We start from the raw sequence: 62436 nt of genomic DNA on the forward strand, positions 1-62436 counted from the left end.
TATAAATTCAGAAAATTTCAGTTTTTTTTTATTAGTTTTCAAATAACAATGAGTCGTGGCAAAACTGTGTGTGAAGAACTTCCAAAGCGAATAGTTTGTAGGGTCGATGCTGGCAAATCAAGTTACCAAATATCTAAAGACTTGATACTTCACAGGTCTACAGTCCAATCTATCATTCAGGACTATAAAAAGAATAGAATGACTTCTTGTTTGAAGAAAACTGGTCGACCACGCATCACAAGTGCAGCAAAAATCAGAATCCTGAAGAAAATTATCAAAAATAATCGTCGTGCTCGAGCTGGAAAACTTACGGTGCAATGGAAGGACATGATTCACAAAGACGTCTCAGTTGATACTTGCAAAAGAGTCCTAAAAGGAATGGGTTACGGATTTTACAAAACAAAAGAAAAAGAAGTTGAAGTTTGCTCGTGATCATTTAAATTGGACTTCCGATCAGTGGCGTATCATTTGGAGTGACGAGCCCAAATTTGGAGTGACAGTCGGCGATGAAGGAAAAAAAGTGAAATAAAAATGAGGCATTTCATACTGATTGTCACAAACGCAAAGTGAAGTTTCCGGCGTCTCTTATGATATGGGGCTGCATGTCTGCACAAGGTGTTGGTGGTATGCAGTTTGTGGATGGTTCTATCAATTCTGTAAGGTATCAAAACCTTTTGGAAGAGAATTTACTGCTCTCTATTCCGTCACTCAAGCATCAAGATTCCTTCATTTTTCAACACGATGGTGCTTCCTGCCATACTGCAAGGACAACAAAGATGTGGCTACTGGCGGAAAGCATCCCTACAATCGAATGGCCATCTAATAGCCCGGACTTGTCGCCGATCGAAACCCTATGGTGGAAAATGAAAAAACTTCTCCGTAAAAATCCATCAAGATCGAAGAGCGACTTAAAGGCTAAACTCTTGGCTGTCTGGAAGTCAATTACACCTGAGGAGTGTGCAGCGTTGGTTGCAACCATGCCTCTTCGCATTAAAGCTGTCATTGAGACGAGAAGGCGACACAACTAAGTGGTAGACGAACTATTTTGCGTGAGTGACAAGGGTAGACGAATGCTTTTGCGTTATGTTTTTTAGAATATTTTTTTAAATTTTTTATGTTATGTAAAGTCATGGAAGAATTTCACTTATGTTAAAATAAACTTTATAACGTTCCTCAAATTGTGGTTTACTTTTTATTAAACGTTCTTAATTATTTTACCAATATTTACTTTCTATATTTTACGGTTTGCACTACTTTCCATACTAGACGAACTATTTTGCGTGAGTGACAAGGGTAGACGAATGCTTTTGCGTTATGTTTTTTAGAATATTTTTTTAAATTTTTTATGTTATGTAAAGTCATGGAAGAATTTCAGTTATGTTAAAATAAACTTTAAAACGTTCCTCAAATTGTGGTTTACTTTTTATTAAACGTTCTTAATTATTTTACCAATATTTACTTTCTATATTTTACGGTTTGCACTACTTTCCATACTAGACGAACTATTTTGCATCGGGGCTCGTAATGAGTACTTTTTGAGTAATCTTTGATGACGCGATTTATGAGACGGTGCAACGCCACGCCACGCCAACGCCATCTATCTGACTTCATTAAAATTATTACTTATATAGCTTCTGCTTAGTTTTTATAGGTAAAGATAAATTATATGTAAGGGATGCTCAATAATACATTAAAAATTCAAAATGTTGAATATTTGCACTTTAAACAAAGTTAAAGAAATTAGGAAAATTACAAGTAGAATTTCGGAAGGTTAGAATTTTGTAACAAAATTTATATCGGTTCGGATGAAATACTCTTGAGCCATATAGTAAAAAAATAATAATGCATATTGATATCAGTTTGAGAAGTAATCGCCAAACTTTCTGGTCAGTTGTGTATGAACTTATAACACGAGGAGTACCTACACCAAAGTCAATATTTATACTTCAATCAAGTAGGTTTTATAAGCACTTTTGAAGTGTCACTGAACGATAATAATATTTTAGACTGATCTGTTTAAATATACAAATATATTAACATGTTAGTATGGGTGTCTCAGGTAAAAATATGTTTTTTAAAAATAAAAATAAAATGTACTATTTTTTTTGTAAATATAAAAGTTTTTACGTATTACATTTCCAAACATTTAGCTACTTGTATCTATGTAAGAGGCGGACGTACAGAGATAGGTTTCTTTTTTTACCTAGAGCTCTAATATATATACATCTAATATATATATAATTGAGTAACCTCCTTTTTTTGAAGTCGGTTAAAAAACCGACTTTAGTTATATCGACAAGTAAAACGTAGATTGACGAAAATATAGTAAAGTAAATACGCATTATCAAAGATTACTCAAAAAGCCAAAAAGCAAGACAAGCATCAGCTTTCGAGTAAAACAAGAATCATCAAAATCGGTACACCCAGTAAAAAATTATGCGGATAATATAACGTAAGTCAACGAAAAAATATTCGACTACCTAAATACGCATTATTACATACAACTCGCAATATTACCTCTCAGACCACATGGCACGCAGCACCTGTCGATTAAAACCACCCAGTTCACCCAGTCCACCTCGTCAAAAGTTCTATAAGATACAATATAGATAAAAAAATACAAAGAACGTCCTCCTTTTTTGGAAGTCGGTTATGTAGTAACAGACGTACAATTTTTATATAAATTAAATTCGAATAATTCAGTAAATATAAGATAAGAACTAGCACGTTCAATAAAACTTTGCTAGATCATTGACATAATTTGATAAATACAGATATAATGAATGAACTAATTTTACGTCAAAAGTATATATTCACAGCTACACATTCAGTATTTTCAGCTGTTGTATATTATAATTTGTTTAAAAAAATCTATTTAAGCTGGTTAATGATGTTGTTGATAGCCCTTACCTATTAAGTTGCCTAAACTTTAATGTCCCAAATTTTTTTTTTCGTAAAATTGCTCGTTTTTTGAACAAAAACTGGTGATTTTTCCAAAAAATTATGATTTTTCTGGAACTACAAAAATTATTATATACAAAGTATAAATATTTTTTTTAACTTTTTAACTTGTTAGTTATGTATATAAGAAAGGCTCTAGGAAGTGAAAAATTTACGACAATTACTTAAATAAAACATTTACAATTGAGACGGAAGTTCGAGAAAAATTTGTTAGTTCGCTCGCGCAACCTATAAATGTCACACGGAGACCCAATTTCAGCATTAAAATTATAAATAATGGATTTAGAGATCCGGGAACTGAAGGTATTTTATTGGAAGGTTCCTCCTCTTTTAGAATCTTTTTTTGAAATTTTTTAAATATGAGTAGTTTATGAAATATTGGCAAAAACGAAATGCCATTTTTTTGTTCATCTTTAATTGTTTATAATTTTTGCAATTTTTTATGTGCTATATATAACACACGCTTTAAGAACATTTTTCTAAGAGCAGTATATCTATTTTCGACCATTTTCAACTTGTCGACTAGACTATTAGATAAGGAACTATTATTGATAAGGATTTAGATGTACTCTCTTAAGAAATAATATTAGTAAGCATGTTGATTAATAACGTAAAACTTACTTTTTCAGGTGTATATACTCGTATTGTACGTTATCATATTAAATTTTATAAGTTTGAAAAATATTATTTTTAATACATTACAATTGTCTAATCACGTAAATGCTATTAAATATTGATAGGAGCTTTAAATGTATATAAAAAAAACTACAACAATAATATGTTACAAACAGTTATAAGGCGGAGAAATGAATCCAGTAATGTATTTATAAAATTTTAAATAGGATAATATATGCACCAACAAAACGAGAAACTGTTAATAATACGAAAATACATTTATCTTCTCTATTTTTTGATATTATAATTGTTTTGCCTAATTTAAATTTTTCAATTATTCAAGGAACAGCTTCTCATTTATTTTTGAACCTGTCTTCAAAAAGATAATAATTTCTTACTCTCAATTATAATATATCGATTTCGTTACTAAAATTAACTATGAATAATTTTTATTATATATCATAGGATTTAATTAATTATAAATTACTTTCAATACAAAACTATTGACTTTGTTCTGTTTACTTTTCGGAAAAAGTACTTAAAATATACTAAAATAATCATAAACATAAGTAAATTAAAAAATATCTATCAGAGTATGTAAAATAGTGATTTTCAAATCGCGGTGATGTTTTTTTTGCTTTTTTTAAATTGATCCGGGGTATCTGGTTGGTCTGTGTTTAATAATTTGTGTGTTATTTTCTCCATTGAAAATGTAAGTACGACAACGAATGTCTGTTAATTGCTTGTTTTTATTTTAATTGTGTTCTCATGTAAGTGATGTTATTGTCTTTATGAGAATAAATAATCTTTAAACCTAAACCCAATTCTGCTTTAAATTATTTTTCTTCTAATAATTTACGTTTTACGTTCTTTAACACACTATTTTAGTGGTGTATTTAGTAATACATACTGTGATTAAGAACTCAAATTCCTTATTTAATTTATAATGTTTGGTTTTCTTATTTTCTGTTAAAACGTATCCTTAGAACACCTTTGTCCTGGCACATAACACTTATTAGGAGAAAATCAATGAAATCCATACACTTAACACTTTGTTTCTTAAATTTAGTACTTATCAAAAAGAAAGGTAGCTACAGTATTCTAGCTAACATTAGTAAAGATGTTATCGTGACACATGTTACGAATGTTAGTACGCGCACTGGCGGACGACTGACCCCAGTAACTCGACCTCAGTCGACACTAATCGACATCATTGGTTAATAGCTTCCATTTATTCGGGCATTATTCACTTAATAGAACTTAAAATGAATATATATAATGTATTTAATTATTTATTGGAGTAATCTTATTAATTTTACTTTAGCCTCACGATTTTATTAGTTCATGTTGAATTTCATTCTTCCTCGATGTTAAGAATTTTTCTAAGCCCCAAGATATTGCAGTGAGCCAGGTAAAGATGTTAAGACAATGTAATGTAACGGCTGTAGATGCAGTGTCTTTTATCCACCCTAAAATATAAATATTTTGTATTGAAAATACACACTATAATAATTTAGACTTTGTAATTTAAGATAGATGTAGCAATTTGGGTAAATAAAGTAGATTAAGAAAATTGATCGTCTTCGGTGCGACAAAGCCAGTACTGCGGTCACCAACCCGCCTGCCCAGCGTGGTGACTATGGGCAAAACACATGAGTTCACGTTATTTTTGGCGTAAACTTGTGGAGGCCTGTGTCCAGCAGTGGACTGTATAGGCTGCAATGATGAAGAAAATTGATTTACATAGTGAATATTATGTTGTCTTACCGACTACTGGTCCTAAAGTCAGATAAACAATGCCAGCAGTTAATAACTGTAGCCCTGTAGCACCCGGCAATTTATGCAGAGGAACGTGAGTAGGAATCACAAGAGCCATAAAAACTGTTCGAAGACCTTTTCCAAAACCAACAATTACTGCTACCATGAGTACTACAGAGTAATCCTGACAGTAAGACAGCACTAGAAAATTATTAAAATTGGACATTGTTTAATTTTAAGGACATTTGTATCTGTTAAAAATAAATAAAAATAATTACCTACTCTGCCCGTGGCCATCAACATAACACCGAATAAGAAAAAAGAGTTATTATCCCATCCAATTTTTCCTGCTACAAAAGGAATACAAAATCTAACACAAATATCTACTCCAGCCAATAAAGACATAAATATGGCTACTTGAGATTTAGTCATTCCGAAATCTCCTAGAATAAATGGCGTTAATAATGAAAAGTTTAACTCATTAAAATTCGCCAATGTGATTCCCAACATTAAATTGATAAAAGTAAGATCTTTTAGGAGATCCAAGTCGAAAAATATGTAGACTTTTTGGCAGAACGTCAAATCACTCTCTCCTTCTATTTCGTCTTGCTTCCCTTCCTCATTTTTCACTTTAAAAACATCATCCTCTAAAGGACTATTCATTAAAAGTTTAAACTTATCCGTTTGATATCTATCTTCAGTCTCTTTCAAATATTTTTCCAATTTTAACGAAGCTTCCTTAAGTACTTCACTCTCATAGTTAAAATTATTAGATTTACGCCTTTGCTTTGTGCGATAGGATTGATTACTGTGATTATCTTTCAAATATTTTCGTTCGTCTATTTCATCTTGATTTTTCAATGAAACATTACTATGGTTGTCTTTATGATACTTTTCACTGTATTGTCTATCCATTTTAAGCGACTTGATACTTTTCGTACCTGTTAAATTCATTTCTGCTTTATTTGCAATATATTTCGCCTTTTGTGAATCTATTTTTTCTACCTCGGCTTTTTCATCTGCTTTCAAATCTTGAGGTGCTTTTAATGTTGGGCAATCTTCTATTTCTGATTCTGGAATTTGAGTATTAAAAGTTATTGAAGATTTCCGTTTTAGCTTATTTGTTTGCTTGGGTTCACGGTCAAGGGTTCCTAGGTTAGCCGAGGAATTTTTTTTGGACTCATTAAGATATAAAATAGACGATTTTCGCGATCGGTTGTCTAATAGGTTAGACATAGATGATTTTTTTGAATTTAAGCGTGATGTTTTAGCAGATGCTTCCACAGAAGAGAGTCTACTTCTGGATTGCCTCGATTGACTAAAATAGCCATCATTTGCTCTCAGCATCATAGGTACACCAGGGTCTGTTATTTCATACCCAGGAGTAACTGGATCATCTTCGTTGTAAAGATACTGACTAGATAAGAGACTATGACTTCTTATCTTTGAAAGTTGATTAAAATAACTGCTTTCGTTAATTTTGTTTTCGCTTTTCAAATTAACCATTCTTGGTATTGGAGTCATTAATTTCTCTTCGTCTTGGGTTATGATAGTTGGAGATTTAGAATGCCATTTTACTGGCTGAAGTAAGAGAGCGCATGCCACTGAATGTAATGCGAATGCACTTATAATAAGAACTGTACCCATTTCGCCAAAGGCGGCATAAAGTCCAGTTATAATATGTGGCCATACAACAGGACCTAAGCCTGTTGTAGTCCATGATAATCCTGTAGCTAATCTTCGTCTGTTTTTCCAATATGTATTTAAAGCTAAGGCGTTCGCTGAACTGCTGATACCATAGCCTGCACCTAAAAGAATTAAAAATAAATTATTTATATCTACTTAAATTGATATAATATTTGCTATATCTACAGACAGGTTTAATAATTATATATTGTTGAGAGTCTTCGGTTATAATCAAATCATTTGAAACGGGAGCAGCCCAACTGGGCTAGTAGGTTTTGAAGCAGTGTTGTGTTCCTGCTGGTAAGTAAGGTTACCAGAGCTCCTGGAGCGAAGTGGAGATAGGGTCGGAAATACGCTTGCAATGTTTTTGGTGTTGCAGACATCTATAAGCTACGATAATCGCTTATCATCAGGTGGGCCGTACGCTTGTTAGGCGACCTAGTTATATATAAAATAAAAATAAAACATTTGAATAGTGATTAATTCGTACTAAGCGGTAAACGTTAACTCACCATAAAATATAGAGAAAAATGTCAAATACGTAACAAAGTTGTAAGAAAATGATGTTAACAGTAGTGACATAAAAACAATTAACGCTCCGGTAAGTGAAACTTGACGATAGCTGAATATTTTAAAGATTGGACCGTTTGCTAATCCTGAAAAAAAAAATTTGTTCCTGAGCTACTCGTGTTATCAAATGTTATAGGTAATCTACTTGAATAAAAATGAGTCTCTAAAATGTATATGGAACTTTTAACTTCCGAACGAATGCATCAAATTCCATAATTACTTTTTTTTTGTTTTGCTATTTTTTGCCTAGCAAGGGTATGAAAATAATGTATGAGCAAAATTACGAAGTAAGGATTATGAACCAAAGTCACAAAATTCTAAAATTGTTAGCGAGGATATTCCTTAATATAAGTGCACTTTACTACGTGTTTACGTCTTAACGCAGAATGGCAGATATTAAAGTATTGGATGGCCAGTATGGTATCAGTGAGTTACCATGCGAGGCGTATCACGCACCGACGCAAGAGGTCAGCGCGGAGTTCATGTTGATGATAGTCGTTGTTTGCGAACTGGTAATGCCCAGACGGGAGAACTTGTCTCGGAACAACAGGCCGAACTGTTGTAACATTGGTAGTGCTGACAACTGAAAGAGATACATAAAGTTATTGTATACAACATATAAAACGACTGAATTAGACTGTAATGGCACGCATCTTCTATTAAGGCAAAGGAAAGTAATTAAATTTAAACGATGTAGTATATAGGGATATTAAATTTAATATACGAAACAGGTACATATGAAAAATAAATATCAAAACAAGATACGGATAGCAATTTTGAACAATTATTCAGAAATTCTAAGCATGGATTTACTTCAAGGACGATTATACTGCATTTCATATCTGCAAACAAGAATTTACAATAAGAGTAATTTCTCTGATTCATAAATATCATTACACGAATCACGTGAAAGCCATGCTTCTTATAAGTGCATATCTAAAAGATAAAAATTATTTACTTCAGACAATTGTATTTCTTATCACCGTACATCTTATTCTTTTTAATTGATTTTGACAAAATAATACTATTTGCTGAGTTTATACACAAATTTTAGTGCTAAATTACACTAGTGGACTGGGCAGGACTACTTAGATAAGATGGTAGTAAAAATTTACACATAAAATAATATGGTAAAACAATACATACACGTATGTATCTTTATGCTATCAAGATCATGTAATTTTAACCAAGAGACGTGTTAGTGAAGGCCTGTGGCTTCGCCATTCATTTTCTTCTTATTCAAATGAAAATATGCGATTTTTAATGTTACTGGGCTATTAACATCGTTATTACTTTTTCTGCATAATTTAATTACAGATGCAGATGTATAATGCACAACTAAACGTAGATAACGATGCAAGTTTAATAAATTGATACATAAATAAATACACATATTTTAACAGTAAAGTCACAAAGTTAAATAGTATTATTACAAAAATAGTGAACTTACGTTTGAAAATCCAGCAGCGAAGACAATCATCCAACCCCAACCCCCATCGGGAGGTATGAAATCGCCATCTTTTTTGACTTTCATTTTTAACTCTTTCAATTTTACCATCGTCTGAAAAAATTCTAAAAGAAATGATTAATAGCTTAACAAAAATAAACAAAAATTCACTTCCATATGTTTAGGTAAAATCAATTATACATCGAACAGTTATGACTAGTATAGCGGTACCATTCAAAATGATAAGTAACGGCTGTACGCATTTATGAAATGGAACAATTACGAAAGATAAATATTATATGACATTTAATTAGGATATGTGGATCACTTCTACAGCTAGACATTATTTGTATAGGAAAATCTTATCTCAATAATATTATTGGTTTGTCCTTTGAATGTTATAAAAAACGATGTTATCTTTAAATCATTTATTGTAGGTATTACTATATACATGAAATAGAAAGGTTATAGTGGATTATTTTGCATTAGTTCATTTATTGTAAATGGTGAATTGTGTATGGTATATTGGTGCGCGTTAAACAATAAGCACTTAATAAATACTCGAGATATATTGCTTGATAAAAACTCTAAGGGTTCTACTGTTACGGTTTCAAACTTTGACGGGTTAATGTAAAAAAAACTAACATTTATCTATAGTATTAATAAATCTAGTTTTAAGCAGGGCCGGACTTAGGGGAGGGCAACCGGGGCTACAGCCCTGGGGCCATCACAAAAGAAGAGCCCTCACAATATAGAGACTTCGGAAAAAAAAAATCAAATTCAGACTAGTAAACAATAATAAACAACTTTTCGTTTCGTATTTTTTTGTTTTAATCTTTAAAAATTGTCTATTTTTTTAAAAGGAATTAATAAATAATAAAGGAATTAAAGAATTTAATTTGGAAAATAACATGGGGCCAAAAGGCCTCTACTTCTTTGTTGCTCCGAGGCCTCAAGACCTATAAACCCGGCCCTGGTTCGAAGAGCGAGTATTGCAGTGAAAATTTAATATGTTATTGTTTAACAAATTATCTGTCATTGAAATTTACAAAAGCTTAAATACTTATATTTAAAAACTACACATTACAATACTGCATTTGAGTATATAATATAACATATAAATATAGAAGTATATACAAATGAATAGGCGAAAAATATATCGACTTACACTGATGACTTTTTATAAATGTAGTCGAATAAAAAGTAAAAACTTTTCGACGACGAAGTGGTATAGAAATTGGTCTTTGCTGCACAGTTAGAAAGTGCTCGATTGCATACTAAACATTATATTATCATAAGCTTTATTATATAAAGGGTTTGAGTGAGTCCTTAGTAAGCGAATGACGAAGTGATGGCTCAACAACTTAATGTAATGATAACGTGTGATTCAAATGCTCCAGATAGTCACGTGTCATTTGAACTCGTTTCGGTTATTTACTATTATAATATATGTAGAGTTAAAATGTGACAGACAACAGCACTGTTTATTCACTACACCATACACCAGTTATGAATAAAGGTGATGATAACCTTCCTGCAAATAAGTTACGATTAGACTTGAGACCAGTATGAGGTAGAATAGGCCATTAAGATCGATTTCTCCTTCGTATCTTCTCTGAACCAAAAGTTGTCCAATTGGTAGCACTGCGAAATGGTTTATAACACTCTCCGTGAATTAAAATTTTGTTGGCAGATGATGGCATGTAACACCAATTATATTTGTTCATAAATAATCTCGCAATTTCCCCAGCATAGTTACCAATTTTTTTGCTATCTATCATTACAGAAGAAGTCAGACCTTGCAGAATTATGTATAATTTTTGATTATATATATATATATATATATATATATATATATATATATATATATATATATATATATATTATTTATTAAATCAATGTCTACTCCTGTGATTTCAGCAGTACGCCGCATTGTAAAAAACCTTCTTGCTGTATTTCCATCACTATTATTCCCTGTCCCTTATTGTGGTATATCTATGTTTAATCCTAACTCTACGTGAAATCGCTTGTCCTTCGACCTTCTTTTTTTGCTTGAGGCTTTTTTTTCTTCGCTCGTGGCAGACCACGTTTGAAATGAAAGAGTATATTATACTAGCTGACCTGGTGAACTTCGTATCACCTTATTCTTTTCTGAATAATAACATAATATATCAAAATAAAATATAGCCTATCTTTTAAGTTGGATCAAACTGCACACGGTGTTCAAATTTGATTAAAATCGGTTAAGTAGTTTATGAGTCCATTGAGGACAAACATTGTGACACGAGATTTATATATATTAAGATATGCAATATCATTTCCATACGTGTAATGTTGAAAGTCCGTATTGATAAGCATTTTCGTTTATAGGTCTCTCTGACACTTTAGTCAAATCCTTCATTTATCTGATAGTAGCTCTGTATATGGTACACGTGGAACTAGAAGTTGTCTCTGTTAAAACTTGCGCCACTTTTCCATCTAAGTATTATTGTTAAAAAAAGTTCATGCTTAACTTAAATTCTTACGCCTTCTTGATTGATTATTGAAGGAAGCAGGCTTTATTTTAATGTAACTAGGTAGGCAAACAAGCGTACAGTTCATCTGATGGTAAGCAGTTACAACGCAAACGCGTTGCTAACCTTATCCCCAATTACCCTCAGGAGCTCCGGTCGCCTTACCTCACCAACAGGAACACAACACTGCTTGAAAACAATATCATTTAGCTGTGATTTTCTGTAAGGTCGAGGTACTACCAGTCGAGCTGCTCCATATGTTGAGCAGGAAATTTCCTGCTGTGCCCTACTTCAGTTAATTTTCGTATTTAAGTTTTTATTCCATCAACAACAAATTTAGTTTTTTCTGGAGTTTCTTTACAAAATTTTATTGAAATAGGTCGACAAAACCGAACGAACCGAGATGAAGTCACTGGATTTTGCCAAATAATAGCACCTGATTCTTCATCAATTACTCTGATGGGCACAAAAGACGTAATAAACAAATTTGCATCGCAAATGAGATCGGATTCCTCTCGTAGTTTTTGATAGTACTGGCTTTGCTCAGATGATCCATCACAACCCCATTTACTACATAAAAGTAAATTTTGCACTCCATTCTTGTAAAGTGAATCTATTGATAAAATTATAGCTGCAGTATGATCTAATAGATCCCTAGATCTTAAAATTTTTGCATATCTATTCGTGATTTCGTTGGTTAAAGAAGGTGGATAAGCATTTATTTTTCATATCTTGTATTTTGTAGTAAGGTGGAAAGATAAAACAGTTTCTTTCATCTGTAACATTATTAAGATAGATATATTGTACTTTAGTCAGATCTAAGTCAACAAAAAAACTTAACGTTTCTTCATCTGTTAGCTTTTTTATTATATTTTCATTACGGAACTGTTTAGTTAAAACAGTTTTTTTTTCGGCATCAGCCAACCTTAATTCTTAGACAAGTTTTGCTTCCAAAGAAGAATATGATCTATCCCATATTCATTTAGCAAAATACATAGTATTTTCTTTTTTTTGCTTGATTATGAAGAGTCCTTCCACTCCTGAAAAAAGAGTCCACACGGCCTTCCTCGTTTTCCAGTAGAAGAGGATGTAGAATCGGTTGGCACGTTTTCTGATGTCAGTATGGTCACGGAATATTCGTACTTACCTACATTATTATTACGTGTCGATGCGAGCCAACATATTTTATGTTTAACATTATTGTATTTTAAAGATAATTTTTTTTAGTGTCACATTATTATTATTATTATTATTTGTTACATTTCGCATTCTTTTAGTTTTTTTATAAGCAGATTAGATACTTGACATTACTTTGAATGCGCTAGGGTCGTTTAAAATGTAATTATTGTGGTGTATGATTATTTATTTGCTCTCGTGACTAAGCGCGAAGCAAATAGGTACAGATTGATGTATAGTAGTTTTCAAGAACAACATGTTAAATCTAGCAATATGTAAAAAAATCGTTAGTTATGCTATTTTTATTTAAAAATACCTAATTGACAGTGTACATAAATAAGGTACGTTCGAATAGAAATTAATGAGATGATATTATGGATTATTTCCATGAGTACCTACTTAGTTTTAAAGAACGGATACCCATAAAATTTTAGTACAATATAAATAGTAAATGGTTCAAGAATTAGGAATATTGGGTTAGCTTTAGAAAATTCTGGAAATTTGGATATTGTTAAAAAAAAGTATAATAACAACTTGTTTTCAGGGTGCATTAAATTTCTATATCCGTATAGTAGTATAGTAATAACAGAAAATGTATTGTATAATAATTATTATTTATTTATTTTATATTATATTTTTATTCTCAATATGTTTAGATTGTACACGCATTTTTTTTATTTATCAAATAAACAATACTGTACTTATTCATTATAAATAACATTAAAAAACTACGTAGGTTTATGACAATGCTATTTAGTAATAACCAATGAAGCAAATATATGATATATATATATATATATATATATATATATATAGCTTTTGCTTCTAATAGGAGGGTGGGTAAATATGTAATTATTTTATATATATATATAAAATAATAATATATATAAAATAAATTTATATATATATATAAAATAATTACATATTTACCCACCCTCCTATTAGAAGCAAGCTGGGACTGAAAACTCAAATAAAAAGATGCACACAACCAAATACATCAAATCACAATAGTATCAAGAAAATAATTTTTAAGTTTATTTTTTAAATTAATTGGTGTAATACTCTCAATCAATTTTGATGGTACGTCATTTATTAGTCTAGCCAATAAATAAGCTGTTGTTCGCTCACCATATGTGTTGTGTATGCACCTAGTAGTCCATAACCGGTTTTTTGCGATAGTACGGGTGTGAGTAGGGTGTTTAACATGTTGCCAGAATTTTTGATGTAAATAATTTTCGGACCTATTTTTAATCAAAAATAAATTTGAAGTCATTGGTTTGGAACTTAATTTTAGCAAATGCGAACTTTTTATAAATAACTGTGACTTAAATTTAAATGACGTAAAACAAAAATTTAATATTTTGGCTTCAAATATTAAAATAGTTAATAGTAATTCCCTTTACCTCTTAGGTTCTCCAATTTTTGATGAATCTGTTTCTGAATATATTAATAACTCAATCACTAAATTTCAAAATTCTGTTGACCGTCTTCTAGAAATTAGTCCACATTATGCACTTTGTATCTTAAAATACTGTCTTTTCGTCCCAAAATTTACGTATGCGCTCCGTTGCTGCTCCTTTTAGAATCACAAGTAGACGACTTAATCAAAATCAGCTTAGAATCGATTCTTAATATGCAACTGAACAAGCAATCTTGGACCCAAGCATACCTATCCGTTATGGTGATTTAGGGATTCGCATATTTCCAGTGTCGCTTTGCCAGCCTTCCTATCTTCTGTCCATAGTTCAGCAAATCTCATAAGTAAAATTTTACGGGCATCCCCTTCAAACTTTGAGATTGCTGGTTTGGAAGAAGCTAGATACGCTTTCTTAATTGCATGCCCAGGTCAAAATTTTCCAGTTTCTCCAAATTCACAGAGGAGCTGGGACGACATAAATTGCAAATTGACTTATGACAATCTTTTAAGCTGTAGTACAGGTTCGGCGCGTGCTAGGCTTTTGGCCGTGGGTACGCATGAGGCCGGCTACTGGCTTCACGCGTACCCTTCGTCAAGTACAGGAATATTTCTTGAGCCTGACACGCTCCGAATCGCAACCTGTCTACGACTTGGGGTTCTGGTCTGCGCTCCTCATAAATGTCCCTGTGGTAGTGATGTCGACAAGCTAGGACATCACGGTCTGTCATGTCTAAAAAGTGCAGGCCGCTTCTCGAGACATGCTGCACTTAACGATATCATACGCCGGTCCCTTGCAACCGTCAACGTCGTCGTCGTTTTTTAAGTCCGTCCGTATCAATCCAAGGTACTTTAGTTTTGTTTGATTTTCTCTTATAATTTATATTTAATGATTCAGTTTTTTCAGCTTCTTGAAATGACTTTTATAAAGTTGTACATTTCATTTGTACATTTTATCTGTTTAGTTTTACCCCAGTCAACCTTTGCTAGTTCTTTGTTTAATAATTCTATATCGACCAAATTTCTTGAAACATTTTACGTTAACCTCGCTTCAACGTCCATATCGCAAGAAAAAAGTATCGCTCGATGATCTGCTAGTACAGTATCAAGCACCGCAGAGTACAGGTGAGATGTGGGGAATCGCGCAAATATGTGGTCGATGCATGTTTTTGTAGTTATATTTTGTTTGGTTACAATTCTGGTGTAATCGGTGATTCCACACATTAGTCCGCAATCGCTGAGCATATCTAATTATGAACGTGAATATGATGTTAAAGATTTAATATTTATATTAGTATCTCCGATCATCAAAATGTTTTGCTTAATAGTAAATTTTGAAATGCACCCAGCTAGCTCCTTAACAAAAACATTCTTGTAAGTTGCGGGTGGCCTATATAAAATAATAATTACTATGTCTTGGTTAGAAGATAATTTAAGAGTACTAATTAAACTTTCAAATCAAAAAGTTTTGTTTTTGCATAAAGTGAATTTTAAATGATTTTTAACATAGATAATAATACCCTCACCTCTTTTATTATATCTTAATTTTGAAAATATACTATAACCAGGTATATTAAATAGATGGACAATATTATCTGTTATACCAGCTTCTCTAAATTTTATTACATCTAAAGGAAATTTACAGTGGTGAGTGAGTAGTAACAATTTATCAAAATGTTTAGTATGTGACTGTATTTAGATGCAGACATGAAACATTTAAAGTAGGTTTTAGGAGGAAACAGTTTAAAGAAGTCGTTTTAGGAACTACAATAAAATATGTTTTTTTATCTGACTACCCATTATTAAAAATAAGAAAATAAAATAAATAAAATAAAGTTAATAAAACTTAATATAGACTTAATTTAGAATTTTTATCTGAAATAATTTTAATTCGATTTTATAAGTTCATTAATATCATCTATTGAGCGTATATAATAAATTTTACTGTTACCTGACTTTCTAACACAAACTTTACTATTTTTGTACCAAATGTATTGGAAATATTTATTCAATTGACTTTTAGCATTACAAAGTAGTGTCTTCGTATGTTTAGTGAGAGCTTCTCGTATGTAAACTCTTTGCATCGCACTTTCTTTAGAGATCTCTGGTAGCAGTAATCCTACGGTTGGACATTTTTCTTTTCCACTATTTATCCATTTTTCTTGAGCTTCTTTCGATTTCATTTCTAATAAAATTATCCCAGGTTTGGTTTTTGAACCTGGTAGGCGCTGAATGGACCGAATAGCCTCTTTATCCAAGTCCAACTTCGACACCATTTCTCCTTTCTTCTATGAATTTCTGGTATCAATTTATTACGATGCTTGATGAAAGATTTTTTTGTTCAAATTGGTGCAATACTTGTTCCAGCGTGGCTACACGTAAATTTAAATTTTTATTTCTATGTAGTAAATCTTGGTTTTTGTGTCCTAAATCTTTTATTTTAGAGTCTTGGTTTTTGACAGTTTGTTCCATTGAACTAATTTGCTCGCTTAAAAATTCTAAAGATGTTTCCAAGCTACGTAATTCTTATTTAAATGTTTTTGAATTTTGAAATGAATTTTGCGACTGTTTTATAAGTTTCCTGTGGCAGGAGTATTGGAGAGATTCCATCATGAGATAAGTAGTGCTTTTGTACCAGCATTGTTTATAAGAGCTATTTCCTTTTGCTATCCTAGTGTACATAAATTGTTAAAGAAATAAATAAATAAATAAAATAAATGAATGGTCTTTGTCTGTAAATTTATTTTCTACACTATAAATTATTATTAAATCCATTATTTTTAATTTTAAAAGTGTATTTTAATAATTAAATGTTTACCTACGGCTACTTACCTTTATTGTTATGACACTTTACACATAATTCTATTGAAATGTGTACCTATGTACTTATATAAATGACTGTTGGCTAAGCACGCTTACCAACGCGTAGGTACTCTGATACTGACACTATTAAAACGTTGGAATTTGTAGGTACATCATGCACTTAATGCAGCTAGAATAAACACAATTTGCTAATAAATACATTTTTTTCTAATACAGAGTACACTTTATGTAAAGTTATATTTGCTTAAGTGACACTTCTTTCTACTTACTTGTAGCTTAACCTTCTATTAAAATACATTTAGGTAGCCTTTAGTAGATTCTCGATTTATACTGCTGTATGTGGGCTTAGAAAAGCGTTAACAGCTGTGTGTTAGGTACCAATAATGTTTAGTATCGCTCTATAACAATGTATCTATATAGGTATGCAATTTACAGCAATCTGTAAAAGATGGGTTGTGTATTTATACGTGTTGAGGGAATTGTATTTGTACAAAGATTTCTTCCCGATCTAGGTGTCTATCCTTGCGGGGAACCCCACCGTGCCTCTCAGAGCAGAGCACATTAAGCTGTCAGTTCTGGTCAGTCCCGGTTGTTATCGTAGACAACTGATAATGATCGTTACTCCATAGTAGGGAATATATTCACCAACTCGTAGAGGAGCAGCGTGGTGGATTGAACTCCAACCACTTTCTTAATCAATCAATAAATTTTGAGATCTTATCTTCTTTTATATATAAAAAGACAAGTCCTGACTCATTCATCAACGCCCAGCCCAAACCCTTAGACCTATAAAGTTGAAACTTTGCACAGAGTTTCTCTTTATAATGTATACAAGGAACAAGGAATGGTATTGCGAAGTTCAACCCCTAAAGGGGTAAAATGGTGGTTCAAAATTTGTATGGCGAAACAATATTAAATAGACATTGAGATTCGAAATTTCGTAGGAGTACTCCCAAAAATAACTAAGCGAATACGTATTTCGTAATTTTCCAAAAATCAACCCCTTAGGAGGTGAATGGGGTAAATAAACCTAATAATCGACATGGGTGTCGTTATTTATGTTTTTTGGAACGTTGATTGCAAAAAGGGCAGTTATTTCTAAGTATAAGACGGCGAACATGGCATAAAATTAATTAAATTGTTTCCCAATACAAACTCTGAACTCCCGTTTCACCACTATGGGGTGACTATTCAATTCGAACCTTCGTAGGTACTCCAATAAAAAAAATAAGTAATTGTAAGTTTTGAAACTTCAAATACGTCATTATAACATTGATTTGAATTAGTGTTTTGTTTGTGCTGAAGTATACTTACTACAATTTGTACTTTAATTTTTCCCAAAATTCGATAATTCTGGCATTGCCTTTCTGCCTTTTCTAGGAAATTTGCCTCAGCATAGCATCTGAAGGCAGAACCTCTAATGTAGTATATAAAGAAATACTTTCAGCATAGACTGGAATTTTTCAAGTCAATTATTTTCATGAAGGCTAAAATACACTATTTTTACGAAATGTTTCTACATTCAAAATAATAAACATTGTTTCCTTATTATATAGCAAAACTTAATAATTAACGTTGTGCACTTTTCTTTAGGAAGGCGTCTATTAAAAGAAAAATAGAAAATAAAAAAGAGACTAGGGAATTACTCTAAGATGTGTTGTAAATTTGTAACTCAGTGTTGTAAATTTGTAAACTTACTACGGCATAAAATGTAGTAGAAATGCTGACAGCGTTTCAAAGATAGGAATAATAACGGAGATGACAAAGTCAAATACAATAAACCATTAATATTTTTCTAAAAAAAATAGCAAACCACATGTTATAACTCATTACTTAACTCTTAGGTTAAGAAAGATTTTATCGTTATTCTTTGTCTTATGAGACATGAGTTTCAAGTAGGATTTTCAATTTCGCCTACATTCAATCTCAATTGAAAATTCTAAATCCTGCAAATCAGGGATCTGTGTACGATCACGGTATAAGCCGGAGGGAAGTGAAAGCAATTACTGATAATTGAATGAGACTTTTTATAACTGCATCGAGCATCAGCCACTGACTTGAACTATTCTAATTTAAAATTTGATTATTATTTATTTTATAAGCACATGCAATGTCACAACGGCATTTTTAATAAGTCAAACTTTTGTTTGATATTCCACAATACTTTATGGCATAAAAGGACATTAAAGATGCATCAATATATGGTTGGTTTCTTTACTCAAAACCCTTTTTGTAATAAAATTGCAATAATATTAAACTTAATAAAAAAAAAAATACTTTTATTTAATTTGATAAGAAAATAACTTTCGATTGATTTACACAACACTCTCCGTCAAAGTTATGCGAAAAAAGCAGTTTTTGCTCTATTATTGATGCACTAGTTCTGTAAATGTTTTTAAAAGTTCCGCCAATATTTGATCTGTCACGAGATAGTTTTGCCACGGTCTTAAATACAGGTCTTGCAATGGAGTCTGTTCAATGGTGAGAGATTAGTACGATAGTGTCATAATTTTTCTTTCGCGTCAATGCCGTTGTACGTAGACAGCCGCTGTAACTCACTGCTGTCGATAGGTTCGGTCACGTGGTGCGGTATGCAGTGCACACTGCGCACGCTGTTTGTGTGACGTTTCATTGCAATTGGTTATATTGAGTGACATTTTATTGTAATTCGTTATATTTTAAAACATAATCTATCGCCATGCCTCTGGCGGCCATAAATTGAAAAGAAAAGCGCAACCATTAAGCCGACGTACTCCTACTACTGTTGTTGCACGACTTGTGTATAAGACCGTGGTTAAAATTGTTGCTTGATGTTTCCCCTCGGTCGTAGTACGTCATAGTTATAAAAAACTAATGGTCAATGTTTTGTTATTGCATTAAAAACGTTTTTATTGTATTTGTATAAAAAATAATAGCATTTGAAAAAAAATACCCGTCTTATTTTAATAAGAAAATACAAAATTGAGATGCGTCCTAATTTTTTATACAGTTCTATTTTAATTTGAATGCTCAAAATACATTGCCTACAGTCTACTAATAGAAGTTGTGACGTTTTGCGTACTTCGCATTACGAATTTTTAATTGAATTAATTTTTAATTTTAGTTTTCAATTTATAATTAAACAAATAAAATAAAACAAATTCATAATTAAACATATTTAAAATTACGTTATTAAACCGATTAATCACAATCGATGTTAAATCGATTCATACAATCGAAACATTTTTACTTGTTGACACATATTGCCAACATAATCATACGATGACATGCTGATAATCATCAAATGTGCAACAAGGATGAGGGAAAACATATGAAAGAGAAATAACAGAGGTTATGGAAACAGTTAGCATTCAGAAGTTACGACTTAACAGTATAAGTTTTTTTTAATTTTTGTGACCGTACTCTTTTTGTTTTGTGAAAGTGATAGTACTTATTTTGTTAATATTTTCCTTTGTAAAAGGAGATGTGTATAGGTTAAAAACTATTACAAAGGAAATTATTGTTTATCAATTAAAAAAGATAAAATAATACTTGAAATGTTGTTTTGATTGAAATATTTATTGGGCAACAACTCTTATATGGGAAATATATTTTGTGAAACGGTAAGTTAAAAATTATCTTTGTTTTATTGACAATAAAAGTTTTAACTATGTATCCTCATTTACCTTGACATAGATGTAAATATAGTATACATGCTCGAATTACAAAGTTACATACTACTACTAAAACTTTGGTACGTCCGATTTCTTAAATAGATATTTATTTCTTTTTTTTCTTCATGAAAAAATCATATAATAAATATTCAATTTTTTAATCTTTTGTTAATTTTTTTAATACCTTAATTTAAGTAAATTAATGTAGTTAAATTTATTAAATACCTTTTTCGTGCACATTACATTATTAATTTTTTGTTTTTATTTACTGTTTTGTTTTTAGTAATGCATGTAGAGTGATTTGACATTTATTATCTCAACTTTATTCGTTTTTTTTTAGAAATATCTATTGATGTTAGTTTTTTGAATCAAATAATATTTGATAATAAAATTTTAATCCCAACAATTCCTTACTATCTGGATAGAAAATTTATTGGTAATAATAAAGTGAAAAAAAGAAATTCATTAACATCCAGTAAATATTTGTATCTAGTTTTATTGAGGTAAGAACAGTAGGAAATACTTGCTCAAAATTTGTAGCAGCTTGACTAAGGAATTAGCTTAAACTTGAGAAGATCGCAGCTAATTAATAATGCTGCTTTTTAAAGTGATTGTATTCTTGTGTTGTGTGGTAGCCAAAGCAATGCTTCCTTTGTTGCAGGCTACACACCATAGTGGTAATTCATATACATTTTTATTTATAAAAACTTGCAATTACTTGTAACAACATCATTTGTTCAAAAATGACTTCCTGTAAAAAAATTAATTAGGAAGTGATTATAAAGACAATTGAACTCATTATTTATTTTATTAATAGAAATGACCTTTTGATGACTCGTATATCTATTTAGCAAATACTTTGACAGTTAATTGTGTTATTGTGTATTTAAAGTTACATGCGAAATATTTTTTTGTTGTTGATTGTTATCACAAAAGCTATTCTTGAATATAAAATTACAGTTAGATTTCTGTTTGTAAAAGGCACTAACCGTTGAAAATTCTGTTATTTGTTACACAAACAATAAAGTACTAGCCGTCTAAAATACTTTCGACTAGCCCGTTGGCGTCGTTTGTAGTGGCCATGCTTTCTGCTCCGTGGGTTGCGGGTTTCATTCTCACCTGAGCCTGGATGTAATACTTGTATTTATATATGTATTATTGCTATCTATGCATATTTATAAAAAAAATTAGTTATAATAGTCGGCCGCTACCTGTAACACAAACATTAAGTTGCTTACAATAGGAACAGACGACCATGTTATAAGATACACCAACCATTGTTATAAGATATTTATTTATTTATCTAATTATTTAAAAGGGGTACTGTTTAATTATAACAGTAAAGAAGTTTTATAAAAACATTGATAATCATCGCACTTAATTATCTATACATATAATAAAATGGTAGGAAAGTCAAAACTGTACATTGAATATTTTTTTAAAAGAATACTTGGGGTGTGATCTACAATCGATACCGAAGCCAAAAATATAGTTTTTAGAATTTTTGTCTGTTTGTGTGTTTGTCTGTATGTATGTCCGGGATAAACTCAAAAAGTACTGTATGGATTTACTTCAAATTTGGCACGAATATTATTAAAAAGTCGGTTCAACATATAGGCTACAAATTATCACGCTATCACCTACAGGGAACGAGCAGTGAACCTTTATTTCTTCAACGCATTCTGTAACAACGTCTAATCTAACGGCGCATATTTGAATGTTGTTGTTATTATGTTAATAACCATGCTATATAAGCTAGCATCATACTATAAATAAAGACATTCTGTAGTATATTTAGTATCAGCATTGCACCCGTGCGAAGCCAGGGTGGATTGCTAGTTATTTATAATATTACTTACTTTCTTCTTTAAAAGCAATAAAACTTTTTACTAAATTATTACATCCGTACTATACAATTTAAAATTTAAAAAGTAACATACTATTTAAAATTAACTATGTTTTTTTTTTTATGAGAATATAATTACTGATGTGTATCAGTTACTAATGATTAAAAATAATATTTTTCAAAATATTAAACATTCTAGATAAAAGTGTGAATTGGTTTAATCAATCAATATTATTGCAGCCTGTGTAGGGAAAGGCTGTGTAGGTTTTCACCTTACAAAAGATCATAGCTTAATAAAACTGCGTGGTGCTATGTTCCTGTACGGTAAGGTGACCAGAGCTCCTATGGAGTTTCAGGGATAGGATCGGCAATGGGCATGTGATGCTTCTGGTGTTGCAAGAGCCAATTGGCTAGGGTAACCGTTTACCATCAGATGGGCGCTTGTTTGCCATAGTAGTCATATATAAAAAAAAAATTAGGATGTAATTGTAAAATTTTGGAACAAAAATATGCATGTTTGTTTATATTTTGATCCCTATTATACCTAGTTCAGCCATAAGTCCTGTTACAAATGAAAATGCATTTTTTTTAAAATGAAGTAATGTAATATTATTAAAATTTATACCTGCTTATTTATTAACGTCTTAGCAAAAAATAAAAATATATTCGATTCGAAATGGCCAACTTTAGCTTTTATACAGGCTTTTAATCTGTTTGGCCACGAATCTATGGATTTACGCACTGTTTCCAAAGGAAATTTCGCCACTGCTTGCTTCAAAAATTTTTAAGAGACTCAGTTTCGCCGTGTCGTTTAGAGCAGGCCATGTCCTCTAAAACTGACCATAATTTGAAGTCTAAAAGGTTTAGGTCTGGGCTAGATGAGGGCCAGTCTTCAACTCTTATAAAGTCCGGAACGTTGGTTTCAAGCCGGCTTGGTAGTTCGCGCCTTGTGACCAGGTGCAGAGTCCTGCTGGAAAGTCCACGGTATATTTTTAAAAAGTGTATTGCTGAGAGGTTTCACAACATGATCCAAGACTGTATCTTGATACACTTTGGCTGAAGTTTTCATCGAATTTTTTCATCAGTAAAGAGGATATTTCTGTGCCTTTCAGCTGCGTATCGCGACAGAAAGAGTTTTGATTGATCCACTCTCTTTAATTGTAAATATTGATTTAGGTCCTGTATATCGGCGATAAGCACCGAACTTCAGGTCTTGTTTTTAACCGACTTCCAAAAAAGGAGGTCGACTGTTTTTTTTTTTATGTATGTTATATCAGAACTTTTGACCGGGTGGACCGATTTCGACACATTTTTTTTTTAATCGAAAGGTGGTGTGTGTCAATTGGTCCCATTTAAATTTATTTGAGATCTAACAACTACTTTTCGAGTTATGTCTAATAATGCGTTTTTACTTGACGCTTTTTTCGTCGACCTACGTTGTATTATACCGCATAACTTTCTACTGGATGTACCGATTTTGATAATTCTTTTTTTGTTGAAAAGGGGATATCCCTAGTTTAGTACCATGATAAGGAAACCAGGATCTGATGATTGGATCCCAGAGAAATCGAGGGAAACTCTCGAAAATCCGCAATAACTTTTTACTGGGTGTACCGATTTTGATAATTTTTAATTTAATCGAAAGCTGATATTTATCATGTGGTCACATATCAATTTTATCGAGATCTGATAACTACTTTTTGAGTAATCTTTGATAACGCGTAGTTACTTGACTATTTTTTCGTCGATCTACGTCGTATTACTCGTCGATGTAATTGAAGTCGGTTTTTTTTTTGTTTGCGAGCCAACACAATTATATAATACGCGAAAGAGTCCTAGCGGGAATCATCATTTCTTGTGGTAAGATTTTTTGCTTCCTAATGGGGTTTCGACGAATCTGGTTTTAACAGCATTAATCTGTTGATAGTACGATATACGAACATACGGCTGATACCAAGCTTTTGAAGTGTCTGGAATATGATCGACGGCTCCATACTCACTCTTTGCAAAACGATCACTGCAATCCTATTTTCATAACATCCCGTTCCATATTGTAATTTGATGATGAACACGAAAAAATTGTGTATGTGAAATGGCGCAAAATCGAAATAAGTTTTTATAATGATATACGTGTTCCATTTTCAAAATAATTAAAAAGTTGAAAAAAAAGAAAACTTTTTATGTAACAGTAATTATGGCCAGACTAGTTATACTAGGTATAACCTAGGTGAAGTAGTAAATAGCCCATGTGCATCAGAAGTCCTGTCTACGCGTTCCTCATAACAGTCGTAAGGCTTCTTTTCATTAGTGCGTGTTCAAAAGATTCAAAATAAATAAATAATAATATACATGATAGACTAAATATAAATCAAGCAGCTAAATACTCGTTTGTTACTTATTTATTTATTCTATAATATTTCGAAACAATTAGTTATATAATATGTATAGTATTAGTAGTATCAGTGATTTCGATTTAATATAAACAACGAATGTTTGATAGATACTTCTTTAAGCAAATCTTAAATTGAGATGTCTTCAAAATTAATATTTTCGCGATTGCACATAACGATACTATAACAGCGGTGTCTCAAGTTTTCGCCTTTTTCAATCTCGAAGTGACCTAAAGTTTTATTAGCCACTGACCATAACAAACAATCTTTTAATTCATAGTAATGTTGAACATTTAACATGCTTCAAGCGATTCGTATAGTGGTAAACATTTGTAATTGTACTTTATCGTTTGTGATTAGTTGGAGAGTGACGTCACGCGGGTTTCATTGCCCCCGTCCCATATCTGCTTGTAGAACAATAACAATTGTTAATTAATAAATTATGAGTAGCGTTTGTTGATACTTTTGGAAAGCATTGACCATAAAATTTGGCTAATGCTATCTATGTCACGTTTTGTAGGTTAAAACCGTAAGTGAACTATAGACATTTTAAATATACACGAAATAAATTATGATTAAAGCATCTATCTGTTCATGCTATAACAATTAGACGTACAAAACGGAAGGTAATATGCATATAATCGCTTTGTAATACAGTAATAATTTATTTGAAATCTAAAAAATCACTTCACTTCAGGCTATCGCAGTCCACTGCTGGACATAGGCCACCCCAAGCTCGCGCCACACATCCTGGTTTTTCGCAATCCTCATCCAGCCACCACCAACAATCTTACGTAAACCGTCGGTTCAGCGGGCCTGAGGACGTCCCACACTGGATACCTAGCACCCTCTGCCCCATCGTTACTGCGACCGCTGCCATGGCGGGGAATAGTGGGGATGCCGGGATCTGCCATGCGCATCGAATTTCTAAGCATGTTACCCTGTTTCTCACCAAATCCATATAGCCTTAGTTTACGGACTGACCTGACAGCACGGTATACGTTCTAATACACCACAGCATATCCGTATGCGGAAAGATATCTCCAAGTTTTCGCCTCCCCGAATATTACCGGGATCATATTTGCCAATGTTATTGAAATATTCCCTGTATATAGCGAACAAACCGCCAGCCGTAGTTGGTGATCATATTGTATTCAAAAAGTCCTTTTAATTTTTCAAGGCTCCTTTAGGCAGGTTGTCCCATTTTAAAATGTAGCCCCCTGTAGAAACCACCTCTGTTCTGTGGACTCGATGTGTACTCAAATATAATCTAAAAATTATGAACTTAACGGCAGTCCAATAGTTGAAATTGAACACATTATGAGTTATCAAAATCGACGTCTGTGTATAATGTTAGTCGTACAAGCAATTTTATGTATATTTATTGATATATGTTTATTACGATTCGTAGTTAAAATTGAGTTATCTTACTAACTAAATTTTAGAGGGACTTTTTTATCACCTAAATATTTGCATTAACATAACACATAACATAACACAAAAAGGAGGTTCTCAATTCATGTGGTCCCGTTTAAATTTAATTAAGATCTAACAAGTAGTTTTCAAGTTACATCTAATAATGCGTATTTACTTGACAATTTTTTTTTTCGAACTACGTTGTATTATACCGCATAACTTTTCACTGGGTATACCGATTTTGATGATTCTTGTTTTAATCAAAAGATGAGGCTTGACGTAGTGTTTGATCGAGATCTGATGACTACTTTTTGAGTATTATTTGATAACGCGCTTTAGTTGACTATTTTTTCGTCTACTTACGTTGTACATATTAGGTATTAGGTATGTTATTGTCGATGTTTGTTATTGATGATGTTATTTTCGCAAGCACAATTATTTACGATTGTAATCTCTTTTAAAATAATTTGATCCCTGATATATTATATTACTGTAACGTTATAAAATATCATAGTAGGTATGTTATATTTGTAAGATGTATGCAAGCTGCTCTGTATAAGCAAAATTTTGTTATAAGAGACATGATATTCAAATATGTGCTGAATTTATTATAATGACAAATGTTTCGTAACATATTTTTATTTAATTTATAACCATTATTTATTTCTCTGATAAATATTAATGCCCTAACAACTTGAGCTCATTGCTACTAAAATACTGGCCTTGGAAGTGATTTATTTATTTTTTATGTTATGTTTAGTTAATAAGCTAAGTGATTCATCAATTTTTTTCTGCTATGAAATAAGCTACAAACCTAGATGTTAATTCGTAAATAAAATAAAATTGTATGCAGTTGGAACTTACGGTAGCCACTTCAAAGATGTAAAGCCGTATACGCCGATGCTAAGAAATTGAATATTGTTATTTTCGTGTTCGTGTGTGTTGTGTATGTACGTAGGTAACTTAAGCAGCTGTAATTCTTTGTGTGCAACCTGATAACTTTTTACGGGAAGTTCCGATTTTGACGATTTTTTAATCGAAAGCTGGTGCTTGTCGTTTGGTCCCATTCAAATTTGATCGAGATGTGATGACAACTTTATGGGTACTTGTTTGGAGTCTTATTACTTATCGATAAAATTGAATCCGGTTTTTTTTTCGTCGGCGAGCAAACTCAATTATAAATCACAATGTGTTGGAATGTGATTGCAATATGTACAAACTAAATTATATGCTATTCGATTAGTGGTGTGTTATTGTGGTTAGTAAATAGCCTCTTGAGAATGTGCCGTTGCTAGCGGATATAGACTCTGCAAGACTCATTTAATGCGCATGGCCGGCGTTACTAGGCAACGCTTACCACCAAGCGGACCATAGGTTGGCCTGGACCCTAGTGTTGTGAAAAGATATGTTTAGTCATTGTTTTTCAATCTTCATATCGCTAGTGCGCACGCGACTTAAGATAAACGTAATGTAGGTTATGAAAAAATTTCCGCGCTGACCGCTTGCTCACGTGAAGAGTAGTATGTCATTTTAACGGAGAAAGTTCACTAGAAACTAGGAGTCCTAGATTACTAACGGATGTAAGTCTAACTAGACATCAAACTGTCAAAATTGTCAACTATTTTTAAGATGTTAAAAATGTGAATGTTTTAATTATAATAAAAAGTTGCAATGTTTACTAATGGTAATATTTTAAGAATGTAATCGGTTTGCTTCCAAATTGAAAGTTTTTAATGGTGCTACGGTGAGGGGGGGGGGGGGGGTTTATTCGGGCAAAAAAGGTAGTTTTGTGTCTTTTTTAACGACGTAGTTAAAATCTATTTATTAAAACGAATATTAGATTAAGCTATAATATTGCGAAAATATTGTGTAAATTTAATTAATAAGTCAGAAATATTCAAAATAAGACAACGGCAGCAACTATTTGGAAGCGTATCAGAAATAAAGTTATTTTGCGGTTGTGCCTCATAGCTCAGTGGTAATGAAAAAATCAAAGTTTTCGTTGGGTAATGGTTATCTTCAGGTAACGCTGGGAGGGTTTTTGCTATTTTAAATTCTTTACGTTTTGGAAACAATGAAGTGACAAAAGCGATTTGATGACTATCAAGTTTCCTTTGCAATTGGCTCAGTATTTTTTTATTTAACACTACGGCAAACAAACAGCAAACAAACTTATAGATCACCTGATGATAAGCGTTTACAGTAGCCTATAGACGCAAGATCGGAAGAAGCATCAAGCAAGCAAGGAGCTCTGGCCACATTACTCACCATAGGAACAGAATACTACTCGAGAGCAGTATTATTTAGCTGTGATTTTCTGTGTGGTTGAGGTTTCCAGAGGGGCTGCTCCAGATTTTGAGCAGAATATAATCTGCTGTGCCCTGTGCAAGTGAAAGTATTATTTATTTTCCATTTCGGTAATAAAAGAGTATATTAAACAATAAAACGAAATTGTACTGACTAAGTTTGTTCATAGTATATTTATATACAAATACTTAGCTACATCATTTACTGTTGTGTTTGTTTTTTTCTTTTTGTATTTGAATAAGTAAATTTTTTTTCTTTGTATTGTTATGATTCAGAAAAATACTGTATTTTGTACCAGTTATTATTCAGTTGTCTTTTAATATTTGCCATAGAATGTCAATTGCCATGGATTCTATTTCGCATACTCTCGAATAACTCTAGAACTGGCAAACATATCGCTATTTCTCTCGATGCTTGTAAGTTTCCACAAGATGTTATCCGTCACTGTCATGTTTCTTAATACATTTTAATTGATATGAACGCCATATAAAGGAAAAAATTTTTACAAACACATTAGATACTGAAACAACGACGTTACGATAAACTCAATGATTCACTATCAATCATGTCCATATTCAAACATAGATAAGAGAGTCAATCGCATTTCTCGTGATCTGATACATCTGATTACTTTGCGCATAATGCAGTGTTTCTTATCTCTCTAATACCGATTCATTATATTAAAGATCTATTTTAACGTGTAGATGATTGGAACAGAAAAGTCTGGTATACCTACATGTTTATCTTTTTCAACCACCAAATTCTACTTTATCTGCCAACTATTTCTATTCGCGACCTGAAAATCCAAGAGTTGTTAGTTTACTACTCATATCGACCATAAGGGCTTGTTTTCGTTTCTATTTTATACTATTAAACGAGCAATTCTTGTATATATATAATCTGAATCTCGGAAACGGCACCAATGATTTTCATGAAATTTAGTATGCAGGGAATTTCGGGGGAGATAAATAAATCTAGCTAGGAGGCTGGAGGCTTCAGTTTTAGAAAATGTCGTTTTATCGCTGTTTTAAGACAATGAAAAAATATCGCTAAAATACGAAGGTAAATTTCGCAAATGTCAGTAAACTTCTAATAGCTCAGGTGGGAAATCGGCCGGTCTAGATCGATCATAAAGACCACGGTTCAAATCCTCAAATTTTCAGATCGATTATTGTTTTTTCTTTTTTTTCTAATTGCACTCGTTATTTTTTATTTATTAATGTATTATTTCATTATTTTTCATTTTTTATATTTATTTATATTTTTAATCATTGCCGGTAAAAAAATATTATTCATATTTTATAAATATGTAATTCGTATTTAAATATGATTTCCGAAAAACACGATGTACTAAAAATACCGATTTAAGCTCGGTCACCCAGGGACTGTTTATTTAATAGGTATATGCATGTACGAGATAAATCTTATCAGCGACTGGTAAAACAAATCTATAAGTTATTGACACATAACACTTGACACATTTTGTTTATGATATCTATGACATACATGTCAAATGTTTTAAATGATTTACTTCAGTTTATTTGAAGATAGAAACATTATTTAAATAACAAAGGAAATATTTAAATAACAAATAATGTTGTTTTCAGGAACAAACCTGCATGAAACAAATTAAAATTTTAACCACAATCATTAGGAGTTCATTCCATTAATCATGTGATGGTGTATGTAGTGAAGTAAGGACTAACCCAACCATACCAAAAAATAACGAGTATTTTTTTTTTGTGAAAACCATATTGAAATTTTCACAACATTACAGCCTATACAGTCCACTGCTGGACACAGGCCTCCACAAGTTCGTGCCAAAAATGGCGTAAACTCATGTGTTTTGCCCATAGTCACCACGCTGGGCAGGCGGGTTGGTGACCGCAGTACTGGCTTTGTCGCACCGAAGACGCTGCTGCCCGTCTTCGGCCTGTGTATTTCAAAGCCAGCAGTTGGATGGTTATCCCGCCATCGGTCGGTTTCTTAAGTTCCAAGGTGGTTGTGAAACCTTGTTATCCCTTAGTCGCCTCTTACGACACCCACGGGAAGAGAGGGGGTGGCTAAATTCTTTAGTGCCGTAGCCACACAGCACTAAAAAACTAACACACTAAAACACTAAATTTTCACAAAATTATCGTTAAATAGGCGCAGGCCTGCCCAGCGTGGTGACTATGGGTAAACGGTAAAACACATAAGTTCACGCCATTATCGGTGCGAACTTGTGGAGACCTATGTCCAGCAGTGGACTGCAATATGCTGAAAAATAGATACATATAATCTGATTAAATTTGGAAAATTGCACTGTTTTTTGGTGGTTTTAAAATCGCGCGTTCAATGAAAAATAAATACATTTGATATATCATTACAGTCCCTACTTTTGATATTAACGGTCTTACTTATAAACGATTCTTAATTTTTAATCAATTGCTTAGCAACGGATTAGCAAAAACCTCACTTATAAACACTATTTAGCGTTAAGAAGTCGTTAAGTAGTGTTTAAATCGCCGTCAAATTTAAACACTGCCGAGGCATAGTTTAACTCCTGCTAAGCGGCAAGATGGCGGACTTCACATAAATCAGCTGTTATATTGTGACGTTTGATCTACGTACTTGCGTGTGTTTGTTAGAAAAAAAAATTATCATTCTTTGTTTGTTTCTTAACTAAGTAACAGCTAATCAACGTTTATAAGTAAACAAAAGTTAAACATGGATTTGTAGCTTAAGAGCGGTTTAACTAAGCGGTGGCTAAGTATTGCTTAGCGAGATTTTTATAAGTAAGACCGTACGTGATTTTTTTTCCGTACACCTCCACCCCTTTCGAGTCTCACGAGATTAGTTGACCCCTTATCAAGTTGTAGAGACGTAAAAAAATATTTTAAGTATGTATTTTTTTATTGAAAAGTTTACGTTATGTCATCAAACATTACGACGGTATGTAACTAGTTAATATTCATATATTTTATTAGCTTCTGCCCGGGACTTCGTCCGCGTGGAATAGTTACTTTGGGCTATAGTTCCTGAGATTAGCGCGTTGAAACAAACAAACAAACTCTTCAGCTTTATAATATTACTATAGATTTAAATAATATGCATCTACTTATAAGTTACTTTGTGACATACAATATTTATAGTCACATTTCAACATACCAGTACAATATATATATGTATATATAGTAGGTGTATATATTGTGGTGGTATATATATATATAATGTGCTATTAAACAACGGGTTAGCGTATTAGCTGAAAATAGATAGATAGAGGACGATCCTATTGTAAAATGGATGAAATCTATACCTACCTATACACATATTGAAGATTTTGTGATAAGGTCCTTCTATTGAGAATGGTTTATATTATTTGTGTATACTATGATTTCCTGTATTGAAAACTACGAAGAAGAGATTTTTTTTTGATAAAGCTTGCACGAGTATGCATGCAGTGAGTGTTTTGACTTGCCCTTTAGAAAATTATACGTGTTATTATACTTATTACCATTTGTATAGAAAAACTATGAGGATTGCGGAAGACCGGGATGTCTGGCGCGAACTTGGGGAGGCCTATGTCCAGCAGTGGACTGCGATAGGCTGAAGTGAGTATAGAAAAAATATACGGATATTATACACGTAACATAAAACCTGTTGTTGCTACTTGTTAATGAGTAAAGTGTACGTCATATGTATTTTTGTTCTCAATACGTTCATTGCTCTGTCATGGTTTGGTACTGCGTAGTAGGTATTAGTTCTGTATATTATACCAGTTTAACTCCATGTGGGCTTTACTATAGTCACGCGCTTAATGTAATTTTGATTTTGATTTTATTTTTGGCCGAATTTGAGGCCTATGTCCAGTAGTAGACTACGATAGGCTGGAGTGTGGAATAGATTTTTTAATTAAATTTAATATTATATTATTAATCTATTAATACATCGAAACCAATGAAATTAATTAACCGTATAGAGACAAGAAAGAGATAAGAAAAAACCGTAAACGAAAATTGTGTTATTGACCTTGTTACCGATCACAACAGTCAGTGTTTTAAGGTTTGATAAGTTCAGTTTGACATAATGAACGAGTTTGTTAAATTATTTATCTATTAATATATATACAATTCTCGTGTCACAATGTTAGCAACCATACTCCTCCGAAACGGCTGGACCGATTTTTATGAAATTTTGTGTGCATATCGAGTAGGTCTGAGAATCGGCAAATATCTATTTTTCATACCCCTAAGTTATAAGGGGATGGCAATTAAGGGGATTAATAACATATATGGCAAAACAACGCTTGCGGGATCAGCAATTAGTTATTATATATGTAATAGCTGACCCGGCGAACGTCGTACCGAAGTTTCTTTTTTCATGATAATATCGATTTTTTTTTATTTGCAAACTTTGACCTGACTAACGACAACCTAACGAACACAAATAAAATACCTATCTAAAATGATAAAGTCGTACAAAAGTTAGGCGCGCACATACATTTCAGCGATTAATTTTTATTGTAATTGGATTATAATGCGTTGTTATGACATAATCAAAGGTCTAGTACACTATTAACTGTTTTTGGCACTGCTATTATTATCGTATTAAAATAACAAGACACGAATACCAAAAGTTTAGTTTTAGTTGGCTGTAAGCTAGCAAATGGTGATCATTTTTGTTATATATAATACAGCTGTTATTTACAAATTATTATTTATAATTTATATTATAAAGTATTGTTTTTTTTTTAATTGGCTTTGGCTAACGTGACTTGAATAAACTAAAATTATTTTAATAATGTTATGTCTAAATGTGTAATGTAAATAAGACACATACAGCAAGATAAATTATATTTAAAAACAGTATATTCATAAATTTGGAATGGTTCATAAAATTGAAAAAAAAAAAACAGTATAAAATTCATTAATTTGTAGCAAACGCACCGAGGTCTTGGTTAACTAGTAATATACCCATTTAACGTGAGGCTCGATAGGAGGCCAATTTTGAAAAATTGGCTGGGTGTATGAAATTTCACGTGTATTTCAAAGGTCTAGTACACTGATCCCGCAAAAAATTATTTATTATTTATCGTCAAATAATTAAAGTAGACGATATTATATACATAAATTTCTTATGTATAAAGATAAATCCTAGAAATTACCTTTTCTACCATCATAATAAAGTAGGTATAAGGTAATAATTCAAAATTGTACAATTCATGGTTATTCTTACCAATCACAGAGTTAGAAAGTTACAGATCTTAACGACTGATACATATCTATAACATTGGAGATACATATATCTCTTTTTTTATTTAAAGTGAAAGTATTGTGCCCGTATCTTTTAAGAATAAATTGGAATTTTCTTTTGTGATATGCTTTCCTTTTTGTATGAATCACATTTGCATTGTTAGCGTCTGCAAGTAAATAAGTATATCGCTGTAGTGTAGCAATGTAACGGTATGATATCTGGTTCGCTAAATAGCTCTTAAAATCCTAAATAATAATTTGACTAGCCCGTTGGGCGTTGGCGCAGTTTGTAGTGACCCTGATTTCTGCTCCGAGGATTTTGGGTTCGATTCCCACTCCGAGTCTGGGTGTAATATAAACATTAATTTATACATGTATTATTTATAAGTATGTTTATTGAAAAAAATGAAGCTATACCAGTCGGATGTACCTATAACAAGCATTAAGTTGCTTACTTTAGGAACAGATGACCGTGTGTGTATTGTGTAGATATTTATTATTATTAAATAATATACGTATAATGTAGTATATAAAGTTATATGCATAAATAGGGACAATTTTCAGGACGAGTTTCAACAGTGATCGGCTACAAATTATACACACCTTGTATGAAGAGTGAGTAGTCAATCATTATTATTTTTTTAAAGTTACGGGTCAATTTGAGATCGATATCTTATAAAGTATTCATATACTGAAATAAAATATTAATTGGGGCAATTTGAATCTCCATAATATGCTGTATTTGGGTTAATAATTTATTATTCATACATGTAACTGTTGGTTATTGTTATTTAAAGTTAAGAGATAACTAAAAATATACATTGTTCGTAGACGAATGAAAATTTATCTAAATGATAGAGAAAATAAAATAAAACCCGTTGCTTAATATAGAAGAAAACGAAGAAAATGGTGATTATAGACGCTCATAGTGATGTTATTCGATACTTATTAACCCGAGAGAACGCTCGCTATGGACATTTTTCTGACATAAAATTTAGTTTCGATATTAATTTTTGATGTTTAAAGCATTTTGTTTGGACGCAAGTTTTTTTAGTATCTTCCTAAATATTCCTCCCCGTTACCATGCGTACGGTAACGTGCTGGCTAGTTCCGTTATAAATAGTTATGCTAAAAGAAGACAACTATAGTATTACAAATAAAATATGCAGCGGATTTCAATTTAATTCGTTTGTTTTAAAAGTTATTTTAAGCAAAAATCATTTCATAACAATTATTTATAGATTCTCATCTGGTGCCTTGAAAAGCTTAATACTATTTTTCCGTGTTTATCATTGTATATAAAAATACCTCTATCATTGATTTATATAAAAAAAGGTTTTTTTTTTTATAAATCACTGGTGTTTATTGTTCATAAACTAGGTCAAATACACAATTATTATTTGGGTCTTGCTTAGAAACTAACAGGCATGCGAATCAAAAGTATTTTTAAATTTTATTAGGTATTAAGAAATAATGTGAGCTATAAAACAAGTTACGAGTATATATGCAATTATGCATGTATAAAAAGTTAAATATTAACATTGTTACTGTATGCTTTTTAAATAACTGTTTTCTGTAACTATACTGTGTACGCAAATTAATGTCACAACTGTTATAATCAAAATAGGTACCTCATTAAAATTTTTGATGTTCGTACATCGTATTATTGTATCATTTCTATTGTTGCAATGAAATTTTTAAAGTGCAGTATGACGTGCCACTCTTGATTGTTATAAGCTGGTGTGTGCTATAACTCTGTTTATACTAGCTCTCGAGACATGAGCGGGTGAGTCATTGCTCTCAGATGGCTTTGTTATTATAGCCAATAAAAGGCCATCCATAAATTACGTCACACTTTTTGAAGTAAAACTTCTTTACGCACGCTTTACTTCGGAAGTACCTAACTTCGTGAATTAATGGGGAATTATTACTTAAATTTTATTAAATTAATTGTGTGGCTACGGCACTAAAGAATTTAGCCACCCCCTCTCTTCCCGTGGGTGTCGTAAGAGGCGACTAAGGGATAACAAGGTTCCACAACCATCTTGGAACTTAAAAAGCCGACCGATGGCGGGATAACCATCCAACTGCTGGCTTTGAAATACACAGGCCGAAGACGGGCAGCAGTGCCTTCGGTGCGACAAAGCCAGTACTGCGGTCACCAACCCGCCTGCCCAGCGTGGTGACTATGGGCAAAACACATGAGTTCACGTTATTTTGGGCGTAAACTTGTGGAGGCCTATGTCCAGCAGTGGACTGTATAGGCTGTAATGATATTACTTAAATGGAAATAAAAAACGAGTGTGCCTTAGACTACACGAATGAGGTAAAACTTCCTTAGCTCCGTCTAACTTATATGTCCTTCCTAACTTGCGTTTGCCTCGCCCGATCACGCTTTTCGTAACGCTCTCGTCACATATTCACCAGCTTATTTCTAAATTAAAGCGTGCGTAAAGAAGTTTCACTTCAAAAATAATTATATAAACTCTAATCATAAGACTAATATAGTAAAAGATCATGGTTTTTATTTCGGTTTGACCTCGCGAATCGAGCACGTGTTGCCGGCTCGATGTGAACGTGTTTCTTGCGTGATTTTCCGTCTCTACCACGCTATACATTGCGTGCGCTGTGCCCACTTGTCACAATACACACATTTCGTATTGTGGATGTTAAATTACACTCCGTTCTCGATTTTTGTATTGAGATTTATTTTATGATTATTTTACATCTGATTGACATACATTGTTGACAATTGCTATTGATAGTTATCAAGATATCAACTCGGTTACTTTACACAGATTATAGTAAATAATAAACAAGATTATATTTTTTGACCGTTAATTTATATTTATATTCGCTAGCAACGGTTTTTGCATTAATATTATATATATATTTCCTGCCCTAGGATAATATATAAATAATAAGTATAAAACGAATGCATCAATAGACTTATTTTTATAAATTAGGGAACTGTTAGTTATAATACGTTTCAATATATATTTTTATTAGTCTAGGACATGATATCGGCAGTTTCATAACCGGAAATCTTTCCGGTTATGAAACTAATTTTTCGCTCTTCTTTATTTTATGAAAAACATCACCGAAAAATGTATCTTTTACAGATCCATAGGTGACAAAGGCTAAAATGACGGTTGAGAAAAGCAAAGGGACAGAGAAGAAAGTCCCGCCGCCAACACGGAAAGTGGCTCCGGATGGAGGATGGGCGTGGATGGTGTGTCTAGGAGTGAGTTTAGTCAATGTAAGTAAAATTGTTTTGTCTTAGCTAGCGACTTATCTACGTTTTGATAACTTAAGTTAAAAAAATGTTTAGAACTTAAGTTAGACGAGAAAACGCCGGTTTCTGATTAAAAAAAAAATGGATTAAACGGTTAATTTCGCCTTATAACAACCGCTCTGGTGTAGTAGAGCGTGTAGGCGCCTAAAATACTGACGGTTCGCGGGCTCGATACCCGCTCGGGATGGATATTTGTATTTGTACTTTTCTTTCCGGGTTTGAGTCTGTCCTTATGGATCTCCCTACCGTGCCTCGGAGAGCACGTTAAGCTGTTGGTCCCGGTTGTTATCGTAAATACCTGATAGCGATCTTTACTCACAGTACGTAATATATCCGCCAACCCGCAGTGGAGCCGCGTGGTGGATTAAGCTCCAATCCTTATTTTACACGAAGAGAAAGGCCTATGCTCAGCATTGGGATATTTCAGGCTGAATCGTGATCATGATTGTTTAATTTTAAGCACTGCTCGAATTGTAGGTTAGAAAACGAATCGTATTTTAATGTAGATACCGCGCTTAATAATATAACATATGCGGGTATTACCCGTATGACATAACGTTTAAATGCCAAATAATAACAACTAGTGGTCGGCCAGTGGTCGAAATTCGACCTTAATTATTTTCATTTATAAGTTTGAACATTAAACAAAAGAGTATATAGGTGTGCGTGTGTCAAATACATGGTAGTGTGTGTAAGGTTTTGTCTTATTGATTTAATGTATTTTAATACATAATTTTAAAAAACATTAGCATTCTGCACTCCTCTATATACACTTGTACGAAATTTCATACTCCTCGGTCCGCGCAATTTTTGTAAAAAGGGGCACAAAGTTTTTGCTTCACGTATTATAGTTATATATAGATAGATTTCAGACAGTATGTACACATCCATTTATCATCAACAAATTATCATGTTAAGGTTTCAGCGTCAAATTTTCTTATTTTTTTGCTCAATGTATAAATATATTTTTATAAAAATTAAATATTATGATCCATTTTAAAAATTTTATATAAAAAAATATTTTCATTTCATTTTATTTCAAATAAAGTATACTATAACTGTGGCGTGTCTTCCATTAGCGTTTCTCGTTGTCCTAGTTATTCTTATACCCAACTGTGTGTATGAGATTTTTGGGCACAAGCTTCAGCTGTTCAAGCTCAATATAATTTGTAGTGTATGGCTTCATCAGAAATTACTGTTGACATGTTAATATTGTGTATAGCTATGGATATTTCCTGACTAAATTCACACATACAAGCGTATACGTACTTCGTGATCTTTTTCCATTTCATATCTAAAATATAAAAATTTGTATTCAGTAAATATAGAATCGGTTAACATCTTAAATGTATTTTCTAAATCACAATATTTTTCGAATATTCCTATAAATTTGCAATAGTAAAATGTCGTAAACTCGTCAAACAGTAGTGTGAAGAAGTAAGCGATTAAAATATGATACTCTATGATATGCACACATACATATGCACATAACATTAATAAATGCACTCGACTCTTGATAATTTAAATCTCTTATTCGAAGTAGTCATTGGATCTATAGCAAATATCTCGTTAAATCGAATTTATTTCAGTCGCTTTTGGTACACTTGGTAATTCTCGTTTACTGGATAAAATTAACATTTTTTGCACAATAAAACTAAGTTATTATTACAAATATTATCATTTACAATCAATTGCAATATCATCATTATTACAATCTCATTCTAAAATGTTAAGAGATAATTACGCTTACGCTTCAGCCTGTAATATCCCACTGCCGGGCATAGGCCTCTTTCCCCATGTAGGAGAAGGATCAGAGCTTAATCCACCACGCTGCTCCACTGCGGGTTGGCGGATATACTCCCTACTATGAGTAAAGATCGCTATCAGGTGTACATAAAGTAAAAATAAGAATTGTTACATCAGTCACGGTATTTTTATATTAAAATTAGTTTCGGTCGGTATATTTAAAATACTCTTGATGCTGTGCGGGTCTTTGTGCCAAAAGCGTGACTGCGAATATATTATGCGCCTTGTAATATATATTTATGAAAAAAAAAAAAAATCAAATATATAGCTTTGCTAATAGTTCTATGAAATAACAAATCTGCGGGCTCTTAGGTAGATCTAGTGCTATGGGAAATAGTTGAAAAAGATGAAGTTATTTGCTAACCCATTGTGAACCGTAACGAATTGGGTACATGTTTTATGATCTTACTAATTTATATACATAACAACCGAAAATAAATAAGTATAGTATAATAATTACTATATAAACTACCTAAAATAATTACTTATTACTAGAATTAAAAAAGTTATTTCGTAAATCAAGGAATTACATGATAACATGACACGAAATATGTGTTAAACCTTATTAAGCACCTAAGATTCTACCTAATCATTTTAATCGACTTCCAAAAAAGGAGGACGATCTCCATTCGTTTCAATATTTTTTAATGTATTGTTGTTGCCTCAAAGATTGTAACTAGGTGGACCGATTTCGAGGATTTTTCTTAAATCGGAAATTAGTGCGTGTCATGTGGCCGATTTAATTGAGATCTAACAAGTACATTTCGAGTTATATCTAATAATTCGTATTTACTTGACTATTTTTTCGTCGACGTTGCATTATAATAACTTTTCACTAGGTGTGCCGTTTCGATAATTCCTTTCGATAAGTCCCATTTTAATTTGAAATGGACCCGATAAATAGTTTTTGATAACGCTTATTTACTTGCCTGATTTTTCGTCTACCCACATTGTATTATTTTGTCTATGTAGTCGAAGTTTTTTTTTCGTTTGCGAGCAACGTAATCCGTCTACTTAAGTTATATTATACCTCATACCTTTTTACTGGAGAGGATCAATTTCGATGATTCTTTTTTAATCGAAAGCTGGTGCTTGTGATGTGATTCCCTTTAAATTTGATCGACATCTGATAAGTACTTTTTGAGGTATCTGTAATTAATGCGTGTTTACTCGACAATTTTTTCGTCTACCTACGTTGTATTACTTATCATTATTTCTGGTTCTGGTCTTGTAATTATTTCTAGTCTGGTTGGCCTCGTGGGTCTTCCAACGTGCCTCGGAAATAAATAATTATGTTTTATGTAGGTACATAGGAATCGTAAAATATTTTTTGAAGATGAGTCTTTCTTAGACAACTTTTTGAGTACCTAATGAGTTATAATTTAGCTATGTTATTATGTACTCATAGCTGCATTTTCTGGAGTGATTTCACTCACCATCAAGCTAGTATTTCATTTTGTGTCATGATTGTATGGATTTTAATGTTTACTAGCGACTCGCCCCGGCTTCGCACGGTTGCAAAAAACTACCAGTGTTCCTCTACTATATTATGCATGTATTATACAGATAAACCTACATCTAGAATCACTCTATTTACTTAAGAAAACCGCATCAAAATCCGTTGCGTAGTTTTAAAGATCTAAGCATACAGACAGCGGGAAGCGACTTTGTTTTATATCATGCAATGATTTACTCCTAGGTATATTATAAGAATTTTAATCTGCATTCTGCAGTGTTAGTTGGTGAAAACATAGTTATAAATAAGACATCTTAAAAATTGCTCGAATATAATCCATTAATAATTGTATTTGCTCGCAAACGAAAAAAACCGACTTCAATTACATCGACAAGTAATACAACGTAGGTAGACGAAAAAATAGTCAAGTAAATACGCGTTATCAAAGATTATTCAAAAAGTTATTATCATATCTCAATGAAATTTAAATGTGACCACATGATAGACATCAGCTTTCGATTAAATTAAAAATCATCAAAATCGGTACACCCAGTAAAAAGTTATGCGGTATAATACAACGTTGGTCGACGAAAAATAGTCAAGTAAAAACGCATTATTAGATATAGCTCGAAAAGTAGTTGTTAGATCTCAAATAAATTTAAGTGCGACCAAATGACACACAATACAACGTTGGTCGACGAAAAAATAGTCAAGTAAAAACGCATTATTAGATATAGCTCGAAAAGTAGTTGTTAGATCTCAAATAAATTTAAGTGCGACCAAATGACACACACCACCTTTCGATTAAAAAAAATGTTGAAATCGGTCCACCCAGTCAAAAGTTCTGAAGTAACATACATAAAAAAAATACAGTCGAATTGAGAACCTACTCCTTTTTGGAAGTCGGTTAAAAACGTACGTAACTACTGAACTAGGTCTTCTTGAGATGTATTTGTATTTGAATTATTATCAGAACAAATTGTTACTAATCGGTCATAAATGTCTCGTAGATATAATTCTTACAAATTGATTTTAAAGCGTCATAAGTCTCTAAAATTATATTTTGATTGAAATGAGGTGAAAAAAGAAAAAAGGTCAATAAAAAATATTGCTCTAACATTACTTTTTTCACCTATACTTCTAATGTTTTTAATTAAGAATATAACCTTCTTATTCATAATGAGTAGGAGGAAAATAAGAGGTAGGTTATTGTAAAATCAGATTGTAAAGTTGACATAATTTATTCATTAAAGCATCATTTAATTTGTTTCAGTGTTCTTGAATTGTATTGATTTTACTTTTAAAATGGAATTTCAATTACAAGGTTTAGTTATCATTAACCGACGTTCAAAAAAGGAAGAGTTTCTTAATTCTATTGTTTTTTTATGTATGTTACCTCAGAACTTATGACTGAGTGGAGCGATTTCAATGATTTTTGTGTTAATCGAAAAGTGGTGCGTGTCATGTGGTCCCATTTAAATTTGATTGAGACCTAACAAGTACTTTTCGAGTTACATGTAATAATGCGTATTTGCTTGACTATTTTTTCGTCGACCTACGTTGTATTATACCGCATACATATTCACTGTATTTACCGATTTGGATGATGCTTATTTTAATCGAAAGCTGATGCCTGTCTTGTAGTCCAATTTAAATTTGATCGAGATATTAGACGCGTATTAATGTGACTGTGCGTACTCGCGACGCCATCTCGGCATTCAGTAAAACTACTTCGGTTCAGACTATCGATCTACTATAATGTAGTGAGTTATATATATTATACACTAGAGAGGTAGTAGCAGTTTATTTTTTATAAATATTTTTTGTGATTTATGTTTCAATCGAAATGTTTGTCTTGTCTATCGTTCCATTTAAATTTAATCGAGATAATTATGATGACTACTTTTTGAGTAATCTTTGATAAAGCAGATTTGTTTGACTATTTTGCGTCTACTTACGTTGTATTACTTGTCGATGTAACTGAAGTCGGTTTTTTTTTTGTTGCGAGCAAACAAAATTATTTAATACTAATTTCATATAAAATATGCTTCATAAGTTTATTGCATTACTATCTGACCTGACCAATTGTCCTGTTGAAGTAATCGTTGTTTTCTGAAAATTCTCATTTTTTTTGCGCAATTTTCTTGATTTTTCTTTCGTAAGAAACTTATATAAAACTATTTGAAAACTTAAAAAAAAGATGAATGAAATCTGTAAAGTTGCTCTCAAGTTATGGTGTGACCAAGAGAAAAAGTAATTCATTTACATATATCTTATATATAAAATTCTCGTGTCGCGGTGTCTGTAGTTAAACTCCTCCGAAATGGCTTGACCGATTCTCTTGAAATTTTATGTGCATACTGGCTAGGTCTGAGAATCGAACAACATCTATTTTTTATCCCCCTAAATGTTAAGGGTAGTCCACCACTATTTTTTTTTAATTTTTAGATAAATTATTTATTTTTTATTTTATTATGATTTGGCGTTGCAAAATACATACAACCCTAAATTTTAACCCTTCTATCACCAACCCCTATTTTTAAATAGCGTTTAGTGGCAAGACAACGTTTGCCGAGTCACCTAGTAATTGTTATATAAAATTAAAATTCTAACAGTATCAAAAAGCAATAAAATATTCATTCTACTAAGTGTTTATATACTCGAGTTTTACTATAATTCGTAAATAATTGATTAGCGATATATTTCACCAAGGGCATTATCCTACGCAGGCCACTCGAGTGAAGCAATACGCCCGTGAAATAAAACGGCCCAAGTCACGTAATCTTATTTTGTGCGTACTTTATTACAAAATTAATGTTATGTATTTTGTATACCTGTATTTTAAGTAGTTTTATTATGTAGACTTACCATTTGAAGTCTATAAAAGGTCATTATTTATACATTGCAACAAAAATGTCTTAGAAATATTGATATAATCTATACGGGGTGTTCGGCTCCTACCTAATTTCCTTCAAATTCGGGACTCTGTAGGTTTCATCGCAGAATGTTATTATTGTATATTATAGCCGTGCTTACGCGCCTATTGGACGGTTATACAGAAGTACACAGCTGAGCCAGAGAAGCTCGTATATTAAGTTCAGGTAAATAAAATAAAAAAGGATTTTTTCACGTACAACGTGATATATAAAACACTTAGAATCCCTTAATTGAAGAATGATTTCCTCTCCACTAAAAATTTACCTGGTATATAGTTTATATGCTACTATAAATAAAAAATAATGCCAGCTGGTTGTATCTCAGTGGACAGTTTGTCAGCTGGTACCCTTTTGTTACATCTTTCACGGTCTAGAGAAGACTGTTTTTTGCACGACAGACTGTTTTACGGCTTAGAACGTCTGTCTGATCGAGAGTGAGCTCTGGCAGCAGTCTGGTATTTCTTACGCACCAAAATCGAACTATAAATGTGGCATACAAAAAGGTACTAAATTATTTTAATAAAATAATTAGGCACTACTTTAGTACCTCTTTGCAAATGTATAAAGTATATTTCTACGCGAGCGAAGGCGCGGGCAACTGCTAGTTGTAATATGTTGTTATGTATGTTGTACCGATATACAACTTTTAACGATTAGTTCTCGTTTCACTAGTTGTGGATAACGCTATTTAATGGATGACGATATCCAACAGATAAAAGTTTATGATATATTATTCTTTTTTATCATCGAATTCCAGTTTATGATATATTTCTATTCGCAAATGTCAATTTAAAAATAGTTAATTTTTTAAGTGAGGCGAAACAGAACTTAATGGCCTATTTTTACCTCCTGCTGTTAAAATCTACTCATTACTTACGTGCAGGATAAACTTTATCCACAAACGGTGAAACAGGCCCTTAGGTTCTTCTACTATACGACGTTTATCATATTTTACATATGTGCACTTTTTCTTTTTAACCGTGACCGCTATTACGCTTGTAATAGTGCCAAAATATCGGAAATCAAAATGACCAAAATCAAACATGGCCCTACAGACAGCGGGTATAACAATAAAACGGAAGTTTTATATAATAATAGCTGACTCGGCAAACGTTGTCTTGTCGCTAAACGCTATTTGGTTGGTGGTAGAAGGGTGAAAATTTAGAGTTGTATGTATTTTTCAACGCCGAATCATAATAAAATAAAAATTAAATAATGTATCTAAAACGTAAAAATTAGTTTTGGGGTGGACTACTCTTAACATTTAGTAGGATAAAAAAACCTGTTGTTCGATTCTCAGACCTACCCAATATGCACACAAAATTTCATGAGAATTTTATATATAAACGCTACATACTATATATTAGACTAGCTGGCCTGGCGAACTTCGTACCGCCTCATTTTTTTTTGTGAATATAATAATTATTATTTATATCGATATATTATGTATTGGCCATACAGGTGTTTGCCGTGGTCTGGGTGTTTGTGCAGTCCTTGTGGGTCTCCCCACCGTGCCTCGAAAAGCACGCTAAGCCGTCGGTCCCGGTTGTTATCATGTACACCTGATAGCGATCGCTACTAATAGTAGGGAATATATCCGCCAACCCGCATTGGAGCAGCGTGGTGGAAGCTCTGATTCTTCTCCTACATGAGGAAAGAGGCCTATGCCCAGTAGTGGAATATTACAGGCTGAAGCGTATATCGATATAAAATATATCTTTCAAGTTGGATCAAACTGCACACGGTGAAAAAATTTGAATAAAATCGGTTAAGTAGTTTAGGGAGTCTATCGCGGACAAACAACGTGACCCGTAATTTATATATATTAAGATAAATCGCAGTATTAGTACCGTGAAAACTATAATAAAAACCTGTAGCGATAATAAAAGTAATGTTAAGTTTGTTCAACATTTTTCTCTACATTAAAATATATTTCCTTCCAGTTTTCAACGCGTTCCTTGGAACCGTCCTTCGGTCTTTTGTTCAAGGACCTGTTAGACGACCTCGGTGTCCACACGACTGGTGCGTCGGTCATCGCCAGTACACTCGACTCGGTTGTTAACTTCTCTGGTTTTTTCGTGGGTCCTGTTATAAAGACTTTCTCATACCGAAAAGTCTGTGTTGTCGGTTCGACGATATGTGCACTCGGTCTGCTCTTCACTGCGCCGGCCAACAGTATGGGTCATATATTGGGTACATACAGTATATTGGGAGGTAAGAATTTTTGATATTATTTTTGATACTAACAATAAACTAGAAGAAGAAATTTGTATTTGAAACTTGTATTTTACAAGCAGTGGCATTAATAGAGACGAATTAATGAGCATTTTTTCGTTCGCAATAAAATTGTTGACAATCTCTAATATTCGAAAAATTACGGTTTACTTTTGGTGAGCTCCTAAATCTCAAAATGATCACTTGATCAAATTTCATGTTAGTTATGTATTTTCGGCTGTTTCCTGATGAGGCAGATATAAAAAATCGTTTAAAAAGACAAGACAAGAGTTCTAGAATATATCTCTTGCCTTTATTATATTATACTTTGAAGAAGACACGAATTATTCATAAAAGTAAAAACTAATATTGATGTAATTATTACTTGTGAAACCCTGGAGTCGAACTGTCTCGATGTTCTTAGAATTTTATCTGCATAAATATGTAAAGATGAGGTCATAAGCTTTGTACTGTAAAAATGTTGAACAAAGGTTAAGGTTGCGTGACTAACTGTTAGCTCTTTGATAATGTCAATACAAGTAATAACATAATGACGTGACTTGTTATAACGAGTAAAAATTGTCAAATTTCTTTTTTGTTGATAAGGCTTAGGGCTAAAGAATTTTATGATGCAGTTAGGTGTAGCGGTTACGGCATTTGGACTCTTAAAGATGGAGGAATCCAACTCCAATTAAAACGAAACATTTGCATAAGCTTACTGCTTTCTAGATGTGGGTTAGCACAACTAATAATTTTTTTTTATAAACAAAGAAACTGATTAATCGCTCATATTTACGACGCTTAAATTAATGAATGACCTATTTAAATATATTTTATTAAATGTATTTAGTTTTTTTTTTTAGAATTTTTTTCTAGTTTTAATCGACTACAAAAACGGGGAGGTTCTCAATTCGACTATTCTTTTTTGTTTGTGAGGTACCTCATAACTTTTAACTGAGTGTAGCGGTTTTTATGATTCTTTTTTTCAAACGAAAGCTGGTGCTTGTCATGTGGTCCCATTTAAAAATTTAAATCTGATCGAGATCTGACGAATACTGTTTGAGCTTTTTTTTTTTGTTGTTTTTGCTGTGGTTATATACGATCGCTTTAATTTAAAAAATACCAACCGTCAATCATGTTGACGTCGTTTCAAAATTTTGAAACGACGTCAACATGATTGACGGTTGGTATTTTTTTTACTTATTTAGTGCGAATTATTTGCACGGGTATTGCTAGTTACATATTAATTGAATAAGTAAATGATAAATGTCTTGGTTCCATAAAAATTCCATAACCATCGACATAAGAATAAACATTGTATAAAATACATATTTTCCTTATGTTCCGGATAGTGTTAATTTGTATGGAAGTAACATTTCTATTAGTTAAGTAGCACGATGCATTGTAGTGTTAAGATTGTAGGTTAACCTTGAGGAAAACTGCCAGCTAAAGTGTATGTTATCTGTATGAGCCTAGTTTACAAAACAGTTATGTTTAATATAACGATTTAGAATATTTTATTTTTATAAATAGAATAAAAAAGAGCGCGTTCGATATGTAACCAATGTAAATATATATATTAATTTTTATTTTTAATTTATTTAATTTAATTTATATATTAATTATATAATATATAAATTAAATTAAATAAATTAAAAATAATAAACTTTTTAAAAAAGAAGCAACAAGCGTGAAATTTAAATAATCGTACTTACTATTAGTTTGAAAATTTAACTAATCTATTTTTTAATAATAATTTTCCACAATATACCTACAGGGGATAACGGAGCCAGTATTTTTAATACTTAGAAAAAAATAAATATGGTCTAAGATAGTAACGGTTTCAAATTAAGGTTAATTTAGACCTGTTCACAAATACCCGTTGAAAATGAAGTATCAAAGCCGGCAAAAGAACTTACAGAAATTTTCGTAACGGGGTATTCCAGGACTAGATAATTGTTTGATTACTCATCACTAAATTGTGATACTGCGTACTATTACCGCCCTCTCTTTTCTGTAGTTTTTATGCTTGAAATTTTGTATACCTTTTTTCATCGTCAGCCAGATTTTAGTGCATAGTGCATATATGTATGTGCATGAAATGTTTATCTTAAAATAGGTTTTGCCAAAATGACTGGTTTCGACTTTAACATTTTTGAAGGCTTAAGTTATTTAAATAAAATAATTAAGAACTAGGTGATCAGGCAGACATCGTCCTGTCTTGCGATTGTCAAAAGCATGAGATTTTATATAATCGTAAGTTTTCTGAAAATTTCGAATTTTCTGCGCAACTTTCTGATTTAAGATTATTCTACAAAGCTAAAAAAATGCCGAATATGTCCAGCCGCTCTTGACTTTTGCGTTTTGGAACTTTCATTTTTTTAAACGAAAATAAGGATAGACAGTTAAAAATAAAAATAAAGAGATTTGACGCTTTTATATGCTTTGATTATGGAGTACTAAAGTTTAATGAGCCGCTAAGAATAACACCAAGGTCTTGTATGCTATTAACAAATGCGTACATTATTAGTTAGGATGTAACTGAATCGGACACAGTTTTATGACATTTTGTTTGTAAAAATAAACGAGTGTGCTTTAGATCACACGACTGAAGTAAAACTTGCGAAATGTAACTCTCTCTCTTTCTATCTTCACTAACTTATATTTTCCTCTCAACGTTCGTTCGCCTCGCCCGATCACATTTATCATAACGCTCTCGTCACGCATGCACCAGCTTACTCCCCAAGTCAAACGTGCGTAAAAAGGTTTTACTTCAAAAATATTTGTTCTACTTAAACCTAACTGTAATGGTCAAACTCTGTACGTATATAAGATGTTAACGTACGTAACGTATGTCTGTACGTATATAAGATGTTGTCGTATGTAAGATGTAGAACATATTTTTTGACGATATTAATCGATACGAAAGTTTACTCGTCAAGAATGAAACTTTTGCCGTTGTTATCTGTCTACCAATGTCTTGGACATGTGTTACGCCGAAACTACTTAATAAATTATATTCAAATTGGTCAAGGCTTAAGTGTACAAACTACGAATAGTAGCAAAATTTAAGGGTTATAAGTATCTGTTTTTCTGACTGCTTCATCTCAAAAAAGGGGTTAATGCTCGAGGTCTAATGTTTATGCATAATCGGTGATTTGAAATATCTAAACCTATATAATGTATTCCATTAAACGATCACCTTGGTTTTGATCTGTTTACAATTTAAGTATTTTTTATGTCATCATTACAGCCTATACAGTCCACTGCTGGACATAGGCCTCCACAAGTTTACGCCAAAATAACGTGAACTCATGTGTTTTGCCCATAGTCACCACGCTGGGCAGGCGGGTTGGTGACCGCAGTATTAGCTTTGTCGCACCGAAGACGCTGCTGCCCGTCTTTGGCCTGTGTATTTCGAAGCCAGCAGTTGGATGGTTATCCCGCCATCGGTCGGCTTCTTAAGTTCCAAGATGGTTGTGGAACCTTGTTATCCCTTAGTCGCCTCTTACGACACCCACGGGAAGAGAGGGAGTGGCTAAATTCTTTAGTGCCGCAGCCACACAACATTTTTTATGTAGATGGTATTTATTTTTTACTACATATTTCTTAAAGTTCTGTTACAATCTCACTTTTTGATCAAATATAATATGCATACATGCTTAATAAAAAGAAAAACTTACGCTTCAGCCTGTAATATCCCACTACTGGACATAGGCCTCTTTCCCCATGTAGGAGAAGGATCAGAGCTTAATCCACCACGCTGCTCCAATGCGGGTTGGCGGATATATTCCCTACTATGATTAACGATCGCTATCAGGTGTACATGATAACAACCAGGACCGACGGCTTAACGCGCTCTCCGAGGCACGGTGGGGAGACCCACAAGGACTGCACAAACACTCAGACCACGGCAAACACTTGTATGGCTAATACGAATGTTTGTCATGTGTGGGGATAGAATCCGCAACCGCTAGCGCAACAGGTACAATCCATGGCTGTAACCGTTGCGCCAACGCGGCGCCGCAGAATAATAAAAAGAAAAACTTATTATATATAAATTACGTTACGCTATTTGTCCGCAATGGACTCCAAAACTACTAAACCAATTTTAATCAAATTTGCACAACGTGTGCAGTTTGATCCACTTGAAAGAAAGAAAAAATAAGGGGGTACGAAGTTCGCCGGGTCAGCAAGAAAAACCTAAATATACATTAGTGAGGTTATTTATGGCTTGACTGCTAAACAGGCATTTATTTAACATATTAACGACGCAGGGCCATGTTAACGTTGTGCGTATCGTATGTGAAAGTCTAACTTATTATTTATTTCTAAAACATTATTTGCCACTTGCCATTATTACAGATCTTTTTAATGCGCAAGAGAAGCTATTGTAACATTGTAATCAAATTTATTACTTAACTAGCTGTAAGCCTGCGCGCGTTGCTACGCTTTTTTTTTTGGTCGCACTAACTCAGAAACCTTTGTGGGCTCATGCACAACACTTTGCTGAAGATCATGACACGATCAAATGCATAGTTTACGATTCTATAAAGGACATACAGATAAACATTCATTTATTTATATATATATATATTTCCGAAATCAAATAATGCACGATTAAAAACGTAAATAAAGAAAAATCATAAATAATGAGTATCGTAAAGAAGTGGTTAAAAAACAATCAACATTTCATATCGTAATAAACTTTGTTAATAAAAGTGATTTATGGTAATATTCTTAACCTTGCCAATGAAATTATGCGATTTTACGCAGCAAAATTTGTTACAAACATGTCTTCTTATTCCAGGGTTCGGAGTTGGGTTAGCATCATCGTCGTCTTTTGTTTCTCTTAACCATTACTTCTCGAAGAAGCGTGGGCAGGCTGTCGGCTTATCTATGGCTGGTACAGGTTTCGGCCTCATGGTCATGCCACAATTAGTCAAACTGCTACTCGGCGAATACGGGTTTAGATGGACCGTTGTAATATTGGGCGCTTTGGCCTTCCATGCCGTACTTGGATCATGTCTACTTCAGCCTGTTAAACGACATCTTAAAGATGAACCGATAGATTGTGAGATGCAATTAGTAAAGGTTAGTTTATTAAATACGATATTTTTGGGTATTATAAAAAAGTAACATAATAATTTGTATTATTGCTTAATCTTTAGGATTTTAAACAATTGTATAAATAATTCCAATAATAAGAATTCTCCATAGTATTTGCGTAAATTATATTATAACTGATGGTTGGCTGGGTTCATGGTGTCCGCATTTTCTCGTTTTAAATTTATTGGAGCTTAATTCGTTGTAAATCGGTGGTTGCCCATGTAATGGAATTTTTGTAACATTCAGCTTTCGCTGTTCTTCGCTTTTTCCACCACCGCAAAACTGTCTGCAGTACTAAACCAAACCAACCTATCTAAATACCTATCTATATCTATCACTACGACAGGCGTGGCAGAAGTAGTTTGATACACAGCGAAGTCATTGTAGTAGCACAACTGTAAATAATTTTTTTGGATGTTTTATTAAGTCTCACAAAAAAAAAAAAAACTATTGAATTAGATACATTTTTAAAATTTAATTTTAGGAGATGGAATGTATTCACGAGAGCGACGAAGAAGACGATAAATTCGAAATTAATCCACTTGTAACACATCAGATGACAAAGTTACCAAAGCAAAGATCTAACCTTAATATGAACCACCCATCTGTAAGGACAATTGGCCTCCCTCGGGCCAAGACTTGTGACAAACCTCTTCAAGAATTCGATGGTAGTACAAAATTTATTCCAGGCCTGACAACCGCCGCCTCAGTGGCTGCGATGCAGAGGGTGACATCTAGCGGCAGTATGCCCGAAGCGCTTAGAAAAAGAAAAGTATCTGTGATATCGAATATTTCAAATATGGACTTTACGGGAAGTTACCTGCAGCTGTATCTTGATGTAAGTTCTGAATTTTCTAAATTAGTAAAAATTTTATAGTTCTTTTACAATGTTAAGTCAAAATGGCGTGAATTTTAAAACTACACTATTTTATTCACACTCAATCGAATGGGTAATTGAAGTTTTTTTTTTAATATTTTGGTAATTACGTTTGCTGAATTTTGAGATAAATCATAAAATGACACAGAAATCGTAAATAAACGGAAAAAATATATCATACTATTTCATTTTTCAGACAGCAGATGAAGACGCTCTACAAATGAAAGCCATTAAAAAATCTGAACCAGAAGTAGAAAAAAAGCAAGGTTGCTTTAAAAAGTTTATTAGCCTTATGGACTTAGATTTATTGAAAGACTGGTCATTTTTGAACCTTTTACTTGGTCTTTCATTATTCTGGAGTGGGGAGTTACAGTTTAGGATGTTAACACCGTTCTTCATAAGGAGTTTAGGTTATAATATGAATGATACTGCGTTCTGTTTGTCTATGACTGCTATAACTGACATAGGTGTTCGCTTGGTGTTGCCACCTATATTTGACAGAATTAATGTCACTAAGAAGATGATCTTTTTCATTTCGGCTTTCTTTTTAGCTGCTACGCGATCAGGTGGGTTACGTTATTATCATCAATTTTCTAATTATTTATTATTAAATACGTGTGATTGTTAAAGATTTAAATGAGACGAGAGTCTTGTCGCGCGCAACTTTGTGCTTTTTTAGGGTTCCGTACCCAAAGGGTAAAAACGGGACCCTATTACTAGAAGAAGACTTCGCTGTCTGTGCGTCCGTCGGTCTGTCTGTCTGTCTGTCTGTCTGTCTGTCTGTCTGTCTGTCTGTCTGTCTGTCTGTCTGTCTGTCTGTCCGTCCGTCCGTCCGGCCGTCCGTCCGTCCGTCCGTCCGTCCGTCCGTCCGTCCGTCCGTCCGTCCGTCCGTCCGTCACCAGGCTGTATCTGAAGAACCGCGATAGCTAGACAGTTGAAATTTTCACAAATTATTTATTTATGTTGCCGCTATAACAACAAATACTAAAACCAAAATAAAATAAATATTTTAGGGGGCTCCCATACAAAAAACGCAATTTTTTGCCTACTTTTACTCGATATCAATAAATGGTAATAGTGGTAGGCACTTGAAATAGTCATAAAATACCTAATTATATATATACTTTAATAATGAATAATAAAATTTAAATGTTTAGACAGATTTTTTACTGAATATTTTACCCAGTCAATGGCACGGAACCCTTTGTGTGCGGGTCAGACTCGCACTTGGCCCGTTTTTTTGAAAGTATAAAGCTTTTATTTATGTAACAATGATGTGGAAGTCGTTAGTAATACAAATATTAACAAAAACAGGTTGAATTACTAGTGATTCTTACTGTGAAGTTTTGTTTCCTATTTTTTTAAAAAGATATTTAAACATTTGACTAGCCCATTGGCGCAGTTTGCAGTAAGCCTGCTTTTTGCTCCGGGGGTTTTGGGTTTGATTCCCGCCTCGAGTGTAGGTTTGATATATGTATTTATATATAAGTAGTATTTACATGTATTTATCGAAAAAAAAAGTAGCTATATCGGCCGGCTGTTACTTATAACACAAGCATTAAGTTGCTGACCGTAGGAACAGACAGATAATTATATATATATATATATATATATATATATATTTTAATTTGCACCAAACAAATAGTTGAATTTGTTTTTATGAACTATTATTTACATAGTTTTATTTTACTTACAGTTCTGGCTGAGCAATCTGAATGGGTACCCCTTATGGTCTGGCTGTCCATTTGTGGTTTCTTTAGAGGAATGTGTCTCAGTAACTTCACACTAACAATATCTGAGTATTGTCCCTTGGAAAAGTTGCCTGCTGCCTTTGGACTACATATGGTCAGCAAAGGAGTATTTGTGGTTATTATTGGTCCGATTATTGGTGAGATTTTAAATGATATTTATATTTTTTATTATATGAAAAAAAAAAAAATTGTGGTTACTAACTTATTAAATAGAAGGATGAGGTGTAGAGCTCTAGTCTTATGTAAAAAAGGTAAAAGGCCTGTTCATTCCTTTATTGGTAACCTGTTTTTTCTAAACTTTCACGAAGGATATAAAAGTCGGCAAAAAAGCGTACGGCTTACCTAATGGTATGCAATTACCGTAGCTTAATATATGTATAAGTTCTAACAAAAAACTATTCTGTATACATATACAAACTAAAGTTTTAACTTATGTTGCAGGATATGTAAGAGATTACACGGGCAGCTTCTCCATGTGTATACACGTTCAAAACGCTCTCATTATGTCCTGCGTACTAGTTTGGGGAATAGAATACGCATTAGCGTTTACCCGACGCCGTAAAGTTGTACAAATATAGTACGAAATGTACTTATTGTGAGGCTGCAACACAATTTTGCCGGAAAGCAATCTAAGACTTAAGAACACTGGGAATGTTCGCTTCGTTATATTGTTACTGTACTTTATTTTCGCGCATCTTAGTATGTTGACTTACGTAAGGATATATATCAGTTTAATGTTAGTTTTAGAATTTATAATGTTCTTCTGTGTGCTGTAGAAAAAAACTGCCAACATTCTAAGCGCTTACATTACTTTAGGAGCGTACTTATTTTATCTTTGTCTTTAATATTTTTTTAAGGATTAAGTAGCTTGTTGACTGTAACTTAATGACTAAATATAATTAATATGTATTTTTAAAGTTACTTGAAATTTATCGTATGTTAATGAACAGTATTGTTACAAATAGCTGTATATTCTAAATGATTAATTTTATGCTCAAATAATTACTCTTTCTGTTATTATAGCTCTCATGTTAGAATGATGTTCTTCATGACATTTTTAAATTACTTGCTAGGACAGTAGAATGTGAAGTATTTTACATAATATCACGTATATTATGAAAAAATATTGTTGGATTCGCTTTTAATGGTGATAATATTACACTTAATTTTTATATCTGAAATTTTAAGAAACATTTTAGACAAATTTTCTTATTACTTTTTAACTATACTATTTTTAGAAGTCTGTTAATAGATATCTAGGCATTTAGATCACTCTTTGTCTAAACTCTTGAAATTTTTCGCCTTAATTAGTTTTTCGTAAAAAAAAACTCAATACCGATAAGTGCGAGTTTGACTCGATCATACACGTTGAAAGACACTGTCTACTACGGGCAACAATTATGATTTATTTGTTTTTTATTGTGGCCATAGTGGCCAAGTTTAAGTGTCTACCAATTACCGTTACAAATATACAGCCATTTGACTGATAAATAAACGGATAAATACAAGCTTTAGTAATATAGCACTCTATAGAAGTCCTTTGGACGCGACTAACTAAAAAGTGATATAATAAGTAAAAAAAAGTTAAAAAACACATACATAATAGACAGACATAGTAAAATTTAAATTAAATTGTAATCTGCAATAAAACGTCCCTTTCATAAAAAAGTCCAATAAAGGCCAATTAATGTAATAATGTAGTCCATAGATAATAAACTTTTTACATTTTTTAGTTTATTTATTCCTAACCAGTGACAAATATCAGTAGGAAAGTTGTAAACATTAAAGAATGGTTGATACTATTTTTTCCATCTAAACCTCCCAGTGATGTAGTTTGAGTAATTTATTGTTTTATTTAAAGTTATCTTTTCACTATGTCTATACCTGAATTGTTAAAAAGGCAATATTTATAAGAGACATTATAGAAGTAAGTTGTTTTTGCATTATTTACATATTGATAACATGATATTAAATTTATAACAAAATAAAAAGTTAAAAAATAATTAATTAAAATGATAAGATCATTTGCCAAATTTTGACGCAATATTAAGTTTTTATATAATTATAACAATATTGAATTTTTATATTACTACTTCTTTTTCGTCTTCCAACATTTGTTTTTTGATTTTAATGTGGATTTAGGACATGTGATTTTAGCGACCAAATAGTATACTAACTTTTGATAAATGCGTTATTGTACTTAGAATTAAAAAAAATGTGTCATTTTGACATTCTATCTGTCATTTTCATATGAGGCATCTTATAAATCTGTACGTCTTATAAAACTCACGCAATCAATTGACGAAATGTGTGTGCCAATAATTGTAAAAAATATTTATATTCAAATGTAAACTAGGTATATGTATGTAAATTTGTATTGTTATGCAAGACTTAATGAATGGGATAAAAAAGTGAGAGTCGTTAAAAGTATATATTTTCTATTATCTTTTGGTGTCAAGTATATATAATTTGTATTGTTATGCAAGACTTAATGAATGGGATAAAAAAGTGAGAGTCGTTAAAAGTATATATTTTCTATTATCTTTTGGTGTCAAGTATATATATCTTATATATAAAATTCTCGTGTCACAATGTTAGTTACCATACTCCTCCGAAACGGCTGGACAGGTTTTTATGATGTTTTCTGTATATCGGGTAGGTCTGAGAATCGGCCAACATCTATTTTTCATACTCCTAAGTTAAGGGGGGGGATTAAGGGGGCTAATAACATATATGGCAAAACAACGTTTGCCGGGTCGGCTAGTATATATATATACATACATATATATTTACTAGGTATATATATATATATATATATATATATATATATACTAGCTGTACCCGTGACTTTGTCCGCGTGGAATTTAACAAAAAAGTTATTATTCAGTTCACAGAGTTATAAAATAACTAAATTTCTAAAATAAAAGTAGCCTATGTTACTCCTTACTATATCAGCTATCTGTCAGTAAAAGTCTCGATCGAAATCGGTCCAGCCATTTTAGAGATTTGCTGGAACAAACAGACAGACAAAAATTGTAAAAAATGTTATTTTGCTATATGTACCGTGTATACATACATCCATATGCATTTTTTACAAAGCGGTTATTTTAATATTACAAATAGACACTCCAATTTTATTTATTTGCATAGATATACTAAGTAATGTCGATATATATATATATAGACAATTTTAACAATTAATGACAATTAATTATATTTGCAATATCCTTAATATTTTATATTATATGTATATATGTTTTATCCTCGACGATATTTGATTCTATCGAAATGTGGGTTTTTATTTATTTACATGTTTTTAACTAAGCAATGTATGGTATGTAAACGTTCCAACTGGCGCCTGCTGTAATTCGACATACTATACGAGGTGTTGTCTAACAAAGATAGTTCATTACGGAGAATTTGCCATCTATTCTATAATTATGTCGGAGCGATCTAACGCACAATGTGATTAGCCATATGCAGATAGCTAGCTGGTCGTATCACTGCAAGAAATAAATGTGTTTATTAAAACATCAATAGAAATGCTGTCTGTACTGCGGCCCAATGCGCCGCGGCCCTGCTGATGGTTGAAAGGAAATTATATGGCTGCAAAACAACGATTATTCAAACATAACTTATGGCCTTGTTTGTCGGGTTCGCAAAATTTGCTGCCATATTCCACTTGTTATTTAATATATACTTATCAGATCAAGTATTACACAGTACATTTCTAGTTTAAAAGATAAACTTTAATGCCTTGAATTAAGTCGCTGCTTTAAAAATCGATTTACTAAAATAAATATTTGCCCATAAACTTTATAATATATCAAGATTAATAATGAGTATATTATTTTTTAAGACTTTAAAAGTGACTTCAAACTTTTGATAAGTATCAACCATCTCAAATAAAATTTCGAAGGTTATCTTTATAAATGTACATTATGTTTTCCGCACAATCATATAAATTGTGTTATCAGTAAAATGCAATTAATAAAATAAATATATAAAACCTTGTCCGTTATCATTAAATTATAATGATATTGACTTTTATTTGCTACTATAAAATGACATTTCGAAATATTATTCTAGCTTTGCTGAATAAAAATGAGAATGAACTAATTTTGTTATGTCCATTATCATGTTGATATCACTAAAAAGTAAAAAGCAATCGAAAGACAGCTTGTCTTGAAATATTAAGCATTTACTTTGTATACTTAATAAAAATAAATAAATTGTACCAAAATGGCCCTGATATATTTTATATTTTACAAAAAAAGTAAATAAATTGGAGAACGTTTTGACGTGTGTAATAAGAGTTTAATTTGAATGGAAGCATCAATCACGATTCTATTTTGCTTTCTCACTTAGCGTTCAACAACCCTAAGGCTATTATTATATTCTGATATTTAATGCTTTATTATTTACTTACTATGGATGATAAATGGTGCAAAATTATAACTATCTAGATATGATACAAATTATATTATTGTATTCTTGTAAAAATTAGCAAGACTTATAAAAAATGACTTAATCTAATAAAGTACTTATTGATTACATTAACATTTCTTTTATTTTCCAAATATAGGGAATATCTGTGTGTATACAAAAATGTTAAGTAATTTTCCCAGATGAAAATGCCAGATGATAGATCTATCTGGAATCTAGATAGCCCACATAAAGAGATAAAAATTGTATGAAAATTTTGGAACACAATAGTTTACAATAACTTATCATAGAAATCATCATTTTCTATTTGGAATTTTCAGCAGGGTTGTCTTTGTTATTACTCAACGCTGCAATACTGCACTATATTTTGTGATTAAACACAATCTACGTAAATAAAATAATTGAGTTCTGTCATTGGGTACGGCATATAGAATAACTACTGATTTTATTTTTTCTAATTCATACCATTATCCAAAAATAAAGCTATTGCTTAAACACTTAGGTGTATGTTTTATAGTGCAGTTTTTGTATGTTTTTTATCTGAACGTAAAATACATATATCTACGTAGCCGTTCGAAATGCACTAATTTGTAGTGGTATTATTTTCCCCCAGGTAGGTATTTATAATAAGAAGAATGCGTTTTAACCGTAAACAATAACAGTAAAAACATTTATTTTGATTTTTAGTCTAAAAATTATAAATTTTCAGAAAATTGTATTACTGTAAGTTACCTATATTTAGTGTATTACTAACCGACTTCCAAAAAGGGGGAGATTCATGATTCGATTGTATTTTATGTGTTTCCATTTAAATTTAAATGAGACCTCACAAGTACTTTCGAGTTATACCTATATTTTTTTATTTTTTTTGTCGACCTGCGTTGTGATATGCCGATTTTTACGATTCTTATTTTAATCGAAAGTTGATAATTGTCTTGTAGTCCCATTTAATCTTGATCGAGATCTGATGATGAGTTTTTGAGCAATCTTCAAAAGCGCGTATTTACTTGACTATTTTTTTTGTCTACTTACATTGTATTAGTTATCGATGTAATTGAAAATTACGGTTTTTTTTTAATTTCATAACTTCAGCCTATCGCAATCCACTGTTGGACATAGGCTTCCCCAAATTCGCGCCAAACATTATGGTGCGAACTCATGTGTTTTGGCCATAGTCACTACGCTGGGCAGACAGGTTGGTGACCGTTTTTTTCGTTTGCGTGCAAACAATTATTTTACTAAGTAAATCGTTGATTGTGTATCCTGCCGCTTTTATTCAAAAACAAAATTTACTTTACTCAGTTAAGCTTCAATTTAAATTTTGATTCGTTATTTCACATATCAAACTTATATTTGTGTTTAAAAAATAAGAAAGTGTGTATAGTATAAGACGTGAGTTTACTCCTGAATCACGATTACCATCATATTTAAAAATATAATTATTACTTTCTCGCTAGAGACGTTGCGCGGTAAAACATCTCTGTCAGGTCAGGTGTCACGGCTCAGCGATACTGCTTCACACGATTACATTCCTTTGTCTTTATCGTTTCTTAGTTATCAAAATATATACTTTTTCAACTCAGCGCATTTAATTTCGTATAAAACTTGTAAATTAGTTTCATAATCGGTAATGCTATAGTAAATCGGGCGCCGATTTATGTGGTTTTGGAGGGGAGAGGAGCGGTAAAGGGGGGGTGGGGGGTTACCCTCTGCTACCACTGCCACCATCTGAAACGCCATGGTTATGAAGATATCGTGGTTAAAGTTTTGAAGTTAGAATTGTGTTACTTAGAGCTATCACAATACTTTAGACCTCCGCATCTGACTCCACCCTAGCTCCAGCGCTGCGGGAAGTGCCTTCATACTCCGTTTCGCAACTGTCACACGTTATTTTCGAACAGGAATACGTGTAAACGATCTCGACTGCAAGATCAACAAACGATACGAACTGACGTTTAACGACATAGATAACTGACTCCACCTTAGCTCCGGCGCTGCGGGAAATGCACTCACGTTCCGCAACTTTCACACGTTCTTTTCGAACAGGAGTACGTAAAAAAGATCTCGAATTCTCGACTGCAAAATCAACAAACGATACGAACTGATGTTTAACGACATAGATAACTGACTCCACCTTAGCTCCGGCGCTGCGGGAAGTGCACCCATGCTCCGCACTCACGTTGCGCAACTTTCACACGTTCTTTTCGAACAGAGTACGTAAAAACGATCTCGAATTCTCGACTGCAAAATCAACAAACGATACGAGCTGACGTTTAACGACTGACAAATAGAAGCTTTCTAACAAAATAGCGCGTCACTTAACGCGTTTCGTTCAAAAACAATTTAGGCACAAATGCATTATTTTTGTCCAAATAACTGTATCTAAATTAATAACACAGTAACAATTATTAAAAATATCTATGGTTAAAGTTTTGAAGCTATGTAGAATAACGCTTGGCTTCGGCGCTCTGGGAAGTGCAGCCTTTCCTTTCCTTCCTTTCCCTTGCATACGAAAGCGTAAGCTTAAGTATGAGCACGTCCCATCACAAGTGTAAGATCATTATTTAATACCTCAATGATCAAGTATTTTAATAAAATAAATTTACAGTTATTGTAATAAAACAACAAACGAAGTACCTAAGTACTTAACCTACTTAATTTAACTTAATTACTTCCAATAGCAACCTTAAATAATTTTGCATTTTTCAATGTCATAACTCATATAAGGTAAAGGAGAATACAAGAAAGTGATCACTCTGGAAATTTCAAACAATACTCAATAATCGGTTTAAATAACTGGATCAAACATGAAATACAATATGTCAAATTCAAGGCTTTGTGTTATTCGATAGGTGCGACCTTGATTCAGAAAATTTATTTAATATTTCATTTTTGTTCTATTTACCGATGATCGACATAACTTCCGTCAGTCTAATTTTAGGAACTTACCCAAAATAAATATATCCAAAAAACATACTAAAATAAATATTACATTTGAATTTGGAATTTTGGATTGTTGTTTTGTGTCATTGTGTTTTCTCATTTTCGGGCCAGTAAATTGTAAAATATTTTGTGATATTAAATTGGAGTGGGATGATAAAGAGAACCGAATCGCTGTCAAAATCAAAATCAAAAATAGCTTTATTCAAATAGGCTCTAAGAGCACTTTCGAATCGTCATTTTACAAATTAAAACTTTAAAAATAAATTATTATTTTTGTAAAAGTGAAGCTACCACCGATTCGGAATGTAGATTCTGCAGAGAAGAATCGGCAAGAAACTCCGCAGTTACTCTTTTGAAAATAATATATAAACTATGTTTTAGTACAAAATTAGAAACATGTTGCATGAAATACAGCGTCACTAAGTCCACACATCTTTATCAACTATGTAATCCTGCACCGAGTAAGCTTTATCTATTTTTTTTTAATAAAAACTTTAAATTAATGTTGAGAAAATTCTAAAATTGTTTGTGGGATTTTATTATACATGCGAATACCATAACCCAGAAAGGCAACGTTTACTTGGCGCAGTCGGAAACTTGGAATTACAATTTTGCTACTCCTTCTCGTGTTTACAATGCGATTTTTACTATTTATTTCAAAACAATGAATATTCTGGTGAATATACATAATATTGTTATAAATATACTGCGACGCAATTGTTAATATGTCTACGTTTTGGAAAATATCCCGTAGGGAGACACGAGCTCCAAGATCGTTAATGCCGCGAATAGCCATTTTTTGCAAGATAAATATAGTCTCAATATTTGCAGCATTACCCCACAGTAACTGGCCGTAAGACATAACACTATGGAAATAGCTTAAATATATTAAGCGTTTTTAAGGACAAGTCCCAAAATTTCTACAGCAATGGAATCCTGTCACTACGTACAAGTTGGCGGCAAGTTATCGAAAAAAATAGTACATATATATTATTTGCTTCAGCCTGTAATATCCCACTACTGGGCATAGGCCTCTTTCTTCATGCAGGAGAAGGATCAGAGCTTAGTCCATCAGGCCGCTCCAATGCGGGTTGGCGGATAGGTATATATTTATTTATTTATTTATTTATTTTATAGGCAATCCGACAGCGTTATTTTACAATAGTATGTTACAATATATAATGTACAAATATGGCCAAAGTAGGATCACACTGATATATAAAATTATTAATCATTTTAAAATACACAACTAGTCACTATATTTAAAAAATAACAGAAAGTAATAAAAAGTAAACGGCTATGTTCCGTCCCCTCCACTGCAGTTAGAGGTGAGTATGAGACATGAAAAGGTGAATGTGTGTTCGTGTAGGTATGTGCATGTAAGACGAAGGGTGAGACGTATTAGTGTGGATTTGTGTATAAAAAAATGAATAACGAAAAATGCATCATTTTGATTTTTTTTAAGTGCCGTCTTCGTTCTTAGGTAAAACAGGTAAGTTTGGATACTGCGTATTATACGTATTGACAATACGGCAGAGGACCGAGTTACGTGCGTAATTAGTACTCGACGTGTATGGAACAATGGTTTAATATGTCTAGAGCGTCTTGATGGTATTCGGAATTCAATCTGGGATAAAAGCTCAGTGCAATCTATTTTCCCACTCACGATATCATGTAACAAGATAATATCGTACTGCTTACGACGTTGGGATAGGGATTCAATTTGGTAGTGTTTACATGAATCAAAATAGGTGGGACGGATTCTGTAAGTTTTGAAATTTAAAAGTTTTATAA

General features: G+C 32.4%; 2 protein-coding genes and 1 long non-coding RNA gene across 3 annotated transcripts; 1 reads left to right on the forward strand and 2 right to left on the reverse strand.

Annotated features, from left to right (window-relative positions):
* Positions 1-4222: 4222 nt before the first annotated feature.
* On the reverse strand, positions 4223-9130 carry LOC123670072. Its single transcript, XM_045603580.1, has 6 exons — positions 9041-9130; positions 8047-8173; positions 7533-7676; positions 5613-7142; positions 5344-5535; positions 4223-5045 (listed from the first exon to the last, which is right to left on the reverse strand). The coding sequence occupies exons 1-6, from the start codon at positions 9122-9124 to the stop codon at positions 4903-4905; spliced, it is 2220 nt and encodes a 739-aa protein (XP_045459536.1). The 5' UTR covers positions 9125-9130; the 3' UTR covers positions 4223-4902.
* Positions 9131-12542: 3412 nt separating this feature from the next.
* On the reverse strand, positions 12543-21377 carry LOC123670075. Its single transcript, XR_006745867.1, has 4 exons — positions 21365-21377; positions 18790-18795; positions 17642-17653; positions 12543-12692 (listed from the first exon to the last, which is right to left on the reverse strand). It is a non-coding gene; the product is annotated as an uncharacterized LOC123670075 (long non-coding RNA).
* On the forward strand, positions 20211-53908 carry LOC123670074. Its single transcript, XM_045603582.1, has 8 exons — positions 20211-20565; positions 36932-37068; positions 45246-45516; positions 50327-50610; positions 51110-51463; positions 51699-52068; positions 53199-53390; positions 53695-53908. The coding sequence occupies exons 2-8, from the start codon at positions 36955-36957 to the stop codon at positions 53829-53831; spliced, it is 1722 nt and encodes a 573-aa protein (XP_045459538.1). The 5' UTR covers positions 20211-20565; positions 36932-36954; the 3' UTR covers positions 53832-53908.
* The last annotated feature ends 8528 nt before the right edge of the window (positions 53909-62436 follow it).

This window comes from Melitaea cinxia, chromosome 4 (genome assembly GCF_905220565.1).
Source record: "Melitaea cinxia chromosome 4, ilMelCinx1.1, whole genome shotgun sequence".
NCBI classification, from domain to species: domain Eukaryota; kingdom Metazoa; phylum Arthropoda; class Insecta; order Lepidoptera; family Nymphalidae; genus Melitaea; species Melitaea cinxia.

Bases quoted from the DNA above. Each gene is read 5' to 3' on its own strand.
- LOC123670074 (XM_045603582.1), top strand. From the start codon at position 36,955: ATGACGGTTGAGAAAAGCAAAGGGACAGAGAAGAAAGTCCCGCCGCCA. The intron at 50,611-51,109 runs GTTAGTTTATTA...ATTTAATTTTAG, and splicing joins GTGAGATGCAATTAGTAAAG to GAGATGGAATGTATTCACGA. The intron at 51,464-51,698 runs GTAAGTTCTGAA...TTCATTTTTCAG, and splicing joins ACCTGCAGCTGTATCTTGAT to ACAGCAGATGAAGACGCTCT.
- LOC123670072 (XM_045603580.1), bottom strand. From the start codon at position 9,124: ATGAAAGTCAAAAAAGATGGCGATTTCATACCTCCCGATGGGGGTTGG. The intron at 8,174-9,040 runs GTAAGTTCACTA...TATCTCTTTCAG, and splicing joins TCGCTGCTGGATTTTCAAAC to TTGTCAGCACTACCAATGTT. The intron at 5,536-5,612 runs GTAATTATTTTT...ATAATTTTCTAG, and splicing joins GATGGCCACGGGCAGAGTAG to TGCTGTCTTACTGTCAGGAT.